The following is a 66,510-nucleotide window of genomic DNA, read 5'->3' on the forward strand; positions in this document are numbered from 1 at the left end:
CCCACCTCGCCGGGCGAAGGGCAGCCGCACTGGTTTATAAACCCAGCTGCGGCTACCACTTCGAACTCCTCTATATAGCAGGCTTGTGGGCCTAAACTCTGCGCGATGCCCTGTGAGTCTGCTGGGCCTTTAAGGCCTGTAATTACACACCTGTGGCCTATCAGGCCCACAGGGCAGCGCCCCAATGTTTTTTATAGTTTTTTTCTTTTCTGCTTTATTTTCTTCTATTTAGTTTTGCGTAGTTTTTTGTATAGTTTTTTTCTTTTCTGTTATATTTATTTTCTTCTATTTATTTGTGAGTAGTTTTTCATCTAGTTTGCCAAAATTCAACATTTTCAGAGTCTATTTTGTAGTGATTTTCAATTTCACGGTCATTTTGTAAATGATTGAAAATTAGCAAATATTTTTTTTTCTTTTCTGCTTTATTTTTTCTTCTTTTTATTTCTGAGTAATATTTTCTTTTCTGCTATATTTATTTTCTTCTATTTATTTCTGAGTAGTTTTTTTATATAGTTTTTTCTTTTCAGCTATAGTTTTTCTTCTTTTCTGCTATTTTTTCTTTTCTGCAAAACTTTATGGCCAAAGTCTGGAGTTATAACTTAAAAAAAAGAAATGTCGACGTGCAATTAGTTTTTGCCATAACAGAAGAAGTCCGGAGTTGTAATAAGTTATTAAAAATAAAAAAGAGGTGCAATGCTCATTAATCTGCTTCAAGCCTTTCGGAATAGTGTAAACTGCACTGCGCATAGCTCCGTGCAGTCTACCGTATTCCTGAAGGCTTGAAGCTAAGCAACGTGAGCATTGAGCATCTTCTTCATCGTCTCTGCACTCAGGGCTTATAAACCGCTCCTAGTCCCTCTCACTTCGCGAGGTGGGACTAAAAAACAGCTTACGTCTGGTTCATCCATGAACCGGTACTAAAGGTGCTCGTGGGGCCCCAGCCTTACCTGACACAACCTCATTAGTACCGGTTCGTGGTACGAACCGGCACTAAATGGTGATGGTGGGGCCATAGCCTGACCGGAGGCTGACACAGCCTCTTTAGTACCGGTTCGTGGCATGAACTGGTACTAAAGGTTCGCCACGAACCGGTGCTATTGATCGCCGCCACGAACCGGCACTAGTGTACACATTAGTGCCGACTGAAATTCCAACCGGCACTATTGTGCTTCACATTTGACCCTTCGCCACGACCCGGTATTAAAGGGGTGCGCTGGCGCAGGTGCGGTGCGGCAAGTTTAGTCCCACCTCGCTAGCCGAGGATCGACCGCACTGGTTTATAAACCCCCTTGCGGTCGCTCTCTCGAGCTCCTCTCCAAAGCAGGCCTACTGGGCCTACATGTTCTTTGCTGCCCTGTGGGCCCACTTGGCCTTTGCGGGCCTGCATCCTGGCCCAACAACAGGTTGGGTTTCTAGTCGTATGCAGGCCGCTCTAGCCTAGTAGGCGGGCTTTTTTTTATTTTTATTGCTTTATTTATTTTTGTGTTGTTTTTTTTGTGTATTTAGAGTTTCTTTGTGAATTTTTTGCTTTAGGTACAAAAAATTACAAACTTTCTGTTAGTGCCCGTAGTTTTCAAATTTGAATAGTTTAAATTTTGAATTATTTGAAATTAGTGTGAATCACTAGTTTGTGAATAACTTAACTTTAAAAATCAGTAAAGGCATGAAAGAATTTGTTTGCACATAAAATTTCTTCGCGTTTCAAATGCCAAAACACATAACTACCCTAACTATTACAGAGATTCCTCTCTGGGTGTGAAACACAGAAGAAAGTGATGATAGTGAAGTCGATCACATCCCAGATCTTTGGGTGTGAAACTTTTTCTTCGTGTGTGTCCCTTTGCGCCGTAACCATGGAAAATCTTCATCATTTAACGGGATGCTCGGGTCAATATTCACTGTGAATGGAGCAATTTCATCAAACTTTTCATAATCTTCTGACTTGTCTGTCTTGTCATCCACTCCCACGATGTTTCTCTTCCTAGAAAGAACTATGTGCCGCTTTGGCTCATCGTACGATGCATTCGCTTCCTTATCTTTTCTTTTTCTTGGCTTGGTAGACATGTCCTTCACATAAAAAACCTGTGCCACATCATTGGCTAGGACGAATGGTTCATCTGCATACGCAAGATTGTTGAGATCCACTGTTGTCATTCCGTACTACGGGTCTTCCGTTACCCCGCCTCGTGTCATATTGACCCATTTGCACCGAAACAAAGGGACCTTTAAACCACGTCGATAGTCAAGTTCCCATATGTCCTGTATATAACCATAATATGTTTCCTTTCCCGTCTTGGTTTTTGCATCAAAGCGGACACCACTGTTTTGGTTGGTGCTCTTCTTATCTTGGGCGATCATGTAAAATGTATTATCATTTATCTCGTACCCTTTGAAAGTCGTTATATTCGAAGATGGTAACTGGGACAGCAAGTACATGTCATCTTCAATAGAGGTGTCATGCATGGTACGTGTCTGCAACCAGCTGGCGAAACTCCTGGTTTGTTCACGTGTAATCCAGTCATCAGACCGCTCTGGGTGTTTGGAGCGTAGCAAATTCTTGTGTTCATCCATATACAGAGCCACCAAGGCGGAATTCTGTAGAACTGTGTAGTGTGCTTCAGTGAGAGAATGTCCGTCCATACATATTATTTGTTCCCCTCCTAGCGTGCCTTTTCCATCTAGTCTGCCCTTATGCCGCGATTCAGGAACACCAATCGGCTTAAGGTCAGGAATAAAGTCAATACAAAACTCAATGACCTCCTCATTTTGATGGCCCTTGGAGATGCTTCCTTCTGGCCTAGTACGGTTATGAACATATTTCTTTAAGACTCCCATGAACCTCTCAAAGGGGAACATATTGTGTAGAAATACAGGACCCAAAACGTTAATCTCTTCGCATAGGTGAACTAGGACGTGCGTCATGATGTTGAAGAAGGATGGTGGGAACACCAACTCGAAACTGACAAAACATTGCACCAAATCATTCTGTAACCTTGGTATGATTTCTGGATCGATTACCTTCTGAGAGATTGCATTGAGAAATGCACATAGCTTCACAATGGCTAATCGAACGTTTTCCGGTAGAATCCCCCTCAATGCAACCGGAAGCAATTGCGTCATAATCACGTGGCAGTCATGAGACTTTAGGTTCTGGAACTTTTTCTCTGCCATGTTTATTATTCCCTTTATATTCGACGAGAAGCCAGACGGTACCTTAATACTGAGCAGGCATTCAAAGAAGATTTCCTTCTCTTCTTTGGTAAGAGCGTAGCTTGCATGACCCTGATGTATGCCGTCTTCTCCGTGCATACGTTGCTGGTCCTCCCGTGCCTCAGGTGTATCTTTTGTCTTCCCATACACGCCCAAGAAGCCAAGCAGGTTCACGCAAAGATTCTTCGTCACGTGCATCACATCGATTGCGGAGCGGACCTCTAGGTCTTTCCAATATGGCAGGTCCCAAAACATAGATTTCTTCTTCCACATGGGTGCGCGTCCGTCAGCGTCCTTCGGAACAGGTTGTCCGCCAGGACCCTTTCCAAATATCACCTTCAAATCCTTGACCATATCATGTACATCAGCACCAGTACGGTGGCGAGGCTTCGTCCGGTGATCCGCCTCACCTTTGAAATGCTTGCCTTTCTTTCTTACGGGATGCCTGCTCGGAAGAAATCGACGATGTCCCAGGTACACATTCTTCTTACAACTATTCAAATATATACTGTCGGTATCATCCAAATAGTGCATGCATCCGCGGTATCCCTTGTTTGTCTGTCCTGAAAGGTTACTGAGAGCAGGCCAATCATTGATGGTCACGAACAGCAACGCCTTTAGGTCAAATTCTTCCCCCATGTGCTCATCCCACGCACGTACACCTGTTCCATTCCACAGTTGTAAGAGTTCTTCAACTAATGGCCTTAGGTACACATCAATGTTGTTGCCGGGTTGCTTAGGGCCTTGGATGAGCACTGGCATCATAATGAACTTCCGCTTCATGCACAACCAAGGAGGAAGGTTATACAAACATAGAGTCACAGGCCAGGTGCTATGGTTGCTGCTCTGCTCCCCAAAAGGATTAATGCCATCTGCGCTTAGACCAAACCATACGCTCCTTGCGTCATCTACAAACTCCTTCCCGTACTTTCTTTTGATTTTTCTCCACTGCGACCCGTCAGCGGGTACTCTCAACTTTCCGTCTTTCTTACGGTCTTCTCTGTGCCATCGCATCGCCTTGGCATGATCTTTGTTTTGGAACAAACGTTTCAACCATGGTATTATAGGAGAATACCACATCACCTTGGCAGGAATCTTCTTCCTGGGGCGCTCGCCCTCGACATCACCATGCTCATCGCGGCTGATCTTATAGCGTAATGCACCACATACCGGGCAAGTGTTCAAATCCTCGTACTCACCGCGGTAGAGGATGCAATCATTAGGGCATGCATGTATCTTCTGCACCTCTAACCCTAGAGGGCAGACAGCCTTCTTTGCTTCGTACGTACTCTCGGGCAATTCGTTGTCCTTTGGAAGCATATCCTTTATCATTACCAGCAACTTTCCAAATCCCTTGTCAGATACACCATTATCTGCCTTCCATTGCAGCAATTCCAGTGTGGTGCCCAGCTTTTTCTTGTGTAATTCGGGTACAACAATTTTTTGTGATCCTCTAACATGCGCTGCAACTTCTTCTTCTCCAAATCACTTGCGCAGTTTCTCTTTGCATCAGCAATGGCCCGACCTAGATCATCAACGGGCTCATCTGATGCCTCTTCTTCAGCTTCTTCCCGCATTGTCGGCTCAGCTTCTTCCGGCATTACCGGCTCAGCTTCTTGCCCCATTGTTGTATCATCGTATTCAGGGAACCCATGGCCAGGATAGCTGTCGTCGTCCTCTTCTTCTTCATTGTCTTCCATCATAACCCCTCTTTCTCTGTGCTTGGTCCAAACATTATAGTGGGGCATGAAACCAGACTCAAACAGGTGGACGTGAATGGTTCTTGACGTAGAGTAATTGCGACCATTCTTACAGCCAGCACATGGACAAGGCATAAAACCATCCGCCCGCTTGTTTGCCTCAGCCGCAAGCAGAAAAGTATGCACGCCCTCAACGAACTGGGGAGAGCATCGGTCATCGTACATCCATTGCCGGCTCATCTTCATTACACAACACCGAATAGACCAAATTAATACAAGTTCATACATAAAGTTCATACAACACTTAAATGCAACAAACAAATAACTCTCTAGCTAAAGCATTTAAATGCAACAACAAATGCGATCAAGATCGCAACTAAGGTAACAATTGATCCAACAGCATAATGATACCAAGCCTCACTATCGATGGCATATTTTCTAATCTTTCTAATCTTCAAGCGCATTTTCTCCATCTTGATCTTGTGATCATCGACGACATCGGCAACATGCACCTCCAATTCCATCTTCTCCCCCTCAATTCTTTTCAATTTTTCTTTCAAGTACTCGTTTTCTCTTTCAACTAAATTTAACCTCTCGACAATAGGGTCGGTTGGAATTTCCGGTTCACATACCTCCTAGATAAAAATATCTATGTCAACTTGATGGGCATAATTTGTCATAAACACGAAATGCAACAAATAGTTTTAAAAGAGAATATACCACATCCGAATCATAACAAGGACGAGGGCCGACGGGGACGGATATCAAAACCATGGCACTATGTATAACAAACAACGTACGAGTAAGATAATTATTATACGAGTAACTATATATCCAAATCACACAAACATCAATTTTTTATATAAAATTTCATGAACAAGAGGCTCACCACAAGGTGGTGCCGGTGACGGGACGGTGCGGGCGATCGATGGTGGTTACGACGGAGATTTAGAAGGCACTAAGTAAACCACACCTACATATGCAAACTAAGTGTTATTTTGACCTCAAATTGCATATAAATCAAATACTACCACATATAATTCCTCCCAAATTACTAAAACCCACAATTAATCACTGTATAAACCAATGCAAGAGCTAATCTAGCAATGAGAGATGAAAGGACAAAGTTGCTAACCTTGGTGATCATTTGAATGGATGAGGGCCTGCAAATCTTGACAAATTTGGGGCAAATTTTGTGATGAACTCGAGAGGAAGAATGGAAGAACAGAGGAGAGGGAGAGGGGAAAGGGGGAAGAATAGAGTGCGGGTGGACGAAGGGTTTATATAGGACGACCTTTAGTACCGGTTCGTGCCACGAACCGGTACTAAAGGTGCTGGAAGGGCCCCACTCTGACAACATCCTGCCACCACTTTCTTTAGTACCGGTTTGTGGCATGAACCGGTGCTAAAGGTTCGCCACGAACCGGTACTAAAGAGCTCCTCCCGCCTAGCCGTTGGAACCGTCACTAATGGACACATTAGTGCCGGTTCTGTTACAAACTAGGACTAATGTGTCTCACATTTGACCCTTTTTCTACTAGTGTATGACAAATTGCAAGATTTCAAACATGCCTCTCTCAACATCTGAAAAGTTGTCAAAGGAACAAGGAGAACCTTTGGGAGCCGAAGAGTCAACAAGGTATAAAAGTATGGTAGGTGCCCTGCAATATTTGACATTGACAAGACCGGATATTTGTTTCCCAGTGAACAAAGTTTGTCAGTATTTGCACTCTCCTACCTCCCAACACATGACAGCAGTTAAAAGAATTTTGAGATACCTTAGAGGTACTATGAGTATAGGTCTGAAGTTCACTAAGTTAGCTTGCAACATTGTTAGTGCCTTCTCAGATGCTGATTGGGCAGGATGTCCTGATGACAGAAGATCAACAGGAGGTTTCTGTGTGTTCTTTGGCCCCAATCTGATTTCTTGGAGTGCACGTAAGTAAGCTACTGTTTCAAGGTCAAGTACTGAGGCAGAGTATAAATCATTAGCCAATGCAACTGCTGAGATCATTTGGGTCCAAACTCTTCTGCATGAACTTGGAGTTGCTCATTCACCGGTTGCTCGTCTTTGGTGTGACAACATTGGTGCTACATATTTGTCAGCAAATCCAGTGTTTCACGCAAGAACCAAACATATAGAAGTAGACTATCATTTTGTTCGAGAGAGAGTAGCTAGCAAGCTACTGGATTTTCGGTTTATACCCACAGGTGATCAAGTTGCTGATGGGTTTACCAAGGCCTTATCATGGCAGAAATTGGAAGATTTTAAGAGCAATCTCAACTTGATGAAGTTATGATTGAGGGGGCGTGTTAGAATACATTGTAACACGTATATACGGTATAAATATAAACCGTATATACGCCCAGTACGCCCGGTAGGCTAGCGCGTTGCGTGGTTGTTGTAATTTGTGGTTGTAGTTGTTAGGATTCATCCTCATCTTGTATATCTTTCTTGAGGATCAATCCAACAACCGAATTACCAAATCTTGTAAACTCCTTTGCCTATATAACATGCAACGCGTCCCTGCCAGAGGCATACGCTTCATCCAATCTTTCACGCAGCGCTGCGTACGGCAGCGATTAGTCATCAAACGCGTCGTCGACCCTTGTTTACCGTTTCTCTCGCAGAACATGGAGCTGCTCTCCTCGTCGCTGCCAAGCCCTTGGCTCCTCCGTCCACGCGCCGGCCCAGCTGGTAGCTTCGCAGGTCGCCGGCGACGCTCGCATATGTCCTCGTGGGCGGTCCTCCTGACCCTCAATCTCTCCCAACAGGAGCCCGCGACGTCCTCCATGAATCACGAGTCGACGCACGACACGAGGGACAGCGGCGGGTAGACGGATCGCGCCAGGAGCTGGCCCCAAGGGAGAACGCCTGCAGCAGCTGCTCTGGTGGCAGTCATTATTTGGTAAAAGTAAACGATCACAGCCTCCCCTTGCCAAGTCATCCAATCCACTCCTAAAAACTACTAGATGTTTAAAACGAGGGCACACCAAATACATCTTTCCCCTCCTCCCCCCGCGTCGCCTCCCCGAGCGGGGCGACCGGGGGATCTCGTCGCCCCCTCCCAGCCCCCTCCCCCTCCTCCCCTTCCGCCGCCGTCGGCCTGGGCCACCGGGCCTTGCCTGCGTGGTGCCGGCGGCGGCGGCCCCGGCCTTTCCCCCCCACTTGGCGCCTCGGCTCGGGCGGACGGCGGCTGATGGGGGTGCTCCTCGGCGACATTGGATCCGGCGGCGGCGCAGCTCCCTCGGCGGCGCAGTGCTGGGTGGTGTGCGGGCGGTGGCGCGGCCGCTTGGCGGCGGGGCGACGCAGTGGCTAGCGGCGGGCCTTCCCGGCCCAGATCCAGGCCCTTTTGGGCTCGATCTGGGTCTGGGCGGGCCTGGCCTGGTCTGCTTGCGGCGTCTCCGGCGGGTCGGGGGCGTGACTCGTGCGGGGGGTGGTGGCGACGGCGGCTCGCGTTCTGCAGCGCGGCGACGGGGGCTTCGCGAGCCCGTTTCGGGCTCGGCTGGGCCAGGGGTGGCCCGGTTTGCCCCTGTGCTGCGTCCGGCCGGATCCCGCCGGGGGCGGTGGAGGATGTCCCCTCCCGCGAGGCTGCTGATGTTGCCGCTCCTGGTTCCCGGTTGCGTCGTCTTGTTTCCGTCGGTCCCGTTTCGTTTGCCATGGTGAGACGGCGATGGAGACTGCTCGACCGTGGTGGCGCAAGTTGGTGGGCGGTGTGTTTGGTGGCGCGGGATGGATCGTCTGGGGTCGTGGTTGGTTGGTGGGCGGGAGAAATCCTTGTCGGCCGGGCCGGCACCGACGCGGTGACGCTCGTGGGCGCCGCCGTGCCTTCCTGAAGGGCGTCGGGCATACCCCTTCCACCTCACCCCTCGCGTACCGGGGGAAACCCTAGGACATGTCCGGGCAACAGCGTCGTCATCGTCGCAATCCTTCTTGAGGGTGTTGTTTGGTATGCGGCGGTCCGGAATGCTAGGAGCGTGGTGGTATTTTCCGGTGGGCGCGGCGGTTGCGGGTCCTCATCGTTTTCGTTGATCCGCCGGTGTTGGCATTATTTTCTCTTCAGTTCCTTTTTTTGTTTCTTTTGGGCTTGCTTGTGCTGTGGCCCCAGCATTTGTATCGTGTGGTAGTTGCTTTATAATATAAAGCGGGGGGCAACCCTTTGTCGGTAAAACGACGGGATCAACGAGTTCAGGGTATCAATTTCAGTGAATTCCACGCTGAGACACGGCCGGCCGGCAAAATCCGGAGCCATGTGTGAAACTAAAGAATAGGGCCCTATCTCATTAGAAAAATAAACTACCGATCAATTATAAAGTACGTTATATATTGTCTGACATAAAAATTCTGTAGTATTGAAACACGAGACACAAAAGATGAATAAAATTAAATTAAAGTGATACGGCAGCAAATATCAACGGGAGATTATGTGTCAATGTTTGGCAATTAGATGGACCGTCTTACTCACCTAGTCTCGTGTCCTATCTGGTTGGCAAGGGGGGTACGCGGCAGCTCATGCCGGGGGGGTACGCGGCAGCTCATGCGCGGCCCAACGCCTACCCCAGGAATAATATATACATAGACATGTAAATTTATGTGCCCTGTGTGGGCCGCACATTTTGCACCACTATGGGCCCGGCCCTGCGCTGAGGTTTGAATATGTCAAACTCTACAACCTCAAGGTTTAAATCAAACAATCCATGCCCAGGAGCCTCCTCCTGTCCTCCTCCACAAGAAAGATTAGGATTTCTCTGCCTCCCGCCGGCGTTGCCGTCGGTCCGCCTCGTCTCCGATGGCCTTAGGGCCATGGGAGCGCGGTGGATCCTGGCCCTTGCCGACGGGAGGGGTCTGTTTTTAGATGGTTCTTTGAGTTTTGTTAGGGTTTGTGTCCTACTTAGGAAGACGAGACGGCGGCGGCTCCCTGAAGATGGAATAAGGTCCTCCCCACCTAGCCCCCGTCCTGGTGGTGTGTCTACCATCGCATCGTCGATGGGCGTGTGGAGGTGTGTCTCCGACGGATCTATCTTTGGTGGATCTTCTCAGATTTGGTTTTTCATGTACGTTAGTGTGTTTCCAGATTGGATCCTTCCGATCTATGGTACTCTTCATCAGCGACGGTTGTTGTTCTGGTGCGCTGATCCTATGGGGTCTTAACACGACGACTTCCCGACTATCTACTACAACAAGTTTTGCCCGGCTCCAGCGAGGGAGGGGCGATGATGGCGGCGCGCCTTCGGCTCGCTTCAGTGCTTGTAGTCGCCGCTTGGTGGTTTACGAATCTGCATGTAATTTTTATTATTTCTGGTGTTCGTTGTATTGCCATAATTGAAGTTGAATAGATCAAAAGTTTTCTCGAAAAAAGGTTTAAATCAGACGTCACTCAATTAATTTCTCAATGCAATAACTGACCCTTTTTATAATACACAGTGCGCCACAAAAAGCAAACTTTTTGGTGCAGCTAATGCCTTTGTTAATTTGATTTTCGTGAAATACATTCGCTTATTAGATCTACAACAAGTGGATCGAACGAACAATCCTATATATGGATGCGTTCTATCATCTGTCCGTCGTCAACTAAACACCATGTTTATCATTTGGTGGAGTGTCATTTCGGAAGCAACAGCACTCAAGCCCAGGATACGGTTTACTCTCACGCTCCCGATGGCAGTCACCTAACGTATCTTTTCCAACATTGTCCTCGCATTTCTTCTGACATTCATCCGGGAAGCAGTTCTGCTTGGCCTCGAAACATCCAACTGCAAACACGTGACACAAAACCAATACAACATTTGTTACTCCAGTTTGTTACTACTTCATGCTAGTAGATAATAATGTGTACACAAAAATATCAAAACCCATCGTGCTCAACATCGCCAGATGAGTAGTGCATCTTGTGAAAAATGATGGATGCTAGGTAGTTAAGGGAAGGCGTACTTACTGAAGGCTGGTTTTCCTTGTGAGGCGAGAAGGGTAGCCATGAGCATGAGAGCCCCCAACCATACGGCAACAGCCCCATTGTTCGTGAGGGCTGCCATGACTGAGCACACAAAAAGAAAGCCTGATCAGATGTTGCCATGCTCACCCATTCGTTGCGTTTATATAGAGGCAGATCGGTGGAGGTCGCAGACAGATCATCAAATACTTAATGCATAATAGTGCCAAAACTAGAATAGTACCTATCTCGTGATTTAAGGCACAAATTGTGCTACTGAAATTATAATAGGGCTTATCTCGTCATCAATGTTATTTGATTTGGACCCCAAATATGGTGAATGTACAATCTGTTATCTAAACATTCCTAGCTAGCATCCGGATCCAATCTTAATTGCTTGACCAGACTATACATGCATTGATCATGATATATTCTTTTCTGTTTGAGTTATCTCTTAGGTTTTTAAATGAAGAAAAAAAATAGCATGCTATGCATCGCCTGGGTTTGTCTGTGTCAAAACTATTGATGGTTAGGGAGCTTTTAGATCGCCTCTTACTTTGAGGAATCGAGTCATGGCCTCACGGGACAAGGCTCGCCGATGAAAAAAGCAATGTGAGGATTAAGGACAGTGTTCTTCAGGACGCTACTTCGGGACATGGGAGATAACTCCGAGTCGATTAGCCCGGGTGCACAATGCTAAATTCTTGTGCAGGAAGGGTTACCAGTGAAGAACATCTTTTTCACTTCACTGACGAGAAGAAATGAAATTAAATTACTTAAAACTTGTTAGGGTTTGTGTCCTATTCGGAGATGCAAGGTGGAGGCGGCTCACTGTAGATGGAATAAGGTCATTCCCGTCCAGCCCCCGTTTCGGTGGTGTTTCTAGCATCGTCGGAGGGCGTGTGGAGGTTTGTCTCCGACGGATCTCATGGGGTTCGGTCGACATTTGTTTTCGGTGGATCCACGTGGATCCGGTCTTAGTACATCTGTGTTTGTGTGTCCACAAGTTGGATACTTCCGATCTACTCTTCTCTTCCTCGGCGGCGGTTACTGTTGTGCGTTAGTCCTCTGGGGTCTTAGCACGACGACTCCTCATTGTTTATTACAACAAGGTTTGGCCAGCTCCGATGAGGGAGGGGCGATGACGGCGGCGAGCCTTCGGCTCGCTCCAGTGCTTATAGTCGTCGCTAGGTGGTCTGGATGTATTTTTATTTCTAGTGTTTTTTGTACTATCTTGACAGTCGATGAATAGATTCAAAGCTTTCCTCGCAAAAAAAGAAACAATTCTTCAAGAAAACAAAAAAATATAACACGTAACTAAGTTTTTTTTTTCACGAGCTGCCGCTTAGCCAAGTTGATTTGATTTTACGGAAAGCAGCATGCATACATCCCATGAATACAGAAACACCATTACAAAAAATAGCACCAAGGCAAGAAAACTACTCTTCGATTATTTCTCAAAAAAAGAAAAGACCTGGGACAATCTCTTCGATTATTTTTGAAAAAACACAAGAATTAAATGCAACAGCTAGTCTTAGACTAGTTCGAGACCAAACGCACCTATGACATATGACATATACTACAATTAGTTGCTTTCAGGTAGGTCTATATCTAGCAGACCCATTATATCGCGGACCCTTATATCGAGTTTACAATTCGCGAAAGCCCGGTTTTGCGGGCTGACGCGGGCTGCGGCCGAACAGACCCCGCATAGTGAAACCGTAAAACTGAATAATCGTAGAATATTATATTTTATGGTTCCGCTATGCGGGGTCTATTCGGCCGCAGCCCGCAACGGCCCACAAACTAAAAAAAATCAAATTAGACATTGGGGCCGCAATTCCGATGACTAGCTTTAAATTCAAACAATCAAACATAGTTTTGCATGGAAATTAAGCATAGTTTTCAAACATGACGCAAAAGAACTTCATGCAAAAGCCACCACCACCGCCATCACATCTTCATCATCGTCATTGCTCTCCACCACTTCCACCGAAGCCAACACCACCTACATCATCATCATGGCTCTCCACCACCACCACCGAAGACACCACCACCTCCATGACCATCATCTCCACCACCGGCACCGGATGCACCACCAGCACTGAAGCCACCATCCGTCGCCGCTAGATCCTTCCTTCAAGATCTCTCTCCTTACCATATCGATCATGCCATTCTTTGGTGAGGTCGTCCATGTCATTGCGGTTCATAGTCATGATCTTGTTATCCTCAGTAAGAAGCTTGGTCGTGGCCTTGTACTCCTCAGCAAGGGCTTTTCTCTCCTCAATGGCAGCCTTGCGCAACCCCTCTTCATTGAGTAATTTCCATTTTCTTGCTTCTCTTGCGCCTTCTTCTCGGCCAACTCCTTCATTGCCTCCAATGTCTTGGCCACCATCAACTCATTTGATGCACCATGGCATCTATCTTGTCCACTGTTTAAGAATTCATCCGATCAATCAGTTAACGGGTCAGTTAATCGCTACTCGTAGGGTGGCCGATCGAATAACACCTATTCGTCGTGTTAACTTGTCAGGCCGATTAATTGGCCAGTTAGAACGATTAATCCCTTGTTACACTAATAGGAAAAACCTTATACACAGAAACTTACCAGTAGCGTTGGTCAAAAAGAAGCGCTACTACTCCCTCCGTCCGGAAATACTTGTCATCAGAATGAATAAAAGGGGATGTATCTAGATGTATTTTAGTTCTAGATACACCCTTTTTTGTCCATTTTGATGACAAGTATTTTCGGACGGACGGAGTACTACTTACCACCAGCGCCCGTCAAATAAACATGCTGCAGCTAAGCTTACAGCAGTAGCGCTTCAGACGAAAGAAGCGCTACTACTACAATTCCGACACTGTTCTCGGTAGGCTAGCAATAGTAGTAGCGATCTTATGCAAAGCGCGCTGCTGCTAAGATGGTTGTAGCAGCGTGTTTTACGCAGAAAGCGCTACTGCTAATAAAAGAAAATAAAATAAAAACATATGGAAAAGTAAATGAAAATGAAAGAAATAGAAAAAGGGGAAAGGAAAAAAAGAAAATGTGAAAGAAATTAAAGAAAAATAAAAATAAAGGAAAAAAGGTGTAGCAGCAGCGTGCGCTCGGGACAAGCGCTATAGCTAACGTAGCAGTAGCGTGTTTTCTTAGCCAGCGCTATAGCTAAGTTAGCTATAGCTAATGTAGCAACAACTCTTTTCTAGGCCCCCACTGCTGCTATTTTTGTCTTAACCGCGTTGTTCTTCTTTCCCCGGCCACTTCCCCCAAATCACCCCTCGATCTGCTTTCGCCGTTGTCGTCGCCCTACATCGCCGTCGGTAGGCCGCACGCTCTCCTGTCGCCCTCCGCACGCCCTCTGCTGCCCTCGGTGGCAGCCGTTGTCTTCGCCCTACATCGCCGCCCTCCGCCGGCGCCCGAGGTGAGCACGCCTACACCTCCTCCTCCTCCCCTACCTCTGCCTAGCTAGGGTTCCTAGGGTTCATCAAATTTTAGAGTTCATCTAATTAGTTAGGGTTCATCAAATTAGCTACTACTTGTTGATGCTTAAGTAGTTATGTAGTTGTTGTGCACCCAATATAGTTAAGTAAATATAATTGTAAACTAGATGTTAATTAGAGCGGTAGTTGTAGATGCTTAAGAAGTTTTTAGGACAAATTCCTAGGGTTCATCAATGGGTGCTTAAGTAGTTGTAGATGCTGAAGTACCTAGCTAGGGTTCATTTAATTAGTTAGTACTTATAGATGCTTTAGAACTAGGGCAGTAGGGTTTAACTAGATGTTTAACTAGGGTAATAGTGTTTAGATTAGAGAAAAAATCAATAGAGTTTTTTTACTATTTTTTAGTAAGTGTTTAATATAATTAGTAAGAAAATTAATAGAACTAGTTTATTTTTAGTAAGAACTAGTTGAATTAATATAACTAGTTTATTTTTAGTAAGAAAATTAATAGAACTAGTTGAACTAGTTTATTTTTAATAAGAACTACTTTATTCTTATTTATAGTAAGTGTTTAGTTGAACTAGTTGAATTAATAGAACTAGTTTATTTTTAGTAAGAAAATTAATAGAACTAGTTGAACTAGTTTATCTTTAGTAAGAACAAGTTTATTTTTATTTTTCGTAAGTGTTTAGTTGAACTAGTTGAATTAATAGAACTAATTTATTTTTAGTAAGAAAATTTAGGCATATGAGATTTGATGATCTAATTAAAATTTTACTATAGAACTAGTTTAGTTTTAGTAAGAAAAATAATAGAACTGGTTTACTTTTAGGTGTATTTAACATAATTCTAGGTTGATTCGTTTTGAAGTGGACATGTCATATTTTGAACATGTCACATTTAATTTTTTAGTTAAAGCAATTATTCCCCATCGACGTCGACGATGCCTATTCCGCATCCTCGTCGTCGACTCGGCGGAGGAGGCCTGCTTGATCAGAGGGGCCATGTCCGGGACTGGGCTCCGTCGGGCTGGTACTGGGATGTGCTACCTTCCGGGGGGCGTAGCTTGGTGAGGATTCAACCCGTCGTTGACCCAAACCTTCTTTGGTGGCGGTCGCGTGGGCCAGTGACGGTGCGAAGGCTTGAGGACACCGCGGAGGTGGTACGCCATCGTGTCAGCGAGGAGGACGAGCACGTCCGTCACTACATGGTTGCGTTGGAGGGTAGGTTCTCCAATCCCTGGCAGGTTCTTGAGGGATCTCACTGGAGCTATGATCCTGTGATGGTTCCTTCTCTTTGGGTGTCCACCGCCCATGCCGGTACCCGTCGTTTGCTAGGGTTTTAGCTGTATTATTGAGGGTATATGTATGGTACAATTCGAGGTGTATTAGTGATAATATTAGACGATGTACGGACGCAAGAGATGATTTAGTTTTGCTTATTGAATGCATGCTAATTTGAATACTAATTTATTTTATGATTTAGTTTTTCTTATTGAATGCTCAAATTGGAGAGCACTATGCAAAGCGTATGCATTTGATTAGTTGATAGCTTATAGGGTTTCACTAAGTCCTAAGATGAGGGTAATAATGTTTTTATTTATATTTTGTTTTTGTAGCACAATCTCCATGTCTTTGCCGCCGTCGTCCCTGTCACCGACCCCCTCCGACCTCGAGGTGAGACTAGCCAAATCTCCATGTCAATATGAGTCCTATAAGATATTTTGAAATGTTTTTGTTCATATTTTCAACCATTGAAATGCAATGACCATCAAGTTTGAGTGCAACGACCATCAAGTTTGAATGCAAATAGGATATGTGCTTGCCCAAGTGGCCATGTTTGCAGGTAAAACCTCCGAGTGGCCTATGTTTTGCCGAAGTGTTATTAATTTCTGTTCCGGCAAATTTCGGGCGCTCAATATGTCCTTTTTTAGCAAAGGTCATGCCGGATTTTTCTGTGAATTTTGGCATGACTTGTGATAGAATATGTAGGAAATATCGAGTGTCTTGGATTTTCCAGAAAGATAAATAAACGACCTTTCGGGTTTACTTGAAGTCTGTCGAGGCTCCATACATGACAATCAAAAAATGAGTGAGGGAGAAAGTCTGCATCATATATGAGAGAGGAAGAATCCCGACTATTGTCATGGGGGTCGTTTCTCCTTCTTCTCCTTGTGCTAGACCATTGTTATGCATTAGGGAAAGGAGGAGTAACGACCATCACCGACGGTCAAAAAATCAGTGAGGGAGTGTGTCCACCATATATGAGAGAAGAAGAATGCCGACTGTTGTCGTGGGGGGTCGTTTCTCCTTCGTTCCCATGTGCTATACATTTTGGTTTAATATACTCAGGGACGAATGGAGGAGCTACCATCACCAACGGTCGAATATATACACCGCGTGAGCTGAGTTTTCAAAAAAACACTCGAAGGACGATAGTCAACCCGTGTTGAATAATAATGATCTAATTTATTTTTTGTAGTACATATATTGAATTTTAAAAGATTAATCTTTGAATTATGAACATATGAAATGACGTCGGACAACGAAAGTCTCACGGAGTGCTCCTGGTGCGGCGACAACCGGGGTTTCTGCGACAGGACTCACTTGGTAGAAGGTCGGCGCTTCAGCATTAAGCTCCAGGAGACCTTCGACGTTGAAATGGTACGCCACGACGCAAAGTGTTTTTTTCGTAATTAAACTCGACTTCTTCTTCTTCACCGTGTAATTTTCGTCTTTTACAATTGGACTAGCTTATCCCATGCCATGCAAGACGCTATGTCTTAGAGATGATGGATTTTGAAGATCATTAAAATATGGAAACAAAGATAGTTCACCTAAGGACCCATCATGGTTTTGATTTTCCTGTAAATCTATACAATTATTTGAGCGTATCCCATTTTGGTTGCCCGAATTGGGAAGCACTTTGCAAGACATATGATTTCCATGAGGGTATGCTTGCCACCATGGACTTTGGTGATCCTGACACCGAGGAAGACAATATGGACATTTGGATCCTTGTTGATACGCTTCCAATTCTACCGTTATATGAGTTTCTCAAACATAGTTATTAAGTAATTTATATTATTTATTTCAAAATAGTTGACAATTTATTTCCATTGATAGCTTATTTTCGTTCTTCAAAGAATGTGCGGAAGATGGTAGACAGAACCTACTACACCGATGGCGCAAAATTAACTTATGAGGAGAAAAATCATCTGATGTCATTTATTAATGATCTTGAGAATTACAATATCTATAATCAAACTTCTGTAAATTATGGTCAATACGTGCCACTGGTGCACGTGTTGAACTACGGTAACATCCATGGAGATAACATGGTAAGATTTTTTAATATTACGACATCCATGCATCTTTTGCATAAATTCTTTTAAAACTAAACTACATTGCTAACTACGAAGTTATTACTATGTTTTTCAACAGAAAATCCCGAAGGATTGTGCACCTCATCTGATGTTTCCGAAAGGTCGCCTTGATGTTATGAGCTTACAGCCAGGTCATCCTACGCACCACAGCTGTTCATACCGTATTTCTAAAACCAATGAAGACATGAAAGATTGGAAACAATGTATGGTCAGCTGTAGGAACTTGGAAGCAACATTGTGCGACGCACATGAATTGAAGACATGATAATATCCATTCTCCATAATGGAGAGTCAGGGCCTATCTTGTTTTATGCTATTTTACCTAAGAGAGTGTAGTAGGTCCTATTAGAGGGGAATAGGTCCGATACAATGTGTTAATATCTCTACTCCTAATGGAGCAGTTGGTAGTCTCCGTCGGTTAATTTTCATCCCACCTCCCCTGGGTTTTTTCGTCCTCCTTCCCACCTCCCACCTCCCATCGATTCCCCCCGAACCAACCAGCTGCAAAAAAAAGTTGAGTTCACGATGCTCCCAGGGTGCAAACCTCCGGCCGATCGATAGAAAAACAAATGTAAAAAAAAAATCTACAAATTTTAACCAACGAAGAAAAACCTACCACCGGGAGCAAGGCCCCCTCGCATCCCCACCCACCCACCCGTGCCCCTTCCCCTCCATCTCTTCCTCTCGGGTCCCAACCCTGGGCTAGGGTTCCATACGCCACCGCCTTCGGGCGGACCACATACGCTGACGTCGAGGTCCGAGAGGAGCGGGCCGCCGCTCCGTCTTCCGCCTCCACCATCTTCCGCCTCCACCGACCTCCGAGGCGCCCTACCCATGGGACGACACCGTCGCCGCCTTGCGGAACCCCAGGGCAGGGCCGGGCGTGGTCGCGTTGCGGGCAGCGAGGAGCGGCGTGCCGGGGCCTGAGTAGCCAGTTAGCGAGAGAGGAAGGGAGGAAGGGAGTGGCGATTGTCCTGATGCCCCAGCTCCGATTGTCCTGCCTGGCTGCCTCCCGAAGCCCCCAAAAGATCCATCCACAGCCAGTACTGTTGCCACAGCAAGTTTCTTCAGGTACTTTCTCCTCTGTTTTTTTGACAAATGACAAGCTTTTTTATAAGTCCATGCCACTGATTGCTACCTTGTTCTTGTGATTTAGATGTAATTATTCCTGTGATGTAGATGTACTGATGTAATATTTTGTCAAAATCTGTTAAAAGGGTATTTTCTTCTATGAACTATGTGAAGAATCAACTAAGGAACAAAATGGGCGATGAATATTTGAACAATAGCTTGCCATAATAATATTTTGCTACTATTTTCTTCCATTGTCTGCTACGGCATTGTCGCTCTCCGCTAACGCTCCTTGTGGTGGCTTTCTAGGTCCCTCGGCATTCGTGGGGTTGTTCGCAGCGTCGGGCTTGGTCAACGAATTGACGGAGTCTTCCGGGGTGATGCACCTGCTGTAGAAGTTGGCGTTCAAGGACACGGGGCACCGGAGCCACTTGCAGATCGTGCGGGAGGTGGAGGTCACGGGGGGCAACATCGGTGCCTCCGCGTCCAGATAGCAGTTGGTGCACAGCTACGACATGCTCTCCAGGCATACATACCGCAGGCCGTGCGTCAAACATGCTTCTTTGATGATAAGTAACAGACTTCTTCCTCCAATGGCTGAACCAAGCTTTGTGATTTACTCCTCTAATTCTCTTTTGACATGCTGATTAATTCCTCGCAATTTTCTAGAGTAAATCCATTCCCCTGTCACCTATAATGTAATTTCACATGTTTTACTTGCATGAACCAAACATATATGTGTGCTGACTACATGCCCCTGCAGGTGTGTTGATTCTCATGTCAAGTTTAGTAATTGTAGTTATATTTCTGCTGGAGCAGGGAACAATTATCAAGTTCATTTACATCTACAGACTGCAGTTGCTTGTTCATAACTATGTTTTCCTCCTGCTGCGTCATTCAGATCTATGTTTGTTTTCCTCCTGCTGTGCACTAACCTAGAAACCTGTAACCATGTCTGTAGCCTAAATTAGTAGTATCCCTGAGTGAAGGTAACGTTTCTAGCAAGAGAATTGATAATGCTGGCAGTGTCGTGATATTTCATAGCATTGTCAATGTCAGGCATGTCAAAATTTTGCTCTCTTTTTACTTAGCCAACTTATTTTACTACATGGGGTGTTTTGGAGTTTTGTTTCTACGACAGATTATGTTGAGTTTTGTTCTGGAGTGTTTGTACTGATGCATAAAACTACCTGCATCTAAAATGGCATGGTATTAGTATTTTTATTTTTAAAAGTATGCCACCTGCCTTAAGCTTTCAGTAAATCAAAGTTATGTCTTGATGTTATCGACACTTGAATATACATTATGATTTAATGCACGTTCAACAAATAGTTATGTCCTGATGTCTATTCTATGTGAAGTTTTGATTTCAGCTTGATATATTAATAATAATATTACCATGTTTCTTGTAAATGTCTATTTGCAAACATTGCAGATAAATTGGTGCTTGTATATTATAGAAGTAAGACACTTGAAAATAGATTCAACATAGTTCCTGCACTACCAACTTTTCATGGTTGACTTCACGTCAGAAAACAATTATTCATCATGGGCAATCATGGTTGTTCCCGACTCAGCAAGAAGATGATCGAGGGTTGGCGGCACGGCTGCTTCGTTGTCATCTTCGACGAGCACCGTCCGACACGATTTTCCGCTGACATGTACCATGGAATGTCACTGCTTTTATCATGGCATCCAACACTTGCAGATGTGACTCAAAATGGGATTCTGAAGGTAATGAACTTGGATAGCCTGATAGTGTACCATACCAACAACCATCTCCAAGGACATGAACTTGAAAAGTTTCTAAGATTCATACACACCTTCAGAATCAGATACCTGCTTTGTTCTATAGAATTCCTATGGATTTTAAGAGGATGAGCCACCCCGTTTGATTATGGTTCTTTCCTACACTCACAGCTAAAACTTGACAATTTGAACCCTTGATTGATGCAAGAGATTGAAGATACAACTCATGGAATCTGAAAAATTAGAAAAAATGGTCAAAAGTCATTTTTATTTGAAAAGTGGACGTCGACTTATTTATTTGACTGGCTCCGAACGTCCAAGTTATCTGCTTTATTCTACTATGGACTTTATTGCCGCATTATCATTTTTTATTTGCGAGATGCTGCATTATCGTTTATGTTCTTGCATATTCTGTTGGCCCTTAATACTGCCACTGACGACCAAGTGCTGCATATTTATTTCTCTTTATAGGAAAATGTAACTCATAAGCTATGATGAACATTTCTTTTCAGTATTTACATTGGCATTATTTTGTCACTGGTCAATTTTATTGTCACATATAATGATGTTTATGAATCTGTTCATGTATTTTCGAGATTTAGATGAGTATATATACTGCCAACCCTTGGTTGTCCTTTCAGACTAGGCCTACCAGGCTACCACGAGGTCACCTCAGTTGATTTCAGACTAGCTGAGCTCCTGGATAGCTTTGCAATTTGATGCTCGGTAATGCCTTGTGTACTATACTTTTACCCTGATGGTTGTACGACTCAACATGGCTAGCAGATTCACTTGATTCTTTACTTGATCTTTCATCTACTGGGATAACCATGGCCTATGGGCATGGATGCTTGTGTTGTTGGTATTGTAGAAATATCAGACGACATAATGTCGCATATATATCACTGCTCTTTGTATGGATGTGGTGGCATGTGAGAGGACAAGCAGGCATTGGGCCATTTACGAATTGCCAGAACATTGAGGGTGTGTAACATGAAATTGTTTCTACATGAGCTTGTGCTAAAGGTTCATTTCACCACTCCCTGTTTATACATGAAACTGTTTCCTTTACCTGCATTTTTCTCTCATCAGTTTAAGATATTGATGTGCGAATCAAGTTTAGACGATGATGTTAGTGGTGTAGCCCAAGCTTGGTTTATTCATTTGTCTTTCTTCATTTTGTTATTGATATTCTCTACATCGGGCTAACTCATACATGGCGATCAAGGTTATGCTGACTGTTGTTAATGGGATTTTAGTTTATATATAATTCAGTCATAGGATTTATCCATGGTGAGATAAAGTGATGATGAGTGTTGTGTGTTTTGCAGGTCTGGTCCTATTGCATTCGTAGTTGGAGTTTAACGACTGTAGCCTAATTTATCTTCATTGTTATTTGGCCTTTTTTGGGAGATTCAACAAATTTCTTCCAAATTATCACAAATGGGGAAGTTTGTCTGAACCATTATGTAAAAAGATTGGAATGATTGTCATATTAAAGTCAGGCGTAGTTGCATGAACAAGTGAGTATTTTATAGCAAAGCGATTCTTGCCGGTTCAAATATCAGAATGTGTGTTGGCAACATAATAGGGCCAATAAAGTAAATGGGACTATATTTCTTACAAATTTACTCTTATAACAAGGTGAGCAGTATATTACAGAGGCTTGCAGCACGTGGCTCTTTTTTATGCAAGTTTTCTCGGAACATTTGAAGGTAACCTGCATCTTTCTTACCTTTATTTGGACTATTAATATTTTCCTTGTCTGATCCCACCAAAAGAAATCTCATGCAGCTCTTTATAATTTAATTTAAAGCAGGATGACTTTCAGTAGTTCCTTTTCAATCTTCATGCATTTATCAAGAAAGCTATACTTTGTTATTTGCAATGATAAAATAGCTACAGCAAAGATATACTGATTTTGTGTTTGAATCAATGTGTTCCGTTATGATGAATGCCTCTTTTCTCTGCAAAACTGATGTGCTCCTTCAGTGGCGGAGCTAAGACCAAAAAACTGGGCGGGCCTACCCAAATGAGAGTACAAAAAACATGTGTAGATGACATATTACAAGCATAAATATACGTCTATAATACTAACATGCATTTTTAACACGCACCTGTCATCATCTAATCTGAGTGTTGTTTGCGTGTGCTTCATGCTTCCGGAGGCAGAATACATCCATCAGCTAGCTTAAGCTTGCCAGGCTTGCTACCTATGTGTGTTGGCCACGACGGTGGGCGGGCCACGGCATGCCTTTGCCCCAACGAAGCTCCGCCACTGCGCTCCTTTATAGGTCTCTTGTTGCAAAACCTGTGGACGGCATATTCATTTCAAGGTATAACTATACTCTATATCTTCTAGCACACAACCATTATGATTGTTTCTATGAACGTTAGGACTTGGCAGATTTAGATTCGATTCTTTTGAGGGAACTCCCTTCTATACAAGGTGCTCAAGCAGTCTGTTCCATACATATGTTTGTCCCCTCATGTGACAAGCATTTGTGTATTATATTCTATTCCTTTATGAAAGATTGTCTTCTACAATTTGTATTTCTGTGCAGAGACTTGCACTCAAAAGAGATTAGTTGACATCAAGTGATACAAACAAGTGATCCCCTAGAGATTCTTGTGTATAGGCAATCAGCTAAATGAGATTATTTGACATCTTGGTTGGTTCCTGAGGCGTACTATAGTGGTGACCAATATCAATGCTTTGATCACATTAAATTGCATACAGTATTTCTCTTCTGCTCGAAATAGATGATGTGGCAAAAGTAAGTTTGTGCTCCCCTAAAAAAACTTTATATATGTATTATTCTACTTATGAAACATATCTACTCATCAGAAATATTAAGCAATACAATATTAAGTCGTTAGATTAAAAAAGAATTAAGTATTCTGATATTCATTTAGATGTTCATGGATCTGATGATCGAATACTAATGAAAATGAGCAGGGGTTATGGACATGGAACATTCCAAAGCCTAAACAATTCCTTCAAGCTTAGGGGTTGCATAAGCGAACGAGCGGGAAGTAAGGTGGAGAGTAAAGCTATAGAAAGTAGGGCGGACAACAAGACTCGACTCACCATCGTCTGATTTAGGCGCTGCAGACACAGGTAATGAAGGGTGACACAGGGAGGGGCAGAGAGGCACTTGCGATGGACGTACGTGTCCAGATTCTCCCTCGTCTCCATAGACATGGAAGAGATTGCCGAGGTGTGCTCCTGCGGGGGCATGCTATCATGGGGTTTGCGCTTGGACATGCAAGATGTGATTTCTACTGTTAGATATATATGGCCATGGCTTGTGGTGTACTGTGTGAGGAGCCCATGGAGCAACGTCGTTCAAGGAGTAACCATGATTACCATTCCATACCAAGCATGTGGTACATTTAAATTTGTATGTCGCAAGTCACCGTAGCAATGTGCATACCATAATGAAATGAAATAAGTTTATGGTTACTGTCATTTTAATTAACCAGGTCTTTGTTTTAGTTTCTTTTTCTCCGGTATACATGACATTTATTTTTCTTTATTTATGTTCCTTTGCAGTCCCAAAATTGTTACCTTCGTTGGAGCCAAAAAAAATCATTGCACTAAGTGAGTCTTTCATTATTTTTAAAACAAAAATTTAGTGTGCGGTCATTTCTCATTGTATTCCATCTGTATTCGGCGCAGCCCCCAAGTCGCCTGGGTGGCGGGGGTAAATATGGATTCAGTTTGTGTTTCTTGCTACTATTGTCACACACGCTATACAATTTTGAGAGAGAGATTAGCCACATGACGAGAGTGAAGGTTGAGGGGAAGAGTCGCCTGGGTAGTGGCGCTGGGGGAGGGGGGTGGGGTGGGGTGGTAAATATTGTTCAGTTTGCGTTTCTTGCTACTATTGGCACATGCTATACAATTTTGAAAGAGATTAGACACATGATGAGAGTGAAGGTTGAGGGAAAGAGTCATGGGGAGAAGGACGTTAGTTTTTCTTCTTCTAAGGTTCACCTTCTTGTAAGGAGAGGGTTGTTGAGGACAAGATGTTATTTTGTCTTCTGGTAAGGGTCACCTCCTTGTAAGGAGAGGATGGTTAAGGAGACACACATCAGAGGAAAGGAGTGAGAGAGAAATAGTTTTTCGTTATATGAACAAAAATCACACACCATTATCTTTATAAACATTTTTGGATTAAAACATTATTTAATCCGCATTGTGAAAACACGTGGACATTTCTGTTTCGAGGGAAGGGAGGCAGCGGGGACAAGAGCAGACAGGCTCCATCGGTGGTCTGGAGAGGAGTAGCGCCGACGCCGTTTAGGGGAAAGGAGGGGGTGATCGTGGCAGGGAGAGGAGGAGCCGGCCAATTCCGTCGAGAAGAGGGGAGTGGTCGGGCGACAGCGTTGCGCAAAGGGGAGGCACCATGGAAACGATAATTGTGTGGAGATAGTGAGAGGATTGCCCTGTCGTGTGGCCTCTTTGTGGTGAGTATACCCAGACAAAGAGGCTGCACATTCACTATATTCAAGATAATATCAATTTAGAAAATTGCAGAGATGTGTCTGGGTATTTTGTTTTTGATTGTATGCTCTCATGGAATGGTAATGAATTGGTTTGTCCGGTTTGCACGATGAGTATTATCCGTTGCACATTTTGAGACCTTTCACAAAAATATCGTGCTAACTACATATATTACCCTTGCAGCGTAGTTTTGAGCTAAGGAAGTTCTTGTTATTCTTTGCTTAAATATCGTGTGAATAAATTTAAAGACAAAATTTCTGATATTGTGCAGAATATCTGAAGGGTATCAAGTAGATGTTAATTTATAAGAGATTATTAGTTAGATCACCGCTCTGTATATATACATTGTCAAATTACCTTTTTATCAACTTATATCGTAAGTGAGGTGGACTTCAATTATTACATGATTGTTACTGGCTATCTTTTCTATACATGTGAAATTTAACATGCATATAATAACTTTTAAAAAATATTTCAAAAGCCCGTGGCAACGCACGGGCTTTCTACTAGTGTGGTACAATGTGTTAGAGTTGATGATGAGGAGGAGGAGTTATGATTATGACTAGTGACCAACTTGCTAAATGATGTCTCATTGAAGAAAATGATGATCATGAGGAGTTGTTATATGACATAGATGTATTATGATGATAAATTGTTAATGATATTATGATGATGATGAGTTATTATGTCATTGGGTGAAAGAACCGCGGTTTAGTTTCAAGTGGATGATGGTCACTTTGGATCCATGCACTTGAAACTAATCCACGGTTCTTTCACCCAATGATGTAATAACTCATTCTGATGTAAAAATAATCTCTAAATTGCTACTATATGAAAACTGGTATAATGGCATATGAATATGACATAAAACAAAAAGAAATGCGTAACAATAGTAGTAGCGCGGGTAGGGAGCTGCGCTGCTAGTAACTACCAGTAGCACTCTCTAAAAAAGCGCTACTGCTAAGCAGGTATAGCAGCAGCGCGGGCGAACACACGCTATTGATACACTTTAGTTGTAGCGCCGTATCAGTAGCGCACCTCCCCGCGCTACTGCTATACCTAAAACCGGCACTACTGCTAGCCTTTTCCCTAGTAGTGTTTGGCTGATTAATCACTGGTGGCCCAATAACTTGTGGGCAAACAGAGCCCAAAATTTTGGCCTGTAACCCCTCCCATCCCCATCTTGCTCGTGAATATCTAGGGTTCGACCAAACAGTATCATATTTTGGTATATTACATAGTTGAGAACATGCAAGTATGGTACAATACGTAAAAAACTAGATATATGTTGGCAAGTTCCTACTTAATCTACCGATTAATGGTCGACCAATTAATCCAGTTAATAGACCGATTCAGCGATTAATCGCTACTCCCAAGCAGGCCGAGCAGCTACCAGTTACCGATTTCCTGAACAATGATCTTGTCCCACACGCTTGATGCCTCCACTTCCCTCTTGATCTTGTCCTTAGCCTTCTTGTTTTCGTCGGGCTTGTTATTGTTTCTTGGGCAATCATCATCTTCAACGTCATCATCCATGTTGGTGAGTGCACCTCTTTTCGGTGGGGATTCTTTCTCAATCAACTTCCACTTTTCGCTATGTTGATTTTTTTCCAACAATGGTCTAGTTAAAGTGACTTGCCACCAGAAGTTCCATGTCCTTGTACCGTTCTTGCACAATTCTCTCCTACAAAATAAAAAATAATGTGATATTGTGCTACCACTTCAACGGCTACGAATGATTTGCACAACTTGGGAAGTGAAAACAAACTCACATAATCGGATTCGATGGTGCCACTTGGAGGTGCATTGCGGAATTGCTCCAAGCAAGCCCAATGGCTTTAAATTGGCTTGAGCACGTCCCAACGACCTTGGAGTGACCTAGAAAGTGCATTGTGTCATGTTGGGATACTGTTCCATCATGCGGAAGAATTGATCCTCTATCCTTTGACAATACTGCTTGGTGGTTTGGTTATTGCCGGTGCATGCATCAAGGGACACTGCATTCCAGGCCTTGACCAAGATTTGATCTTCCAATTGCGTGTAGTTCTTCGATCTTGCGCGCCCTTTTGGTTGCCCTTGGTCGAACACCCCCTCCTCAACCTCCTCCACCTCATCTTCTTCCTCACCATGACCGTGCACGGCACCATCCTTCTCATTGTAACCATACCAATCGGGCCTTGATTGATGTCTACAGTGTTGGCGTCCAACATGTGCGCGAACTCAGCAGTATCATCATGCAAACCGGTGCTACAATGTTGCTCAAAAATTCACGCACAAGCTCAAATGGCGAAAAGTGAAAACAACTAGAAGAATTCGAAGTATCATACATTGCGCCCATTTCGTCGAGCACCTCGGGGGCGGTGGCAGCAACGTCTTCGGTGGGCCTGCTACGGGTAGCTCTTGCCGGCGCAATAGGAGGAGGTGTTGGCATGGTAGCTCTTGCGGTGGCCTTCTTGCGTTTCACCCCCGCCACCTTCAGCATCTTCACCGGTGGGGTGGGGTGGGCCGGATTCGCAGAGGCAGCGGCGGGTGCGCGTGCCTTCCCGACGGTGACCGTGGGAGCGCCGCTTTGGACAATGTTGCCCTGGCGCTTGCGCGGAGGGGCGGTGGGAGCTTGAACGGCGACGGGGCTGACTTGGCCGGCGGCGAGATCTGCCGGAGTAGCTAGCGCGCGGATTTCCTCCACGGTGGCGGGCAACGGCTGGGAGGTCTCCATGACGGCGGGGAAGGTGGTCCGGAGTGGGCGGAGGGAGATCAATGGTGGCGGAAGGAAAGGAAGAGGGAACTGTCGTGCGGAAAAGTCCCTCCCACAAAATCTCGTTGTGAATAGGGTCAAGCTCGGGTCAGCCTCCCACCCCGTGAATCTAAAAGTTGAGGGCGAAGACTTGCAGCGCCCCGCAAATTTTTTACAGGCCGCGGTCGGATACACTGTTTGTTCGGGCCACTTTTTTGCGCGAAACCAAAAATTTCCTTGGTCCTTGGTCCATTTGATAATCACTCCATCGGTAGTACGCCTGCCAGATCCTTGGTCCGTCGTCAACATGATCTACTTTCTTTAGGGGCTCAAGGTTGATTACATTTTTCAACACCAGTTCATTTGACCACACGATTCATCAAGGAACCAAACTTCACATATGCATCGTGGATGGAGCAATGTGCAGTACATGCCTTTCTTTAAATTTCCTAGACTATAAGTGTCACCCTCAACTGTAATTGCATGTCTTAAAGACAGCTATAACTTGGGGGCGGAAGTCTTAACCCGCCTGAAACTGCAATGATACGACTGCAACTATAGTGTCGGTGGGATGTTGGCCAGTTACATGTCCACCACTAGGGTTGCAACTGCACGTGTTTAACCAGTCTGCAACTACAAGGGGTCAATATAACAACAACCTGAAAGGAGGGATGTTGGCGAGTTGCATGTCCATCAACTGCATGTCTGCCACTAGGCATGCAACTTCAAGTGTCGCTCTTGCCTGCAACTCTAAGTGTTCAACATGGGACACAAACTTTAAATTGTCTTCTTTTTTTATCTTTTCCTCTTCTTTTCTAGTCCGCTCTTTTTTGTTTTGCTTTGTCGTGTCGTGTCAGGGCGGTTCCTTTGTGTAGTGTCATGTTGGTCAGATGCAATTAGATAGAGGGGCAAGGGGAGTGTGTTTTCTTGTTGTCTGAAACCGGCCGGGTGTGGGAGAGAGGAGCGACTGTGGCATTTACATTTTTCCTCTTTTTCTTTTTTTCTCGCTTCAAAAGCAACATGTAAGACAAGATCCTGAGATCCGTGGGGATGTTTTTTCATTGTACAGAGGTTTTTTTTTAACAACAAAAAGCTTGTGCGACGTGGATGTTTTTTCATCGTACTGGGTTTTTTGCAACAACAAAAAGCTTGTGTAACATGTGCAGCTTGGGAGAGTGGGGTGCCCAACAGAGGCATATTAAGGACAATATAACCGCACCTAATCTCTGTCCTCAAGCGATTTGAATTTTCGGCCATCCATTTTGCTGATTTGGTCATCTCTGGCCGTTAGGTATGTTGTCCTAAGGGGTTGCTGATTCGGAGAAAAAAACCGAGTCCTCTGGTGAACTGGGCTGGACAGCCCATTTATCTAACCTAGCACAAACAGCCCAGTAGGGTAGTCGTTGCGCTCCCGTCTCTGGAAAGGAAAGGAAAACTCTTCGATCCTGGGAGGAACTAAGGCCCTCTTTGATTTGCAGGATTTTCAAAACGTGGGAATAGGGAAAATACAGGATTTGAGTGGCATGTCCACTTGAATCCTATAGGATTAGCATAGAGTGTTTGACGCTACAGGAAAAACAAAGGAATTGAAAAAAGAGGTTGGAGTGGATGCTAGATTTTCAATGAAATGTAATACACTTGATTCCATAGAAAAAAATCCTATAGGATTCAATCCTGTGAATCAAACGACAAATGTAGGAAAAATCCTAAGGATTCTAACCCTCCAAAAGTCCCATGGAATTCCTTTGAATCAAAGGAGCCCTAATCGGGGTTGCGGGCGTCGCCGCCGCCGCACTGTCTTCCCGTCTTCTGATTGGATCCAGCCAAAGCGCGCGGGATCCTCCCCTTCCCTTTACCCCGGCGAGGCAGCCAGGGAGACAGCAAAGAGGTTTGAGAGGACGGGGAGATCCTCTCCCCGCATGGTGATGGTGGGCATGAGGCGACACCTCCAGTTTCGGCAACACTCAGACCTCTTCCCCATCTAGGCGCGCCATCGCGATCTGTAGAACGAAGCCCATGCCGAACACCAGTTGTAGGATGAAGGGATTGTTGACGGAATGGATCGTGGTGCGCACTTGCGCTACAGAGGGATTGTTCATCTTCCTGGAGAAACTTCTATCTTGTTAGTGTTTGAGCCGGTTTGTTTAATTTTCTTTTCTTTTCCTATCCATTCTTCTTTGTGTCCTTTGTAGTAGGGAGGTCACCTTGTGCTATTGAAGGATACTGAGAAGATTTTTTTTCTTCGAGAGAACGATACTGAGGAGATATTTGATTCCAATTGGTCTAATTGTTGTCGGTGTTCCCACTCATGGTAACTCCCGCATCCTTGATGAATTAATCATGGAAGGATGGAAAATCTGGAGGAAGGCCATAGTATTGCAGAGTTCCAGTCAGAACCTTGTTTTATTATTCGTTTTTTGTAGATTGGATTCAACTACATTGAGACAGCACATCATCCGTGGCACAATAACAAATGGAAACAGAGGGTTCCCACCTTGATGATTTTTGTGTGTAACCAATCTAAATATTTAAGTGTTGTTATTGGCAAAATGAAGGCAAGTCATCCATAACTTTGAATTATTCAATTTCTGATATCTTCACACTTCCTTGTTTCCTGCTATTTGTATGTAACCTTACAAAATTAGGATTTGGGAGAGATTTCATTTGCCCGTGATGGTAGTTGCTATTTTTTTCAGGTTTGAGAGGAGCCATTTGTGTGCAACAGTTGCTATTAGTATTTGAATTCGCATATAGATCTGAGAGTTGTGCCATGGATGTCATTTTCGGAGGGCAAGTTTGTTTAACTTGATATGCGCATGGAGCCATCCTTGGGGACAATGGGGAGCCAGTCAACCTGGTCGAGCGCATTGTTGGTAGGCTCGGGGTTATCTCGGGCATGGTCGACCGCCTCAAGGCCTTCAAGGGCTCCATCGACCTCCATTCAGGTATTATTCATTACCATGATCTAACCCTATGTCATTTACGAGATACCTGTTAAGCTATGGGAACACAATGATAGTCTTGTAACTTCTACTTTGGCGTTACCTTGATTTTTGATACTTTATGTAAGTCTATATGTATAGGCGCAGCTCTAAGTAGGACAAGGTTGGGCGCTCGCCCTACCTTGATTTCCAGCTACTTTGTTTTACCTATGCAAGTCAGATTGATCGCCAAACAAATCCTGCGAAACAAAACCCTGTTTTATTGGGCCGCAAGCACTGCCATTTTATTGGGCCGTATCTAAGTAGCCACCGATCATGACCCCAGTCCACGGACGTTTGATTTCCTTTGTTCGTTTGTCCGCGTTCCAATTCACACGGGTCGACACAAACTGACGACGATGAACCCCTAGCAGGAATGGCGTAGGGATAGCGGCCAGCAGCGGCATGGGAGGTCGTCGGCCAGTAGGAGCGCGACAAGCTGAGGTGGCCCTTCCCGTTCATATACCGTATGATATAGATCAGCAAGCGGCCAGTGACTCGAACGCTTTCTTATTCCCACAGGTTTGTAAAGTGTCCCTTTTTTTTGCGGGTGTAAAGTGTCCCTTTTTTGTTTGTGCATAGAATTGATCTGCTCGAAATGTTTTACGACTTAATATTGTAAAATTAGCGACGATTCTTTTCTATTGTGCCATGCAACTTCCTGACTTTATTAATTTGTCACATTTCACTGTGCATATGTAACTCTTTTACATGGAAAAACTATTTGTGTGCATTTTAGTTTGTATTGGCTACTTCAGCTTTGCATCAAAAACAAATTATGCTTTCGTGTCCGCCCCACCTCAGTTATTTTCCATCCTCTGCCACTGTATATATTTGATTATTTTCAATATACGATAATTAGTTTCACTCGATCATACCATATGATGTTGCAAGATTGACAAATTTTACATGCTCCTATGTATGGCTTGGAGCGTTTCAGTTTTTCTTAGTACACTTTCCCTGTTTTTAGGAAGCACCACATAAATAGAACCCCAAGATAGCAGTACGAGTATTTCACAGGGTTCGTGTGTTGTACCTAATAAGTTAAAATATCAACATTAATGTCAATTCTCTTAACATATACGCATTCTTTTAGGAGATTCATGCTAATTTTCAGATCCTGTGGTCACAAAAGCATTGATCCAAAATCATAATATTTGTCTACTCAAAGCGGGGGTGTTATCAGCTGACCCAAGACCTATCCTGGCCATTAAAGGAACAATTGTATCATTGTTGCAGCAACTTCTGCGAAATTTCCACATGCCTAGGGTGCTTGGCGAACTAAATCTCTGCATATAAACATAGTCTGTCATGCTTGCTTTGGTGGTAGGAGAAAGAGATGAAATATTTGTGTTAGTGCTATCATGTTCAGAAGTCTCTCCTTCTGTCTTTTTTACTTTGATAAATATTCGATGTTTATTGTCCTAGACCTTGTAATGGTGTGGCTGGCGCACTAGCTAGCTAGGACTGGTGCTGCCCAGGAACATGTAAGCCTATGTAGCTGTCAATTTGTCTAGGTCGTCCCTTAGTGAAAAATGTTATATCTCAGTAATGTGTTGCTTATGCAATTATTGGTGGTAAATCATGGGCTTGGGTTATGAGAAATCCTATATTATGTAACTCGGCTAATCCACCAAGAACTAAAGAGAATGCCCACAACATGTACAATGGACTAAATCAGCTCAAAAAATTACTAATACAGTATATACACATTAGTTCATGTCAATTTTAAAACAAACTAAATCTCAACATGTATTAGTATCAATCCCTAACATTGGAGCGCTCAAATAGACGGGCGCAGCAATGCGCGCCATCAATGATCTAGTTCTATATTATTTTTCATTTTTCAAGTTCTTTCTCCACTGCATGAAGAAACATCCTAATACGAGATCCCTGTGGGAGACATTTTTTCTCCTTGGATGTTTTTTCTGTGTGAAAAAACTTGTGCGGAAGTTGCATGTCCATTCTCAATTCACAACTGTAAACGTTGTAATTCAGCTGCAACTAAGGGAAGAAGGCAAGTGTTTGTCCTTGTTGTGCGCCGCCCAAAGGCCCACTTGCGCATAAATGCAATCAAAGTAATTCTTGTTATATCAATTTTTTATTAAGTTGAAAAGGTCGTCCTAAGTTGAGTTTTTTCCTTTGAAAATATTGCTAGCTTACTTTTATTTTCATTAAATGATCATAGTCATTCCAGACACAAATAACTAAAAACCGTTTCATCACCTATCATTTAAACCTTTCTAATTTTATTTTATTTTTTTATTGTGCTTTTTTTTTGTTTGTTTTAGCACTCGTGGCCTACTGTTTATATTCTAGCATTATACCATTTCTGCTGGTTTGCAGAGAACAAGACCATCATTCACCTTTTCTAATTTTATTTTATTTTATTGTGCTTTTTTGCTTGTGTTTTAGCACTCATTGCCTGCTGTTTATATTCTAGCATTATACCATTTCTGCAGGTTTGCAGAGAACAAGGCCATCATTCACCCTTTCTCATTTTATTTTCACTAGCAATATCCGTCCCACTACTTCTAGCGTTCTATAACTTCTAGTTTTTTTTTTTTTTGCATTTTAGCCTGTGTCTACTGGTTTGTGTAACACTACCATTTCTCTTTCTTGGTCACGTGGGAAGGCATGTTCCCTTTTCCATAACTAGGCTTTCTTTTTGTTCTATATCGCTCCTTTTTTTTCCTTTAAATATTTCTGCAAAAACAAAAAAGAAAAGAGATAAAAAAATCAACACAAACCAGCCCAAGTCAGTCAAGCCCATCATAGAAAACAACATACAAAGGACAACCGAGGCCGCAAACAAGCCCAGCAAGCAAACATCACAAAACGAGCGACCCGAAATAGCGACAAAAAACAATTAATATAATGCACCGCAGACAACAATATTATTCTTTCTCTCAATAATTATGACATATACTATTTGACTTAGCTTACGACTTTGTTAATCTGATTTTCCTCAAAGATATTGATTTATTAGTTGTGTACAACAGGTGGGTCGACTAATTAAGCGCCCATGTTACTCATGACCGGAGGGTCTCTATAGCAACAACACTGAATCGCGGGATACGGTTTTAGTGGGCCATGGTCCGGCTCACAGGAACCTTTCAGATTCTTTCCAGGAACATTGTCCGCGCATGTCTTCTGACACTCATCTGGGAAGCAGTTCTGGTGTGGCTCGAAACATCCAACTGCACACAGAGGCAAACAAAAAAAATACTCCAACTAATTAATTCGTGTTGGATAATTACGTGTACAAAAATATATACATCTTGTGAAAAACTGACAGACGCTAGTTATTAAGAGAACGTACGTACGTACCATAGACTGAACCTGCCGAGGAGAGATGAAGGGTCGCCATGAGCATGAGAGCCCCCAAGCACACGGCAACAACGCTGTTCTTGGTAAAGACTGCCATGAGGACCCAAAAATCTTGATGCAGTGGGCATGCTCACCCTTCGTTGCGTTTATATATAGACCCAAATAGCTAGGCGGAGATCACGGAGTACCAAATAGTTAATGCATTAATTATCGTACAATTAGATAAGAATGGTGGGAATTATCTCGTATTAAATGCATTAATTGTGCGTAAATTAGTATAGGCCTTATCTGGTGCATCAATTTTACTACTATTTGATTTACACGCCAAATATGGTGAATGTACAATTTGTTATCTCGTGTTGGAGCAAATTATTCTTGACTTGCATTCGAGTCCAATATTAACTGCTTTTTTTTAACATAGTACAAAGTACAAACGCATGCGCTCTTATAGACACACCTATATGAATGCAAGCACACACACCCCAACCCCTATAAACACCTCTGAGATACCGAGCCGACACATCATCTTGAGATTCATCAAATCACCATAGACACCTCCGTTGTTGACGAGAGTTTATACGGCCGTTAGGTTCTGATATACTTCGGTTTCTTTCATGCACTTTTCTAGGGAGGCAAACTGTGTCTGTCAAGAGCTAGCTAGGTCCGCGGTTTCGATCTCATGAGCCGCCAACATCAGTTGTAAGAGCATCTACAGGCGGGTGCCCCAAACCGGCCTCAAACTCCCCGGAGGATGGCCTGGTAAAAAAAGCACCCGCCGAAGACGGCTCCTCATACCGGCCCTAAACGCCACGTCAGACCAGACAACCAAAGCCCACCAGAAATTCACAGCTAATCTCCCAAGTCCACAAAACCCACCACCCTCCTCCTCGGCAAGAGCGGCGATGGCAACATTGGAAGCCGAGGCAAGGACGCAGGCAGAGCATGCGATAAGGATGTAGGCGGAGCAGGAGCCAAGGGATGGTCGTGGAGCACGCGACATGGATGGCGCCTGGTGAGTGATCCGGCCAGCGAGTGCTCTGTCACGCTCGGACTTCAATTTTATTTTGGGATGTCCGGATTGTTGAAACATGATTCTTTTTTTTTTTGCTTTGTGCATTGTCGAACTGTTGAATTGTGATGAATGTTTGTGCTATTATCTATGTGCATGAATTGCATGGATTTGGCGATCCACAATCGAGTTGTGCAGCTATCCGCGAGATGAAGGGTTGTCCATCGTTGTCTGTGGACACACGCGCGGGCGTATAGGGGGCAGATTTGCCAAGTCCGGCTATAGATGCTCTAAGGTGGATGGTGGACGATGTAACCGTTTTTTGATTTAAAAAAGCTATGAGACTTTGATAAGGATGTATCACAAAAAAGTTGGTCTCTCTTCTCCAAAAGCAACTATAAGATGAAACTTGAGACAGTGGCATAGATACTTTTTAAGGGATAAAGTCGTTCCACTTTATTAAACTTGAATGTTCATGGATATCATTGCATGATCATGAGGAACGCTAAGCCACAAATGTCGGCCTGCTGCAAGCGATAAAGCTGTACTAGCTAAAACAATGAGCCAATGCAATAGATGGATGGGGCTGATCCTATATGACGCGGAGGGCACCCCCCAGCTCCCTGCACGCGTTCTGGGGCGGCCGATGTGGGGCGCGAGGTCACCCAATATTTCTTTCTTTTCCCTTTTATGTTTCATTTTCTATTTTCAATTTTATTTCTTTTTATTTTTCATTTTTTCAATTTGCGAAAATATTTGAAATTGCAGGGTTACTGTACCTCTCTACCTTGCCCAAGGTAGAGAATCTGCAGCCATATTCCTGAGGAACTCTTCTGGTGACATTACTTTCTCAGCGTCCATAGCCTTTTCTTTAAGATCATATAGGGGTTTTATTTCAAAATTACAGGGTTACAATCGGGAGGCAATGCAATAGTCCTCACAACACGGAGGATATCTTCTTATCCACACCGTAGTACATGAATTGGTACGGCTATATTTTGCCATACAATATGCTCCCCTGTTTTGCGCTTTACTCATGTTCTGTGGAACAAACTACCTTTCATTCATCATCGACTTGATTTCTGCTACCAAGTGTCCATAAGCCAAACCAGACAAGCTATCACTTGTGAGGAAGAATCAGATTGCACCATTACTTGTTGCTCTACATAAGTGCACATATCTTCGCCTCCAATATCTCGTTACAATTAAAAATAACTCAATAAGCAGCAAGAATTACCGATCCGTCGTTGCGTCGGAAGACCATTCGAACACCTGCACTGCCATCCTAAGATGAGTAAGAGCCATCAACAGACAAGACCGTCCAGTTCGTCATAGGTACTGGCTAAGGAGTTGTAGGCACTGTGTGTTGTACAACTGGACTGCCTCCTGGTGGCATGCAGAGTCTTATACTCTTGCAAGGATGCATTAAAAGCGGAGCTTTGTGCTTGTATGGAGGGTTTATCTTTTTCTATGTTGGAATTTGGCTCTCATGATCGATCACATCAAACTGCGATGAACATGCGCACACAAAAACTGATAGCCAAGGGTCCTTATCGTGCCCTTTGTTTCTCTCTTTATTTTCTCTTTTCTCCCGGTTACTATAAACTCACACCTTAGGTTGTGCTTGTATACACGCACTACCAAACGAGCTAAGAGCATCTACAGCCGGACCTCTCAAACCCGCCTCATACGGATGGGCGGGCTGCCTGGTCGCAAAATTTTGATCCGGATGGGCGCCTCAAACGGCCCTCAAACGCCCGGGTGACTGGCACCCCCCACATCCAGCCCAAATATGGGGAGGATATGAGGGCGCCCGTGCACGTCCGTCACATCGGACATGGCCCACGCTGGCCCACCCGTCCCCACATATATTCCTCCCCATCCGCTCATCGGACCAAACCCTAGCCACTTCACCCCACTCTGGTCCACTCCCCTCTGCCAGCCAAGCTCATCTCCGGCGGTCTCCTGTCATCTCCGGCATGGCGGGCAGTGGATCCGACTCTGAATAGTCCGGATCCGTCGACTAGGGTGTCATCCCGTCTAGGTTGGAGGAGGCAATGGTTGTCCGCATTGCACTCCGCCGCACCCCGGGAGGACACCGCCCGGCCAACGGAAGGATCTGCCCGTCGTGACTCCATAGCATCGGCTCAACGGGCGCTCGGGTCCTCCGGGGCTGGATCACTGCGGTCCCGGCAGCTCGATAACCTCTCCTTCTCCATCACCGGTCGGGCATACTACAAGTCCCACCGGGAACGGGCGTCCGCCATGGGAAGGAGAGGATAAGGGTTGCTGAGGCCCGTATCGCGGCGGATATGGCGGCAGCGGCGGCGCAGGCGGAAGACACGGCGGTGCAGGCGGCCGCAAAGGAGTAAACGACAGCGGAGGAACACCCGCGCCCTCGCCCGAGAGCAAAATCGGACGGTCCATGCAATGGCCGGACTGCCACCAAAGGAAGATAAGGATGGCAACTAGGACAACTCCAGCAACGAGAAAATTCAAAAGGAAGATAAGGATGGCAACTAGGACAGCTCCAGCAACGAGAAAATTCAGTTTGATCCCTACTGCGCCTTCGACCGGTACTTCCGCGAAAAGGACGGCAAGAGCACCAGGAAGGGCAAGGGAAGCCATGGATGATCTCCACCATAGCCAAACATGCCAAATTTTGTTAGTCCGATGGCATATTTGGTTAGTAGAGATGGAGTAGCCGGACGATGTGTGTGCATCAACGTAGTTGCAGGAGTTTGTGTGAATTTAACATATGATAATTGTGGTGTCCGAATGTGGAAGCGATTATTTGATGGGTGCTCTGTTAGTGCCCGATCCACGGGCATTTGATGGGCCGGATTTACAAAGTCCGGTGGTAGATGCTCTAAACTTGGCCTCCTAGCCTATGCGAACTAGTAGTCTAGAACCTTTGTCTCAAAAAAAAGTCTAGAACCTGATTATAACTTGCACTACTAGGACATGCACGTGTTGTAGTAGTACTACTAGTACTAAGGCTGGTCACAATGGGCAAGAACATAAGCTAGTAACTTACAAACTTTCCTAGACTATGTTACTATCTCCATAATGGGTAGGAACATCTATGTAGTGTCATGCAATGATGTATTTATTAGGTTATAGACTCATTGTTTCTTGGAGTGTGTGATGTTCCGGTAACTTAGCTAGTTACCACAAGCACCTCTCTCTTCATTAAATACGTGCCACATAAGCAAAGTTGTATTGGAGTGTGTGATGTTACTCCTAAGTTCCTCCCCACTGTGACTAGCCTAATCGAGCCTAATTACAACTGAACTTTGATGACCTACCTAGTACTACTACTGGCGCCACACGTACTAGTCACCAAACAAGATGCTAGTTACGTACTTAGGGGCTGTTTGGTTTCCAGCCACAATTTGCCAAGCCAAAATTTAGCAGCCACAGTTTGCCAAGCATGTGTTTGGTTTTTGCCACACTTTGGCTTGCCACACTTTATTGCCCCTATGGCCCACTTGTCAAAGAGATAATTTTTTTTGCCAACTTTTGCCAAAGTTTGGCGTCCAATTTCTTAGCCACACTTGTGTGGCTTGCCATACTTGTGTGGTTAGCCACACTTTGGCTTGGCCACACTAGTCTCCAACCAAACAGACCCTTAGACAATATTATTCTCAACAATCTTTCCCCTAATCTTGACGCTCTGTCTTTCATTCTTCTCCAATCTTGAATCGTTGACGACTCATCCACTCACACAATGACAAGTAAAATTGTTGGCTAGGTTGTTCGCAACAATCTCCTTGAATTTTGAATTGGCGATTTTACAAATCAATTCAAATATGTCTTGGAATACCCAGTCTCACTAGAAACCTTGGGGAATACATCACCCAGTAAACTTCACCATCCATCCTAGCGAAATACATACCGGCTCCTTATGGGTCACACCATCTCGTGGGCTACACTATGCACTACAGCCTCATGTGGAGACATGATTGTAAGGCTTTTTGGTGAATGAGTAATACAAGTATTTCTCCAAAAAAAATAACAATCTCGTCCCGCCTCACAACAAAGGAAAAAAAACAAGCGTGTTTCATATACCGACCAGTTTTAATTCTAGTCCTTAATTCACTTGTCTTCCTCCTCGAAACCAAACACCCCATTAATTCTTTCATCTAACTTCCATATAGGAGTATGTACGCACGTGCCACCTCCAACTCCATCTCATCGACGGGCCATCCAGCCGGCTTTCATCCATTGCTGCCTCCTCCACACACAGATCACTCTCCTAGGAGCATGGTTAGTAGATAAATCACAAGTTTACGAGTAGATACGCAGTCCTCGAAGCGAAAGTAGAGTTGGAGTGATATGTTGATCAGCCTTGTCCTCATCCTCTTCCTTCGTCACTCAATCAGATCTCTTGATCAACGGTTCATCCGAGCCGTACAAGTGCACCGCCTGTAAGGTATCCGAACATGCAAGGAAGAACATTGAGGAGCGAATCGCAACAATGGAACTACTCCTGCGACCTTGTTGATAGGCAACGGCTGATACCTACTCTCCTGCACGACTAAAGTCTACATCTCCCTCCGCCTGTTGCTCCGACAAAGGTGGGGTTGAGGGCCCCAGGTCTTCGGTTGGGTGATATTGGCCAATGGAGGCGAGATGTTGCCAACAACATGGAATAAGGTCCTCCCGTCTCGTCATGTTTTCGACTGTGCTCCTTCGTGTCGTTCAGAGACATGAGGAAGATGGTGTGTCACAAGATTTTACTAGATCATTGATGGCGCGCGTTGCTGCGTCCATCCATTTTTTTCATTTTTCCAATAGGGTGACAGTTATTGGTGGCATGAAATATAGTAAAAAAGTTGCTTGCAATTTAAGGACAACATAGCTACAATCTTCATCTCAAAAGACATAATAGTCCTTTGGCACAATCGATATCAGTTATAGAAGATAGACCATAGTCCATATATCCATTATTTCAACGCAGGTGGAAGAGAAATGAAACAAAATAACTGATGAAACAAAGTAGTAATGAAACCTCCTCGACTCCAGCACTTGTTGAACTGATCATCAACACATTCAGCTTTGCATAGCCACATAAAAGCAAGAAAGTGCATAAGCACTTCTAAAAAAATATAGCATAAGTATCTTTCTTTACATCTTTAAGTTCTAACGACTACACTTTTTCCATTCACTGATATAGGGTGGCTAGTACCATAATCCATCATAAGCCCGCACCATATAGGCAATTAAGATCTGTGTTTGCATTCAACTAAATGGCAGGGTTGAGGCGCTGAGCTCAGCCCAAGTGCGATGTGATTAGTTGTTTTGGTACAGAAGCATGAACTGGGTTAACAGTGAAATGGAAATGTACCTGATCTGATGTTTTCAAGCTCTCAATAAATGGATATGGTCAACAGGGATGAAAACAAAAAAAAGTCACAAAGTGAATGCCAACACAAACCATAGGAAAAAAGTTAAGTGCTCAACTCCACACCTGTAAACGTACAATTTTATTGTTTTTGCACGAGGAAATGTTCTACTCCTAATCGACTACATAATGAACTCGTTTTGCATGAATGGTTCCGCCTTTTACTCTATTGGCTCTCCAAAAAATTCACTGTTGTGGAGATTTTACTCGTTTGTGATGCTTGCGAGAGGGGTATAAACTAAAAATTCTTTAGCAGGATGGGAAAGAAGGCATATCTAATGCAGATTGGTATTGTGTAACGTATAGTAAGCGCAAACCTCTGCCTCCAAAATATGGCAAGGTTACAAGAACAATTGTTGCACTTAAGGCTACTGGTGTCAATTTTCAGATAGACTTTCAGAAAACCCAGGAACAAAAGATAATAGTGCAAAAGTGGCAGGAAATGGAAGTTCCAGTGAACCTGTTAGGTCTTGTACAGAGTAGCTACATATTGGCCTTAAGACACTGCTAGTAGGAAGACCTCTGCTTCTGAACATCAATAGGAAGACACTAAACATACTGACACTTTGTCTAAACAAAAGGAAGTATATGCCCCATCTTTAAGAGGCGTAACTACAGAGAGCATGGAATTCTTCAGTGAAACTGGAAGTAGTGGAGCATCAACATAACACAGGAAGATTTCATGTAAGCAATCATGCAGCGTAAATACATCGATGTTACTTGTCCAGAAGCCATTTGAGATTACCAACACCAAAAAAAAATTCCAATACCAATCTCCAAAATGAAATCAATCGAGCACCGCTAGCATGAACATCACCTGCATGGCACAAATTTCGGTATGAGAGGACATTAGGTCAATGTGGTTGCTTCCTGCAGAAACAAGTCATTGATGAAATAAAAAGCAATACAAGGAAATACAGAGAACCCTACCCCAAGCTTTTTGTTGTAAGATGGTGTGCTGCCGCAATAGAGAGAGTGAGCGAAGTGTACCAGAGGAGGAAGCAATATATACACGTACAGCTCGGCAGCGGAAAGGATTGGCACATGAATCGCCATGAATGCACGCTTAGAAACTGAGGTATAATGGCGAGCAGTTTCTAGAAGATGAGGCCGCCGGCCATAATCGCCCCGTTTGATGGATCTCCTCGCGCACCTCCTCTCTCCGCGTCGCCCCGTTTCCACTTCGTAGGCGGATCGGTCGCCTAGGCTGGATCGGCCGGCGCATGATTCACCCGCATCCCGCGCGCTGCTGGATCCTATCGCTCGCGTCGGCTCCCCTCGCACGCCTCGGCTGGAGCGCGTGGCGATGGATCCCCTCTGGAGTCTGGAGTCTGGACCGAGCAGTTTTTTTACGGACACAGGGGGAGATAGTAGCGACACACAATGGACCTCGCTCGGCTAAATGGGCTGTCGCGGAAGGCCCATTTTACCACAGGAGTCCAAAAAAGCTACGGGAGTAGCTGCCCTTATGATGCGTGCCCCATTTAGCGCTAAATACAGCATCAAACGAAGATCTAACGATCAGGAATGTCCCCGTGACGAAATCAAACGGCCAGGAATGTCTAGTTCATGAGAGGGCAGGGATTAGGTATAGTTTTACTGTTCTTAATTTTCCAATCTAGTTTATTTTTCTACGGTTTGTCTTTGTCGTGCTATCTTGTGCAGCAAACAACGTAAGCATGCATCTTGATCCTTCGGATTCACTTCTGAGCGATGAAGGTTGGCCAACCCAAACCTCGAGCTTGTAAGATTTGTGTTCCCCCATATGTCTGTTTGGTCGGCATTTTGCAGGTCCTCTATGACGTTTTGTTCTGCAAGGTGGTGATTTGCTACTCAGATCACTCCCGTCCACGTCTTCTAATCTACGTCGACGACTTCCCAGCCACTGCTTATACAAACACCTAGATTTCAGCAAGTTTGTGCCGCTGAGACCAAGGCCGAGAGCTCACAATGAGCTTTGCTCATGGCACGCCGCCTATGGATGTTGATGAAACAAGACTTCGGAACTCCCACGGACTTAGATTTAATTTTCAATTTATGTAAGAATGTTTTTGTATGGGTTCATGATATTTACTACTCCCTCCGTTCCTCAATCTAGTGCGCATAGATTTCAGCGCAGGTACCAATGTGTGTGCTGGCGTTTATTTTTGGACCAGAAAGCCCTCGCTCCTCCATGGTTTGTCCCTCCTAGCAGTACTAGTACACTGGTATGTGTGTCCGACGCGAGCGTCTACGGCCAGCAAAAAACCGGCCAGGGAAGCGGGATGCTGACCAAGGACACGGCGACGCTGGCCATGGACGCTGGACGCGGTGGGCGTGGATGGCTCTTCTGGCTCCTTTAAGCCGCTGCCGCTGCCGCACAAGAAGCCAACGCCGGCGTGCTGCCACCATCTGCAAGAACGGCGGCGTTCTCGGAGTGGCGACAACACCTTCCTTGCCGCTGGTCCAATCCCGCCGCCGCCAGTCGATTCCCGCTGCCGCCAGGATGCGGTGCGCAGCTGCGCATGCTCCCGCTGCTGGTGAACCTGCTCTGCGCCGCCGTCCATGGACACGGGGACACGAAGACGACACCGGCCAGGGATGCGGGCCCAGGACGTGCCGCCGCCGGCCATGGACGGAAAGACGTCAGTCGTTGCGGATGCGGGGACACCGGCTGTGGGCGCGGAGGCGCACTCCCATCCTCGAGCAGCGGCGTCGCTGCCGGCCATGTACGCGCTCGACGCGGATACGCCGTTCTTGCACGTGGTGGCCGCGAAGACATCGGCTATGGCAGATGCGGAGATACCGGCCGTGGGCGCGGAGTCGCACTCTCCCATCCTCGAACAACAGCATCGGCGGCGCCTCTGGGCTCTGGTTCTTGTGAGCCGCAGCCACCGCGACCCCGGCGTGCTGCCCCTCTATGCATGTCCAAGAAACTCGCCCAGCGCCCCAGCCTCGTCGACGGCTCCATGATGAGCTCCGCGCGCTCGCCGAGCTCCTGCGGCTGGTGGCCCTGCTTTGCGCCGCCTACCCTGTGTGGGCTCGCCCGAGCTGGAGCTGGCCCTCCGCGTTCATACTACAGGAGGTCGAGGTGGGGGGAAAGCTGCGAGAAGAGATAAGGGAGAGAGACGATGTGGTGGAGCCTGCGCTGCTCGGTGGGAGGGTGTTTTCGTCCAAAACCGCTCGCAGCTAGAAGTACGCACTACATTGCGGAATTTCCGTGAAAAACTTATGCGCACTACAATTAGGAACGGAGGGAGTATATAGCTTTTGGCCATTCCCAAAAAAGAATATAATGCACCGCAGACAACAATATTATTATTTCTCTCAATAATTATAACATAGAGAATTATAATTATCATATATCATATCGGGTAGGTTGTACTTTTTGTGGTGGCTCACGACTTTGCTAATCTGATTTTCCTCAAAGATATTCAATTATTAATTCTATACAACAGGTGGATCGAACTGACGGTCTCACTCCCGTGGTGGACTAATTAAGCGCCATGTTTATCATGATCGGAGACCGTCTCTATAGCAGCAACACACAAGCGCGGGATACGGTTTTAGCGGTCCATGCTCCGGTTCGCAGGAACCTTTCACATGTTTTCCAATAATATTGTCCGCGCATGTCTTCTGGCAGTCATCTGGGAAGCAGTTCTGGTGGGGCTCCATACATCCAACTGCACATGCACACACACACAAAACCGTAGAACATCATTTGCTATTCCAATTAATTAATTCACATGTTGGATAACTACGTGTGCAGAAATATAAAAACACATTCATCATGCTCAACGTCGCAAGATATATACATCTTGTGAAAACTGATACTCCCTCTGTTCGGAATCACTTGTCGTGAAAAATGAATGTATCTAGACGTATTTTAGTTCTAGATATATCCATTTTCGAGATAAGTAATTTCAAACGGATGGAGTAGGTGCTAGTTAAGAGAACGTACGTACCAAACTCTGAACCTTCCAAGGAGAGAAGGGTGGTCATGAGCATGAGAGCCCCCAAGCACACGGCAACAACGCTCTTCTTCGTAAAGACTGCCATGAGGACCCGAAAATCTTGACGCATTGGCCATGCTCACCCTTCGTCGAGTTTATATAGAGACCGATCGGTGGAGATCTCACGGAGTATAAAATCTCTAATGCATTAATTATGGTAAAAATTAGAATAGGGCTAGTAATCACGGAGTATACTATACGGCTTATCTGGTGCATCATTGTTAATTGATTTACACGCCAAATATAGTGAATGCACAATTTGTTATCTAAATATTCTAAGCTAGCATCCGGGTCCAATCTTCTTTCCTTTTTTTTGCGGGAGTTCCGGGTCCAATCTTAAATTATTTTTTTCCGGAAACCAATCTTAATTTCTTAAGAAGACTATCTATGCATTGATGATCATGATATTTTCCTCACTCTTATTCGTCACGGTTCTTCTTCTCTTTTTTGAGTTATTATCTCTTTGGTTTCTATGAAGAAGAAAATAATAATGAGGGCAACAATCTACTGATAGAAACCAAAGAGATTGTAGTACTAGCTAGGCATCAATCTACTGATAGCATGCATCCATCAGACTAGTCCTATGCCGTTGGATACGAAGCGACATGGACGTCCGATCTGGTTGGGTAATTGAGTGTTTCCTTGGTACGTGACTGCCTAATTACGTGGGATTTGTTATTACTTGTTCGCTGGTTCCAGGTTTTCTGAAATCAACTTCTGATCCAAGGAATCAAATAACTCCAGAAAATGAGATCCCCGCTGCGTTTTATGCTTCCTTGTATTGAGCATAGAACTGTTTCAAAAACTTTTCAGTTTTGTTTCCATATGAAGCAACATTTGCTTCCCGTATGAAGCAAAATTTGCTTCCCATATGAGGCAAATTTTGTTTCCATATATACCAAACTTTGCTGATTGTGGCTTATTTTAATCCTGGGTATTTTTGCGTCCTGCACAGAACATTTATTTTGTTTCCAAACAAAATATGTGCTTCGAACAAACGAAGAATTGTTTTGGAGGAGCATTAAATTGCTTCCTTTTTTTCGGGAGAAAATTGTCGATCTATTCATCTTCAATCATGGTGGTACAACAAATACCAGAAATAATAGAAATTACATCCAGATCCGCAAACCACCTAGCAACAACTACCAGCACTGAAGCGAGCCGAAGGCGCGCCGCCGTCATCGCCCTCCATCGCCGGAGTCGGGCACAACTTGTTGTAGTATACAGTCGGGAAGTCGTCGTGCTAAGGCCCCGCAGGACCAGCGCACCAGAACAGCAACCACTGCAGATGAAGAATAACATAGATCAAAAAAATCCAATCCGAAGACACACGAACGTAGACGAACAACGACGAGATCTGAGCAAACCCACAAAAGATAGATCCGCCAGAGACACACCTCCACACGCCCACCAACGATGCTAGACGCATCGCCGGAACAGGGGCTAGGCGGGGAGACCTTTATTCCATCTTCTTCAGGGAGCCGCCGCCGTCTCGTCTTCCTGAGCAGGACACAAACCCTAGCAAAACTGAAAGAAACGATTAAAAATGGAGCCCTCCCGCCGACCCTTCCCGAGATCCACTGCGCCCCCATGGCCCTAAGGCCATCGGAGAGGAGGCGGACCTGCGGCGGCGGCGGCGACGGCGGCGGGAGGCAAAAACCCTAGGTTTTTGTGGAGGAGAAGCTCTTTATACTTTTTTCAACATGATGCTTTTGCTTCCAACACCACAAAATAGTGTTTGCTTCCAACCAAGCAAATGTTTGTTTTACAGAGAGTATAATTTGCTTATAAACGAAAATAGTTTATGTTTTTAACACTAAAGGAAAATAGTATTTGCTTGATGATCAATTGAGTGAAGTCTGTTTAAAACCTTAAAGTTGTAGAGCTCGTCGAAGATAAACCCTCACCTCAAAATCTATGAAATTTATACCGTGTACTCATGATCCTGGTCTGATCCCGACCCTCTCAATCAGTTTAAACCAATTTGACACACCAGAAAAAAGACAATCCCAGTGGAATAACTTTGTACTCTCACTGATTAAGTGGACCCACGCGTCATTTTCTCATCGCGCTGGGAATGGATCAGAAGCACTCCTGTGCATGCATGGAGTAACTTGCTGCGTTGTACGTGCATGTGTGTTCTGCTGTGTTTTTATGCATGGAGTACCTCGCAAGGTGCTTGGCTCGTGTATTATTTGTGTCTGGCCGTACTGGCCGCTGCGACGACAGATGCCGTTCGCTGCACCGGCAAGCCCAGCATGCACACGCTGTGGTGAATTCCATTCCTCGCACTAGCAAGGCCTGCATCGTTCGCCTGCACTCCATGCTCGTGCGCAACGGCGGCCCGTAGAGCCACTCTTGGCTGGACATCTTGGCCACACGCGCGCCCGGTGACGCGACGCTCAGCTGCCGCCAATGCCTTTATCTGGACTCTGGATTCGACAACTCTGGTGCAAGTGCACTCCCAATTGGATGTCGTTGCGCGCTATGCCATGATGCTCTACGGAGGGCTCTAGATGAAGCCACTCATCATAGTGCACAGCCTAGGGCGTTAGTGTCGCCGGCGGCATGTCAGTTTGGGATGCAACTCACATTCAGTTTGGGCTACACGCACGGCTGCATTGATATCAGGAGGGAGAGATGCACCAGGGATAGAGGATGGATAGACATGTGGGATAGGGATGCAAGCGAGAATAGACTTTGATACTGGGCGGGATGAAACTGTTCCCGGTGCGCCAAACAGGTTCAGGGTCGGGACCAGACCAGGATCATGAGTACAGGGTACAAACTTCAGGGATTTTGAGGTGAGGATTTATTTTCAACGAGCTCTACAACCTCAAGGATTAAGACAGACTTCACTCTGATCAATTTGCGTCCATACACACCACGTATAGGTTACATGGTTAGGCATGATGCCAAAGGTCCACCACGATTGCGCGGTGCATGCATGGGGAACATGCCAACGAGACCATATAAGAAGACCCTCTAGGTTGATACATAGTTGAGAATGGGCACCGTTGTGTAGACAGATATTTCCATGGAGGAACACGCAGGAAATCGGAGGGAAACCGCTATTAACGATGACGGCATCGATGAGGAACAACAATGGCTTGTTGATGAGACCTCGACAATACCCTGCTTGTAGGCAATTACCATGCGGTGGTAAATCATCTCCTGCAAGTAACATTAAGAAGAACAAAAGCAAAGGGTACTACTATGTGTAGCATGTTTATAAAAAAATAAACAAGTATATAAAATTAGGATAGAAGCATATGTGGAGATGAGTTGAAGCAAGTAATTAATGAAACAAGTCTACATCGAAACGTACACATGTACATAAGCCCACCCAGCTTATGAGACAATCTGTGTTCAAATCACCATTTGGCATTTTGAAGCAATAATAAAATAGAACCGAAGCATAGATAACGGCCGGCTTGGCAATCTTGCGTGTCACTAATTCCTTAAAATTCATGAAAGCATATTGTTACATATAAGAAGCATGTTTGTAGTGTGGCACTCTAGTTGTACATATGAAGCACAGATACAAGCCCGGATGTAAAAAAAAAGGTCATATACAAGACCATCGGAGCACTCGCTAGCCTTGGGCCAGGTGTATGTACATAAGTGGGCAGTTTGCTGGAGGCCATCTTCACCGGCGCCGCCGGGTCTTAGTCGCTGGACATGAACGAGAAACAAATATTGAAGCAACATGGGGGCTGAGTTATATGTTCGGCACTTTGTCATGGACTTTGGCGGCTAGTCAGTTCTCAACTTCTCATCTTGGCTTCGCTTGGTTGATGTGAACCCTACAACTTGGGTGACGGTCCATTCAGTGAAAGCCTGACAGTGTTGTGGAGATAGATACTGAGGTATCAGCCAAAGGTGAAGTCAAGTTCTTCAAGTTTTTTTATGGCTTTGAAGCCTTGCATCAATGGATTCAAAGCAGGGTGCCGTCCATATTTGAGCATAGACTCATCATTTTTGACAGGCAAGTGGAATGATCAGTTGGCAGCATGCAATGCTCTAGATGGACACAATTGGATGTTTCCAATTGCTGTTGGCTTGTTTCAGTCAGAAACAGAGGCTTCATGGACATGGTTCATGATCCAATTGAAAAGATGCCTAGGGCCAGTGTCACCTTTGGCTATACACACAGATGCATGTAAGGGGCTCCTCCAAAAAGGGAACGACACCTGCAGGTGTCGCCGCTGCCAGCATAAGGTGCAGGGATTTCACCATGTCCAATTCCAAGCAATACCGTTTGAGCATGAATCGAAGAGGAGGTCGTCGGGCTTAGGACGAAGCTGCGACTGTAGGAAGGGGAGCTGTGCGCGACGCCAAAGGAGGCATCGGGCGCCGCCGGACGTGGGAACTCCGAAGGAGGGTGAAGTTGCATGATTACGCGAAGTGAGAGGCGGCAGAGATGGGATGGTGTCTGTAGCCCCGGACGAGCCAAAATCTGGGATGGATCATAGATAAGGGACTAGAGCTGCAAGGGCGACAGGCCTAGGGAGCTGGAAGAGGACGCAGCTCCCTAGAGTGTGCCAGAGACAAGGATGCAACGGGATGGACGGCCAACCAAAGCACCAATAGGTATGCCACCGTGGCAAAATAAATGACCATTCCCCACCATAAAAAATGTTTGGCATGCCATCTGGCTTGCCTTAAATCCTCAATCGGTTACTTTATTATTGTTGGGTATGTCTAGGGCATATCTAGATGTGCTCGAGTTATTGCACATCTAAGTGACTCAATCAAAATAGAAAAAAATTAAAAAAAAGACAAAATAATTTTTTTGCACGAATCTTAGCATAAAATCATTGACATATGACTTAGATGTGCAATAGTTAGAGCGCATCTAGATATGCTTTAGGAAAACTGATTGTTTGTTCCACAAATCAGACTTTTAAATGTATGACTAAAGTTATTTGAATTTTCTTAGGATGATTATGTTCTTAACTAGAAAAGGAAAGTCTTGACCTGAAACAACTTTTAATTCAATGCTTTAGAACTGTATTATGTTTATCTACTTTTTTTAAGCAATTAAGAAGAAAGATTACACAAATGCATCAGAATTCTACACACATGTACATTATTGTGTTGGTCTTTTTCCGAAATGGAGGATTACCCTCAGCCTCAGCATAAAAATGATGCATACATCCATCTTTATTCATTATTCAACAAGGTCTTACAAAATAAATACACAGATCAATGCAAATCCAATTTCTGGCGAAAACTATCGCCCTACCTACAAGTTGACGATGTGCCCTGACCGAGCTCCACACACACAAAGAAATCCGGTGGCGTCACCAAGCCTCCCGCTGGCTAGCCAGGAGAACCAACCGGTCTAGCGGACTCTGAGCGTGCACCGCATTCGCACACGGAAGAATCCGTCACCACGTTCTTCCACAATCTAATCTCCAGGAACAATCAATGCACTGGTCTTGCTAGACCGTTCCACCATCGACGCCAACACGATGTCAGAGAGCAACAAGCTCCTGCGCGCGACCATCAAACGGTATCCAGCATCGAGACCCCGCTGCACCTTGCCACCAAGACTCGCCATTGTCGATACTGTAGATGGCACACTGCTCCACCTTGCTCACTGCATGAGAAAAAGAATTACAACACCAGCTAGTAGCATGTTTTACGAAAGTAGTACAAAATCCCATGATAAAAAAGAATTCATCAAGTTTCTGCACTCTCTGCATAGCCTTTGTATAAGTGTATGCATGAAAAAAATGATGCTCCATTTGTAGTTTTCTTTTTCCCTTGGGAGAATTTGCAATTATAACTTCAATCGGTTGGGTGCAGGCACTGAAAGTTGATCCTTCTTATTTCAAGATTCTCGAGAGCCGGAGCACTTTTGGCTTCACCTAAGCGATGAAACAAGGCGTCGAAAGATGCAAACAAATGCAAAAGTAGGTAAAGCAAATGAAAAAAAAGTAACCCTCTCGTTAGGGTTTCTCTCCCCTCGGCGGCGATTGAATCGCCCGGTAGGGTTCCGGCTACCCTCCCCCCGTCTTCGCCGTAAGGCTGTGCTCGGACTGACCACGGCGCACTCGAAGTGCGACCCGGTCCCGGTACACGCTCCTGCGGCTTGGGGTCAGGCTAGGGTTTTGGCGACAACACCCGATCGAAGTTTTCTCGGGTTAGGGCAACCATGGCGGAATCGGCTTCGAGTTCAAAGGCGAAGGACTAGGAGGCGCTCATGAGCGAACTTGGACTCCATGAGGAGGACATGGACGATGTAGTGGTAGATCAGGAGGATCCGCTGCCGCAAGAGACGACTAGATGGATGGCCATAGTGCGCGTCCATATGGAGAAGAAGTACAGCCAGTACGGCTTCTACAAGACGATGAGAGCTGCTTGGGATCTCGCGCAGCAAGTTCAGATTCGGCCCTTGGAGGAAAATCTGTATACGATGCAATTTGCATGCCTAGGTGATGGGAGAGGGCGATGCTAGAGGGGCCATGGAACTACAAGGGAAACACGGTGATTATGGCTGAATACGATGGTTTTACAAAACCCTCGCTGGTGAAGTTGGATACGCTAGAGCTATGGATGCAAGTGCATGACTTACCTGATGGTTTCTACCCCCTCATAAAAGCTCTAGCAAGGAAGGTAGGAGAGTTTGTCTATGCAGAGCCAAAGTCGCTGGATTTTGAAGGAAATTTTTACAGGGTCAGAATAAAGATTAATGTGTTTAAACCTTTGAAGAATGCGGTTAGCTTGGTTCACAAGGAAGAGAGGCAAATTTTCAAGGTCAAGTATGAGAGGCTACCTGATTGGTGTGCCGTTTGCGGCCACCTGGGGCATCAGTTCAAGGAACATGGGGATGGCATACATCCAAAGTCGGCCCTAGTGTTCAAGGAGCTTAGAGCAGATTGGTTCCGTGGGGCTGGCCCAGGCCCGGGACAGAACAGATCATCAGGAAGAGGTGGACGCGGGGGCCGTGGCCGTGGTGCTGGGCGGTCTAGCCAGTCAGGTCGGAGTTCAGTACCGGAGGACTACACGGAGGAGGGCATGCAGCGTGATACCGCGATGCAGAAGCGGAGGACACTCGCAAGCGTACCAAGGGCGACATGGGGGAGAAACCAAACCCTCAGGCGCAGGTGGTGCCTGCAGCCTCTGTGGAGACCGGAAAATCAACACTCATGCTCTTACCACCACCTGTGGATGTCAGCCCAAACTCAAAACAGGAACCCAAGAGGGCCAAGTTAGCTGCAGCCTCCGAGAATGCTCCAAAACTCTCGCTAGCGGGCAAGTTTCAAGAAAGTACATCGGCGTCCTCCGAGCTGGAGGGTCGCCGGGCGCAATGAATACCCTATGTTGGAACTGTCGCGGTGTGGGCAACGCTGCGACAGTCAATGAGCTTCGAGAGCCTTCGAAGAAATTTGCCCCCCCCCCCCATTCTCTGTATTGTTGAAACTCAGATTGAAAGAGGTAGGGTAGAAGCACTTGCTGGTACTTTGGGTTATGATAACAGTTTTGCTATAGATAGTCAAGGGAGGAGTGGAGGCATCGGTATTTTCTGGAACAATCCAATAAAACTTGAGATTCTTGGTTACTCTGTGTATCATATTGATTGCTCAATTCTCGACCCGGGGAAAGATCCGTGGCGTCTCACATGTGTGTATGGTGAAGCACAGACCCCGTTGAGGCATCAAACCTGGACAGTGTTAAAAAACATAAGCGGTCAAAGTGCATTGCCATGGCTATGTATCGGAGATTTCAACGAAGTTCTACGTCCGGATGAACACGAGGGGGTGGGGCAGCGAAGTAATGCCCAGATCCAGGGCTTTCGAGACGCCATTGACGTGTGCATGTTGATGGACTTGGGGTACAAGGGCCGTTACTGGACTTTTGAAAAGAAGGTTGCGGGAGGCACCTTCACACGTGTCAGGCTTGATAGGGCGCTTGGATCTGCAGAGTGGAGCGCTTAGTTCCCCCTTGCCAGCCTGTCTCACTTGACATCGGCCACCTCGGACCACTGTCCAATTTTTCTGGAAATAAATGAGCCCGGCACACAATCTGAATGCAAGGGTTTCAGGTACGAGACCATGTGGGAGACTCATGAACACTGGCAGGACACAATTTCAGAGAAGTGGAGCTCGAAGCACTCGGGCCACACTATGGAGGAGCTTCGGCGAAAGCTAGCTGCACTAGCTACAGATCTATCAAGGTGGAACAGAGACACCTTTGGTAGCGTTCGAAAAGAAATACGAGCGTTAAAACTCGAACTGGAACGCCTTAGGGCCGAACCTGCGAGATCGGGACCTTCACGTATTGAGATAAAAATCAATGACAAACTAGTTGAGTTGTATCACAGGGAGGAATTGATGTGGCGACAGAGATCGAGGATCGAGTGGCTAGCCTCCGGGGACAAGAACACACGTTTTTTTCACCTGAGAGCAAGCATGAGACGCAAAAAGAATATGGTGAAGGCCCTGGTTAATTCGTTGGGTGTTCTCATTGATGACCCGGGAGATCTTAGAGAGATGGTAAATGACTTCTATCGAACCTTATACACCTCCGAAGGTGTGACAGGGCTCGACGAGGTCATGTCTCATGTTACGGTTAAGGTCACAGCAGGTATGAATGACATCTTATGCGCCCCTTACACAAGTGACGAGGTGAAAGTAGCCCACTTCCAAATGTTCCCGACGAAGGCACCGGGTCCAGATGGTTTTCCAGCTCATTTTTATCAGAGGCACTGGTCTTTGTGCGGCGAGGAGATTACGAGGGTGGTTCTCAGAATCGTCCGTGGAGAGGAGAGTGCGGAGAGTATAAATGATACAGTATTGGTGCTAATACCCAAGGTAACAAACCCAACTCTCCTATCTCAATTCAGACCTATAAGCTTGTGCAATGTCCTTTACAAGATAGCTTCAAAGGTTGTGGCAAATAGACTCAAACAAATACTGCCTGACATCATCTCCGAGGAGCAGTCAACCTTTGTCCCAGACAGGCTAATTACAGACAACATCATATGTGCATACGAGTGCCTACATTTCATGAAGAGGTCTAGGGCAAAGAGTAACAGCACATGCGCTCTAAAGCTTGACATGATGAAAGCGTATGATCGGTTGGAGTGGCAGTATTTGAGGGCGATAATGGCCAAACTGGGATTTGCACAAACATGGATTGACACAGTAATGAACATGGTATCGTCAGTGTCTTTCTCAGTTCTTTTCAATGGAGAGAAACTAGACCAGTTCAAGCCTTCGAGAGGTATTCGACAGGGAGACCCCATCTCCCCTTACTTGTTTTTGATTGCAGCGGAGGGCCTTTCGTGCCTTTTAAAATCCAGTTCTCAGTCATCAGTTCTGGAAGGAATCAAGGTGGCCCCAACAGCCCCGGCTGTAAACCATCTTCTGTTTGCGGATGACAGCCTGCTGTTTTTCAAAGCCAATGTTGAGGGAGCGGAAGCGGTGTCAAACCTATTGGATGTTTATTGTCGTGCTTCGGGCCAAAGAGTGAACAATGATAAATCTACTATTTTCTTCAGTAGGGGGTGTCCTTAGACAACCCGAGATAGTGTGAAGCTTGCTGTTCAAGTCCAAAAAGAATCTTTGAGCGACAAATATTTGGGAATGCCAACAGATGTGGGGCACTCAAAGAATGACACTTTTAAATACCTCCGTGATCGTGTGTGGGAGAAGGTAAAGGGGTGGATGGAGAAGTTGTTGTCTTCAGCAGGAAAGGAAGTGCTCGTCAAATCCGTTGCTCAGGCAATCCCAGTCTACTCCATGGCCTGCTTTCGCCTGCCGAGAGGCCTATGTGAAAATATCACATCCATCATACGGCAGTTCTGGTGGGGTAGCAAGCAAGGCAAACGGAAACCAGCATGGGTATCATGGGAGATCATGACAAGGCCAAAATATATGGGAGGGCTGGGCTTCCGTGACCTCGAGATTTTCAATCTCGCGTTGTTAGCCAGACAGGCTTGGAGATTGCTTAATAATCCTAACACTTTGAGCTCGTTGATTCTGAAGGCAACCTACTTCCCTGATTCGGGAATTTTGGAGGCCGGGTTGGGTGCACACCCCTCGCAGATTTGGCGTGCAATAATTGACGGAAGGGACATAATGAAGCAAGGGATCATTAGGAGAATCGGGACGGGAGAGGACATGATGATTTGGGAACATAACTGGATCCCGAGGGATGGCATCCCTAGGCCCATAGTTTCTCTCGTTCAAGACCCACCTACCCGCGTGCATGAGCTCATAGATCAAACTACAGCAACGTGGGATGAGGTTGTGGTCCGTTCAATATTCATACCTATTGATGCCGAGGCCATACTCAAGATCCCACTATGCACAAGGAGAATTGATGACTTTTGGGCATGGAGTAGAGAGAAGAAAGGTATGTTCACCGTCTGTTCGGCATATCGCATGATCCAAACCACCAAGCTAAGCCGCGAAAATTGGCTATATGGTACCGAGGGGCCTTCTAGTTTCGAGGAGAGCAGCAACTGGACATCACTCTGGCACACTAAGGTTCCGAACAAAATACGTGTGTTTCTGTGGAGGTTGGCGAGGGAATCTATACCCACATATGATATACTTCACCATCGCAAGATGGCGACTTCACCAGCATGCCAGATATGTGGGGCGCCGGACTCCTGGAGACACGCCTTACTCGACTGTGCCATGTCGAGGAGCGTACGGGCCCTAGCACCGGAGAACTTGGTCGGCCAAATGGCTAGCTGCGTCAACCCGAGTGCTAAATCCTGGCTTTTCTCGATGAGGGACACGTTATCACATGAGGAATTCACCAGGCTCGGAGTAACCTTGTGGGCAATATGGAGCTCAAGGCGGAAATTAATTCACGAAGGGCTGCACCAAACACCACATGCTACAAATGCTTTTGTGGCCTCTTTTCTCAACGATCTTCAGGTCCTAGTAAAGCCACAAGAGCAACAGAGGGTGGCTCAACCTCGGCCGAGGCATTGGTTACCACCGAAAGAGGGAACATGCAAGATCAATGTTGATGCAGCGATTATGAGGACTAGACCCGTGGGGGCGGTGGCTGCGGTTTGCAGGGATCGCCAGGGTGCTTTCCTGGGCGCATCCACGATTACCTTTCATGGCATTGATGATCCCACAACGCTCGAAGCCCTGGCTGTGCGGGAATCTTTAGCCCTGGCAGAGGATTTGTATCAAAACAGGATCTTAGTTGCCTCGGACTGTAGAGTAGTCATTGACGATATTGGGCAGCCGAGTGCAGCGGTTTATGGAGCTATCATTAGGGAGATAGTAGATCATTCGAAAGTTTTTGTCAATTGTTTTTTTAGTCATGAGTTTAGGAGCTCGAATGTCGAGGCTCACAATTTAGCGAAGCATGCTCTCTCACTGGGTGTTGGCCGCCGTGTGTGGCTGGGCAACCCAGGTGATCTATCTTTCATCCCTGTAAACATTGTGACGAGTTAAATAAAAAGCTTCGCGAGGTTGTCTAAAAAAAAAGCTAAAGTTGCATTTTAATTATAAACCACAAGATTGTCGGCATTCCACAACATATATTTGGTTGACCATGCATGCACACGTGACGAATTGTGTCCATTTCAGTAGCATGAGTAAGTTTGGAGTCTCGTCGGACGGAGTAAATCATTTGCCAATGCCGAATAAAAATGGAAAACTGATCAATCAAAAATGAAAATGGGAAAACCTAGAATGCCATCGGGCGCTAGCTATCATGCATGCACACTATGTGTATCGACGCTTCTTGCCGTAAAAGTCACAAAGAAATCTACATGTAAAAAAAATGCCATAAACACATGAGCGATTGGAAGGAATGGATATGTGATCTAAATAGGAATATGAATAGGGATATGGATATGACCTGATTCTATATAATCGGATGTATTTTCCTTATTTGCTTGGATGTCTTATTAGACGGTAAAAAGAAGAAGAGAATCTTGTAATCTGATTCGATCGCATCCTCCGAATGCAATGTTTGCTTCCATCTAATGAACTATTTATACGCATGATCTAGGCTGGTTCCTTTGCATCAACACAACATTGTCCATCCATCGTTTGTCTTGGTCCAAGTCCAAGTCCAACAATGGCATCATCATCGTCCCAGTTCGCATTCTCCCTGCACGACGGCAGCCTCACCGTCGGCGGAGCCGTGCTCCTCTCCGGCGTGCCGTCCAACGTCGCGCTCTCGCCGTTCACGATCGACCCATCGTCCTCCGACGCGCCGGCGCACCTTCTCGAGCAGGCCACGGCCGCGGCAGGCCGCGGCGCCTTCCTCGGCTTCACGGCCCCGGCCGCCACCGACCGCGCGCCGTGCCGCATAGGCCTGCTGGCCGGCCGGAGGTTCCTCAGCGTGTTCCACTTCAAGACGTGGTGGAGCACCATGCACGCCGGCGACCCCGGCCGCGACGTGCAGCCGGAGACGCAGTGGGTGCTCCTCGACGCCCCCGAGCTCGGCCCCGGCGGGTGCGTCTTCGTGCTCCCGCTCGTGCAGGGCAGCTTCCGGTCGGCCATCTTCCCCTCCGAGGACGTCGAGGACGGCCTCGTGCTCTGCGCCGAGAGCGGATCGCCGGCTGTCACCGGCTCGGACTTCGGGCGCATAGCCTACGTGCACGCCGGCACCGACCCCTACAAGGTCATCCGCGAGGCCTACATGGCCGCCCGGGTGCACCTCGGCACCTTCAAGCTCATGGAAGAAAAGGCCCTGCCGCCCATGGCGGAGCGGTTCGGGTGGTGCACCTGGGACGCGTTCTACCTCACCGTCGACCCCGCCGGCGTCTGGCAGGGCGTCTCGGAGTTCACCGACGCCGGCGTGCCGCCCCGCTTCATCGTTATCGACGACGGCTGGCAGAGCGCGAATCGTGACGACGACCCGCCACATGCCGACACGCCGGGGCTCGTCCTCTGCGGCGAGCAGATGACGGCACGCCTCTACCGCTTTGACGAGGGCGAGCGCTTCAGGCGGTACAGGGAGGGCGATCTGCTGCGTTGCCCGCCGGAGCTCTTCTACGACAAGAACCTGCCCAAGACGGTCGTCCGCAAGGCCTGCGAGATCGAGGGCATCCTCAACGCCAGGAAGAAGGCGGCGGCCACCGAGATGTCAAGCTTGGACGCAAAACTCGAGCAGCTGCGGCGGGAGCTGGAGCAGCTGCTCGCCAAGAGCGCGGACGTCCTCGACAAGCTCCGCAGCCGGGCTGAAGGTGGCGACGGCGGCGAGGCGGGGCTGAAGGCGTTCCTCAAGGACATGAGGCAGAGGTTCCCATCGCTGGACGACGTGTACGTGTGGCAGGCGCTCTGCGGCTCGTGGGGCGGCGTGCGTCCGGGCACGGCGGCACTGGACACGGTGGTCGAGCCCGCGCGCCTCTCCCCCGGCCTGGCGGGCACCATGGACGACCTGGCCGTGGACCGCATCGTGGAGGGCGGCATCGGGCTGGTGCAGCCGCAGCACGCCGGGAAGCTGTACGACGCCATGCACTCGTACCTGGCCGGCGCCGGGGTTACGGGCGTGAAGGTGGACGTGATGAACACGCTGGAGTACGTGTGCGCGGAGCACGGCGGCCGCGTGGAGCTCGCCAAGGCCTACTACGCCGGGCTGTCGGAGTCCGTCGCGGCCAACTTCGAAGGCACGGGCATGATCGCGAGCATGGAGCAGTGCAACGACTTCTTCTTCCTGGGGACGAGGCAGGTGGGCATGGCGCGCGCCGGCGACGACTTCTGGTTGGGCAACGGCGACGACGCATACTGGCTGCAGGGCGTGCACATGGTGAACTGCTCGTACAACAGCCTGTGGATGGGCCAGTTCGTGCGGCCGGACTGGGACATGTTCCAGTCGGACCACGTCTGCGCCGCCTTCCACGGCGCCTCCCGCGCCGTCTCCGGCAGCCCCATCTACGTCAGTAACTCGCTGGGATGCCATGACTTTGCCCTGCTCAAGACCCTCGTGTTCCCGGACGGTACCCTGCCGCTGTGCCTCCACTATGCACTGCCCACCAGGGACTGCCTCTTCAAGAACCCTCTCTCGGACCAGGAGACTGTCCTCAAGATGTGGAACCTCAACAAGGTACAAAACTTTTTCCTGTTAATTATGCCACGGCATTCTCACTTGATTACAACATCAAATTTTAATTTTTCCTATGAATCTGTGTGTATGTTTTTTGCAGTTTGGAGGCGTGATCGGGGCGTTCAACTGCCAGGGAGCCGGATGGGACCCGGCGGAGCGCCGCATCCGAGGCCACGCGCACTGCTACAAGCCGGTCTCCGGCGAGGTCCACCCGACCGACGTCGAGTGGTGGCAGAGGGAAGAGACGGCAGGCATGGCCGACGCGGCGGAGTACGCCGTGTACAAGCACCACTCTGGGGAGCTGGTCCTGATGACCCCTCAGTCGGAGCCCATCCACTTCACCCTGCAGCCATCCTCGTACGAGATCTTCACATTTGCTCCGGTGGCAGGAGGCGCCTCCCACTTTGCGCCGGTCGGTGTGGTTGACATGCTCAACTGCGGTGGCACCATTGCTGATGTGGTTGTCGGCGGCGATGGTGGCGCGGAGGTGATGGTGAAGGTGAAGGGGGCGGGGCGGCTGGTGGTCTAGTCGGCGGCGAGGCCGGAGAGGTGCACGGTGGACAGGTCTGAGGCTGAGTTTGAATGGGGAGTGGGCGGTGTGTGCGCCACTCACGGTGTGTAAGCATCTATTTTCACGATGGTTTCAGGTCGAATTCCGCTAAGCTTCCCCCCGCTCACGGTGTGTGCGCCAGCCTAAACTTAGTGGGCTGACTAGAAACCCGTTAGCACCTCCCCACCCCTGCACAAGTTAGCCTTGCCAGGCCTTTCTTCCTACCCCTTTCCGATCTACAGTAGTTCTTTATTGCGTCAAAACAAGGAGCAAACTGAAAAGTGAAACTGAAGACTGAACATAGCAGAAAACTGAAACTGAAGATTGAAGGGCTGAACAAACTGAAATGAAAAACAGAAAGACAGTAGAAAAATAAAACTGAAAGACAACTTATCAACTATCTAAGACAAGAATTTTAGGACGGGGGGAGTATTTGGACATCGTTCTCTGATAATTTTCCAAAACAGTAAGTAGACTAAGAATAACACATAACATATAAGAAAGAACTTGCACAGGATACATTTTGACAATGGCCTACACAAATACCATTAACCACCATTAGTATCCACCATAATGTGATCCCAGACAAAAAAAATTAACTAGAGCAGGTCGAAATGGGATAAATTTGGTTGCACCAGCCGACAAGGTAGAATCATGATGAGTACATCCCTCTATATCTCGATGTTAATTTGAGCACGAACTTGTTCTATCCAGACTTAAGCAAGTTCAACTATCGACATAAGCGTGGTATTCTGCTTTTGTGTAGCCCAGTCCACCCACTGTCAAATAGTAGTCCATTCCTAGGGATGTTGATCTCAGAAACAATTTCCTTGGGGGGTTTCCTGCATACATAGAACTATAGAAGAGGAGATGTTGCAAGAAAATAGGAGAAAAATCATAAGAGAGATAGAGGCAAGAAAAATGGAGTACAAATTAACATGGAACGCACTTATAGGTGGCTTAGAATCGAAGGCATATTTGTACGAGTCAAGCAAAAGCGCAAAAGGGTGGCACAATGCCCTTTGCATCGCCGCAAAAAGATCATACAAAATAGCCTCCCTGGTGACTAGAACCACAACACATAATGTGTACGTAGCCGAGGAGAACAAATCCTCCAATCCCTTAGAAATCCAAGAATACATGTGGGCCTCCCAAGAAAAGGGGATTGGTTATTTCTTTCTCAGCGTGAACTTCAAAACGCATTGATCACGTTGAATTCATGGGTCAGTACACTAAATATAAAATCCTTATTTTCCAAACAAGATCCTGGAGAAAAAATGATTTGCTAAATGAAAACAACACTTGACTGAACAAGGAAAAGATGTGTGAAGCGGCATGTGTGCCTTAATGTTTCATTGAGAACAGAATGAGCAAACGCCCACTGATCTCCCCTCTGGTCTATGGAAAATGAGCATATGTGCTCCAATGAGAACAAAATGACCAAATACCCATTAAAAAGTGCCTTTTCGCACATGGGAAACTAATAAATACTCCCTCCGTCCCATAATATAAGAGCATTTTTGACACTATACTAGTGTAAAAAGCGCTCTTATATTATGGGACGGAGGGAGTAGATAGATAGACACTATTTCCCAAAACTGAGATTGGCACAGAAAATATGAGGTGCCTAAGAAGAGCCACTTGCTGCTGCACTTGACGCACAAATATGAGATGCCTAAGAAGAAGCAAGAAGTAGACAGTAAAAAATAACAAAAACTAAGTGAATGAGGAGGGACTTACTGAACAAAATTGTGCCTTTAGGTAATGACTGCAAGATCAAAGTAAGAGAATAGGAAGAGAATCGGAAGACAGACTAAACAAGACTGGAAAAACTAAAGAGAGACTACATAAGAAGAAATGAAGATTGAAACTAAAAACCAAAACTAAGAAAAAGAGAATGAACAAAAGGAAGGGAAAATAAAGAAGAGAAAACTGATGAAAATAAGAACCAGAGAAAACATAAAAAATAATGAGATCCTTAGGGAATTGGAAAAACTGAAAGAATGAGGAACTACAAACTGGTAAAACACTAATAAAATACTAATGACAAAGACCTATGAGGAATGGGACTGAAGAAGTATGCAAATCATGCCACTCCCTGTTTAAAAAAACCTGCGTGAAAACTGATACAAAACTGAAAACATGGAGACTGATACTGAGAACGAAACCCACATGCTCATAGACTGACTGAAAATTGAATGAAATAAATGAAACAGAAAATGAACTATATAAGAAACTGAATTAGAGACTAAAAACTGAGTAATGATTTTGTCAATAATGACAAACTGAGTAATGATGGAATGAATGGTCAGAGACCGAGGGACTAAACTCTAGACTCACGCTTGGACTAACTAAAAATTAGTTATCTAACATAAAAAGAATTACCAATATCAAGATAATGATAACAAATACTAAAGTAACAAATTTAAAATGAATGCTGAAAATACAGGAATAACAAAATAAACTGAAAATATTAAGCTGAATGGAAACTAAACTACTTAGAACAATAAATGACTTAACTTAAAACTGATAGACAAGAACAAACACTGACCAAATAACTGAAGAGAACTAAAATGAGACACTTAAGATACTGAACAAACATTGACAAAATAACTAACCACTTAACATATAGTTGAAGAGAACTACAACTGATACTTAGGAATACTGATGACTAAAAACTGAAGATAATCTAGCAAAAAACTGAAAACCGAAAACTTAAAACTTAGGACTTACATGAACATGAGGTTCAAAATAGAAATAATCATCTACTAAAAGACAAGACTCGTGAGAGATAGGACTGAAGAAAGATGCAAATGATAACTAAATATAATAAAATGAGGACTGATAAGACAGAAGAGCAACTGATGAAACAGAGAACTAGAGAAGACAGAAAAATGAATGAGAAACTGAAAAACTTAAGGAGCTAAGAACCTAAGAGACTAAGAAAGAAGGACTGAATAAAAGGATGAGAAATGAAGAAATATGAGAAACTGATAAAAATATAAATGACTGAGACTGATCTTAACACAAAAAATGGTTGATGACTGATCTGAAAAATGAATGAGAAACTGAAAAACTTAAGGAGAGAACTCAACTGAAACACTTAGGGTACTGATCCTTAGGAATATTGATGCCTAAAAACTGAAAACTGAATGAATGATTGAAACAAATACATTAAAACTGATAAAATGAACTACTAAAAGGATTAAAAGTGAATCACCGTTAAAGCCAAGAAAATGATCTACTAAAACAACTAAAACTGAACATACTAAAAAGCTGAACAACAACAGAAAAGTATAGCTACTTCTTGGTTACTTACCAGTTCACGCATAAACTACACAACCCCCTTGAACTCCCACAAACTTCACGCATCACATTCAGTCCACAGACATTGAATACTGCTTGGTTACTTACTAGTTCCCACTGAAACGTTTTTCTATTGTCAATTATTCACAGGCTGGAACTACATACTGCACTATCTAAGGGGTTAAAGATTTAGGACAACAAAGTTAATACCTCCTGCATGTCCTACCAAGTTCTTGCATTCGAAATCATAGTGCTACTAATGATGCATGTGTTGTTTTCACACGCTACATCCAGAATCAAAACTACATATATACGTCTATGCAACTATTAAGCTCATTGCTATCTGAAGATAGCTAGGGAACAGCAGTATTTAGTTCCTTTCATTACTCGCTCTTTAAGATAGCTATCTCAACAAATATTTATTGGACCACAACAAATGCATCATTTGAATGGATTGATTCCCTGCAGTATGAACTAAACACACTACACTTGTATGAACTAAACACAGAAGTACACTTGGATGAACTGAAACACAGGACTGAGAAATGAAAATTCAAGAATGACTGATAAATTTATTGAGTTTGAGTTCCCCCAATCTACAACAAATCTGAAGAGAAATTAAGAAAAGCTGAACACACAACCCAGGGCACGAGCACCGCAATCTCAGTAACATAACAATCGGAAGGCCGATGTGCTATCACATGAATTTCGTGTGGGAGCTAAGAACAGACACCATACAAAAATCATCTGATGCGCGCGCAATGATAGATGCAGGAAAATGAAGTGAAGCTGAGCGAGAAAACTCATGGGGGAGAGGGGAATAACTCACCGCACCTTCCACCCGACCAACGTTGACGACTGATTCCGGCCTCTCCGACGAGCAACTGTTAGTGGCGGACCCGACGGAAAAGCTTCCCCGTCCTCCTTTCCCTACTACTCTCTCCTTCCTCCCGGTGCTCCCCGCAGCTTACCTCCCACTTCTCAGAGCTGCTCGCCGACAGCTGGCCGCTCTCCATGACCTGCCACAAGCCCTTGCCGTTGAACGCCGCCGCCGCCGACCTCCTCCGCCGGCACTCCTCCGCAACCCAATAAAAGCCCATAACCCAAAACACCTAAAGCCCAACAGGCCAGCACGCACGCATGAGAAACACAGACAGAAGGAAGAGGCGAGCAACGCTGAGATTGGTACACGATCTGACGGCCACAAAAACGACCTGAAGCCAATTACAAAACAGACGACTGAAATTTAGTAAAAGTGTATATTATTGGTTATGAAAAGATAAGTTATGTTTTGGGTTTGATCAGAATTAATCTGTGTTATGGTCCTTGTGACACTATGCAATTCGCACCACCAGTTTATTTTAGCACACTTGTACTTGTGCTCATGGCACAAAGATAATTTGTACACTTGTTTACCTTGCTACTATACAAATTGGGTGAGATTAAAAACCCTCCTTCCTAAAAAAAACTTAATATTCCACAGTATTATTATCAGCTCTACTTAGTAATAAATAATGAATAATGATTGCTATTGAGCTGTGTGATGAACGGAAGCACGCAATTAGTACAAGTTTGTTTTCACTCTAGGTATATCACATTTGGAAGCTGCAACTGCAACTATATTATTGGTAAAAAAAGATGGAAGATGGTTATGCAGTCTTGACTATTACACTACTGCAACTGTCTCACTTGATCTGAAAAAAAGAACTCCCTTCGTCCCCAAATAGATGATGTATAAACTAAGTTAATTATTTAGCAAGCCGTCATGTCAATATCACTATATATATATCCACCATTAGATATACGACAAAGCTAAAATCCTGCCGTCCTGGTTTTTGCAACAGGTACGCACGACCCGGATGCCGCACGTTTTTAATCTAACGGATCGCAACGTTTCAGGGCGACCGATCCGAGATCGTGATCGCATGGCTATTAATTAGTTGGTGATTTGCGCGGCGGGACCGGTGGGAGTTGACCACGTTTAGTGGGAGGTCGCCGCGATTTTCGCAGGGAGCGTTTAGTGGGAGGTCGCCGTGATTTTTGGGCGAGGTAGCCCATTTTCTCTCTTGCCGTTGTATTGTTTTAACAGTGAAAAAAGGATGTTAATGACAGGATTCGAACCCATGTCAACTACGTGAGACAAAGAGGCACTGGCCACTACGCTACCACAACATTTGATGCACATAGAAACTACACATTTCAATTGTATGCTATGCAGACAACAAATGTCTTCAGATTTGATCTTGCTAAAAACAGAGGAAGCATCTACCTTCGTCAATTCTGAAATTTAAAGCTATCGCCGAGGCTTTGTACCTACACAAATGTTGATCCAAGCAAAATTGTTGAAACATACCCTCAGTAATTTTGATGTAAAACGCATGGTAATTTAATTGACATAGTCATAACAAACTAGTATAAATACCGCGGTTACTTTGCCTCAGGAGATTTTTTTTATTTTTTATTTTTCTGTAATCAGGTGATGAGAAGGATTCATACGAAATAATCTTAGATCAAGGAAAAGAATGTTCAATCAATTATGAAAACAATGCTTCAGCGTGTACTTGATTTGGGAGGAATTGAGTAGATTGGGAGTGTCCACGGCCCGTCCTCTTCCGCACCAAAATTTTGAAGAGTGGCTGCACCATCTCACAACATAGCTACTATGCGTAATAGTAACCAACAAGGTTATTTTGTAGTTATCGGACTAGATGTATTATAGTTACCAACATGGTTACTATGCAGTTATTGGGTTAGATGTAATATAATTATCAACATGGTTAATTTTTGTAGTTATCGAGCTACATGTGGGATAATACACCCTTCAATAACTTGTGCATAAACAGCATGATAATTTACACACCATAAACTTGATAACTTTGATCCAGGACAAAAAGTTGAAGACATCCCCTACAACTTCCGTGTAAATAGCATGATAATTTACATACCATAAACCTGATAACTCATGCACAAACATGGTGATAACTTTGACTCAGGGAGAAAAAGTTGAAGACATCCCCTACGGCTTCTGCGTAAATAGCATGATAATTTACACACCATAAACCTTATAACTCATGCACAAACACGGTGATAACTTTGACCCAGGAGAAAAATATGAAGACATCCCCTACAGCTTCTGCGTAAATAGTATGATATTTTACACACCATAAACCTGATAACTCATGCACAAACACGATGATAACTTTGACTCAGGAGAAAAAGTTGAAGACATCCCCTACAACTTCTGCGCAAATGACATGATAATTTACACACCATAAACATGATAACTCATGCAGAAACACAGTGATAACTTTGACCCAGGAGAAAACGTTGAAGACATCGCCCTACAGCTTCTGCGTAAATAGCATGATATTTTACACACCACAAACCTGATAACTCATGCGCAAACATGGTGATAACTTTGACCTTGGAGAAAAAGTTGAAGACATCCTCCTACAGGCTACAACTTCTGCGTAAATAGCATGATATTTCACACACCACAAACCTGATAACTCATGCGCAAACAACGTGATAACTTTGACCCGGGGAGGAGCTGTTTAAAAACATCACTGATAACTTCCGTTTAAATAGTGTGGTACTGTATGCACCGTATATGTAATAACTTGCGCGTAAATACCATGGTAACATTGGTCCAGGGGTGGTGGGAGGGGAGGAAGTTGTTTGAAAACATACCCCCCCCCCTCTCCTGATAACTTCGTACGCACCGTGGACTTGATAACTCATGTACAAACACCGTGATAACTTTGATCGTAGGGAGGGAGTTGTTTGAAAACATACTTTTTGATACTAATGTAGGGAGGGAGTTGTTTGGACTTCATACTAATGTGAAACACACACTAACCGGCTCAGCTAGACTATTCGATGTGCAAAAGAATGCACATCATACTTTTTGACCATTCCCTGTTGATTCCTTTTTTCTTTTTTCTTCGAGGAGTTGATCAAATATCCTCCGGTAATTTTTTTGTGAATAACATGATAACTCACACATTTGCAGACCCGATAACTTATTTACCCCTGTCCTGATAACTTTGGCGACCGAAGGGGAGGGGGGAGTTGACGAACTTTTGTGTGAATAGCATGGTACTCGCACATCGCAGACCTGATAACTTACGCACCTTATCCTGATAACTTTGGCAACACGGGGCCGGGG

General features: G+C 45.3%; 1 protein-coding gene and 3 long non-coding RNA genes across 4 annotated transcripts; 2 read left to right on the top strand and 2 right to left on the bottom strand.

Moving 5' to 3' along the window:
- Nucleotides 1–18,586: 18,586 nt before the first annotated feature.
- LOC119349811 lies at nt 18,587–23,906 on the top strand. Its single transcript, XR_005169534.1, has 6 exons — nt 18,587–18,734; nt 19,044–21,509; nt 21,815–22,006; nt 22,128–22,198; nt 22,656–22,819; nt 23,443–23,906. It is a non-coding gene; the product is annotated as an uncharacterized LOC119349811 (long non-coding RNA).
- Nucleotides 23,907–33,577: 9,671 nt separating this feature from the next.
- Nucleotides 33,578–34,153, bottom strand: LOC119313563. Its single transcript, XR_005151841.1, has 2 exons — nt 34,039–34,153; nt 33,578–33,908 (listed from the first exon to the last, which is right to left on the bottom strand). It is a non-coding gene; the product is annotated as an uncharacterized LOC119313563 (long non-coding RNA).
- A 6,960-nt stretch (nt 34,154–41,113) lies between these two features.
- Nucleotides 41,114–41,496, bottom strand: LOC119313574. The gene is made up of 2 exons (XR_005151852.1): nt 41,385–41,496; nt 41,114–41,271 (listed from the first exon to the last, which is right to left on the bottom strand). It is a non-coding gene; the product is annotated as an uncharacterized LOC119313574 (long non-coding RNA).
- Nucleotides 41,497–56,512: 15,016 nt separating this feature from the next.
- On the top strand, nt 56,513–59,015 carry LOC119351008 (stachyose synthase-like). The gene is made up of 3 exons (XM_037618580.1): nt 56,513–57,401; nt 57,627–58,486; nt 58,587–59,015. Exons 1-3 carry the CDS (start codon nt 56,513–56,515, stop codon nt 59,013–59,015), a joined length of 2,178 nt encoding a protein of 725 aa, XP_037474477.1.
- The last annotated feature ends 7,495 nt before the right edge of the window (nt 59,016–66,510 follow it).

The sequence above is a fragment of the Triticum dicoccoides genome, chromosome 1B, assembly GCF_002162155.2.
Source record: "Triticum dicoccoides isolate Atlit2015 ecotype Zavitan chromosome 1B, WEW_v2.0, whole genome shotgun sequence".
In the NCBI taxonomy this organism is placed as follows: Eukaryota; Viridiplantae; Streptophyta; class Magnoliopsida; order Poales; family Poaceae; genus Triticum; species Triticum dicoccoides.

Excerpts from the sequence above, each read along its gene's own strand:
- LOC119351008 (XM_037618580.1), top strand. The coding sequence starts at position 56,513 with ATGGCATCATCATCGTCCCAGTTCGCATTCTCCCTGCACGACGGCAGC. Across the intron at positions 57,402-57,626 it reads CTTCAGGCGGTACAGGGAGG|GTGGCGACGGCGGCGAGGCG; the intron begins GCGATCTGCTGC and ends GCCGGGCTGAAG. Across the intron at positions 58,487-58,586 it reads AGATGTGGAACCTCAACAAG|TTTGGAGGCGTGATCGGGGC; the intron begins GTACAAAACTTT and ends TGTTTTTTGCAG.